We start from the raw sequence: 72,089 nt of genomic DNA, 5'->3' as shown, positions 1-72,089 counted from the left end.
CACTCAAATCCTTTTAAACATCCTTTCACTTCTTTCCTCTTCCAGAAAGCCTCCACTTAACAGCTAACAAGTTAGTCTGACACTGTTTCATAGAGTCTGGTAGAAGAAACAAGAATCCTTGGTCAGAGAAAAATAAATTTATTATATTCACAGCAATAGCAATAGTCAGAATAGCAGCCTTTTCTTGTGCTGGCTCGCCAAGCCTCAATCCCCACAAGGTGACATAAAGAGGGCCAGGTGACACCTGCGCACACAGTCATTTCTGTTACAAGAGAGGAACTCTGAGCTTAGGAAATCTGAATACTTTAAAATGGTAACTAAGCATTCCTGCCCTTTGTTCCAGAGACAGACACTATCTCCACCTTCCAAGGCCATTTGCTATACAAATATCCTTGAAGAGATAGTCCAGAACAAAGGCAGCCAGTGCCTCTGCTCACCAGAGGTGTGGAAATGTGAGATCCATGGAGATTGCCTCCCCAAAAAGTAACAGCCAAGTTATGACGCTGTGAGTGAGTGATTGTGGTGAAAGACACAAAAATATTTTTTGCTATTAGGAGCACAAGGAACTGGCAGATACAGACATTGGATGGGTGATTTACGTGGATGTTCATTCATCATTGATAATGTGAGTTTATGCGGAGTAAGACACTGATTTGGATTTTGACATCTGCGGTGAATGAAGAAGAGTGACTGGGAGGATTGTGGGGATTTGTTTCTAGTGGACTTGTTCTAAATCCTTCACTTGATGGTACAGAAAATTCCAAGGCATCTGTTCCCTTAGTCAGTCCATGGTACTATAATTCATAAGAAAAATTTACATTTTAATAGCTTCAACAAGTTAATTTCTGATTAAGGACACATTAAGGTAAATTATAAATGCATTTTATGATTTGAGAAAATATGTTAAATGAGAAAGAAGAGTAGTATACAATTTTGTATATATACATGTGTATGTATGCATATATACATATATATGTATGCATGTGAATACACATACATATACATATACAGACACACATATAGAGTCTTTGTAAGTGCACGTGTGTATGGACATATGTGTATATATATATCATACATACACATGCATAAATATGCCTCATATATTTATACATATATAATGAAGGCAATAATATTTGGAATGACATATAATGATATATTTTGTATAATATATTATAGTATAACATTTTTATGCAAATAGGAATCTTTTGGAGAAATGTATTAATTGTGTTTATAATGTGGAGTGATTTTTTTTTTTTTTTTGTGAGGAAGATCAGCCCTGAGCTAACATCCATGCCAATCCTCCTCTTTTTGCTGAGGAAGACTGGCCCTGAGCTAACATCTATTGTCAATCCTCCTCCTTTTTTTCGCTTTTTCTCCCCAAAGCCCCGGTAGATATTTGTATATCATAGTTGCACATCCTTCTAGTTGCTGCGTGTAGGACGTCAACTCAGCATAGCTGGACAAGCGGTGCGTCGGTGCGCACCCGGGACCCGAACCTGGGCCGCCAGCAGCGGAGCACGAGCACTTAACCGCTAAACCACGGGGCCGGCCCCTGGAGTGATTTTTAATATCTTCCTTATATGTCCATCTTGTTCCTTTTCACAATAAATATGAATTACATTTGTTTAGCACCTCAGAAATGTTTCAAAATACGTTGCTTAGACAAATAGGTAAGTAGATTTTCTTACCTTTCTTGGTGAGTCTCCTCAGTCTTGGAGTCCCAAATAAGTTCTAATTTGAAAGTGTAATAAAACATTTAGAAGTTAATGCTAAGCTATCAAGAGTATAGGAAGGCAAGCTGTCACTGGTAGAGCCTTACTCGACCAAATTCTGTCATATCTTTCAGACTGAGGGGAAAAAAAAGAAATCCATAAATAAATAAATAAATAAATAAATAAATAAATAAATAAATAAATGTGGCCTATTTTTGGAATCTAGGGTGAGTATTCATCAATTTCTATCTTCCATGGAGCAGAATTTAAATCACAATTTTCAGCCAATATAGGTTTAAGATTGTCCACTTGAAGAAATGCAAATGTTCCATCCTGAAGGATTATGATTTTGAGTGATTACTACATCCCAGTGAGATATCTAAATAATTTACTAAGACTTAACTTCTTTAAACTCTTACGACAAGCCAAAAAGTAGCCATTTCACATCATTCCCATGTAAGAGCTGAGGAACCCGAGGCGCAGAGATGTGAAGCAGCTTGCCCCAGCACAGAGATCTAGCAGGTGGCAGAGCTGTGACTACAACCCTGGCGGCCCACGCACTTAACCTGAGTCCACAGTGCCTCACAGGATGTTATGAAAACGTTCCCACAGTGGCCCAACCTTCCCAAATGCAGCTGTCCCCAAAGTGTGGCCTGGGGATCAGGAGGGGTCCTTGCAACCCTTTGAGGAAGTTTGTAAGATCAGAACTATTTTCGTAAAAAATAGCAATATATAGGGGCCGGCCCGGTGGCGCAGTGGTTAAGCACACTTGCTCCATTTTGGCAGCCTGGGGTTCGCCAGCCCGGACCCTGGGCGTGCACTGACACACCACTTGTCAAGCCATGCTGTGTCACCGTCCCATATAAAGTAGAAGATGGGCACGGATGTTAGCCCAGGGCAAATCTTCCTCAGCAAAAAAGAGGAGGATTGGCATCAGATATTAGCTCGGGGCTGATCTTCCTCACAAAATAAAAAAAATAACAATATATATTTTCTATCTTTTCATTCTCATTCTCTCACAAGTGAAAGGTAAGAATTTTCAGAAGCTACATGGCATAATTTTGCAGTAGATTGAATGCAGAACTAGATATGAAAATCCAGATATCGTCTATTGAGCCAGACATTACATGTAAAATAGAGCTATTCTTCTCACTATTTGGTTGTTTGTTTTGGAAAATCTAATTATTTTTATATGATGTTTTATGTTAAAATGTTTCTTACTAATATTTTTGAGTAAAATATAAATACACAATAAATAAATATTTGATATGCATAGATAGATAGACGATAGGTTGATAGATAGATAGATCTCGTAAATTTACCAGTTTTAAGTTCTAAAACAGTAAATACAGATAGTAAAACCCAAATAGGCAACAGTTATTTTGGGTCCTCAGTTGTTTTTAAGAGTGCAAAGGAGCCTGAGACCAAAATGTTTGAGAATCACTGCCTTAATATATGAGAGTAGATTCCTAAAAACAGACAGCGCATATTCTCTTCACAATCCTCTTGTTAATGTCTCTTGGCGGATAGCCATGTCACTTCTATGATCCCCACATTGCAGCCTAGCTTGGGGCAGAAGAGAAGGACAATGGTGACTTGACCTCAGGGCTGTGGTTTCCTAAATTAGCAAAAGGAAAAGGCTATGGGAAGTGTTTTCTCAAGTTCTGGCCAGGATAGAACTACAGACAGTTTCTGATTATCAGCTAATAAACACCACTACAGTTAATTAAGTGGCCAGGTCCTAGGAGCAGGAGAGCCTCTCAGATTGCGTTTTCAGATAGATCTTTTTTTTTTTTTTTTTAAAGATTTTATTTATTCATTTTTTTCCCCCCCAAAGCCACAGTAGATAGTTGTATGTCACAGGTTCACATCCTTCTAGTTGCTGTACGTGGGACTCGGCCTCGCGTTGGACGGAGAAGTGGTGCCTCGGGGCGCGCCCGGGATCCGAACCCGGGCCACCAGCATCAGAGCACGCGCACTTAACCGCTAAGCCACGGAGCCGGCCCAGATAGATCTTTAATAAACACGGGGAATTCAAGTAGAGGCAACGGACAACTATGAGTGTGAAAGTTCAGTCACTGAGAAGGAATTCTCACAAAAGCAAGTGGCCATTCCCTTATTAACAAGCTCTACATCCTTCATAGAAAATTAGGAGAATGGAGAGAAAAACATAACCTATGGTTTATAAAAATTTTCTGCTGCATTTATCCTGTCACCCTGCAAAATAAAGAGAAAGCATTCCTTTGAAAATGTTTTCCTCTAGGTAACAGAATAAAAAGAACATCATTTTTATTTACTTAATGAAATTCTAGAAAGTATAGACTAATGAATCCTGAAAGGTGAGATTACATGACAAGAAAAGATAATTTTGTTTGTTTGTTTGTTTGTTCGTTCTTGCTGAGGAAGATTCGTCCTGAGCTAACATCCGCTGTCAGTCTTGCTCTTTTTGTATGTGAGCCGCCACTACAGCCTGGCCACAAATAGATGAGTGGTGTAGGTCTACACCCGGGAACCAAAACCAGGCCACCCAAGTGGAGTGTGCCAAACTTAACCACTAGGCCACTGGGACTGGCCCAAGAAAAGATAATTTTTAAAATCTGGCTGAGAGACAGAACAAACTAAAGCAGAAAATGGATGAGAAGAGGAGAGAGTATTAAAAAAATAATATGCACTACAAAATTAAAATTTTGATTAATATTAAATATTGTAATGTGCAGAATCATCAAGAAAAAGAAGTAAAAGTTATATGGAAGGAAAGTTAAGAAGCTTCTCACCAGGAGAATGAAAAAGCAGGCACAGGAATGAAAGGTGATAAAATAAAATCAACATAATAGAACAAATGAAACTGTAGTGGTGAAAATGCAGTGGCACAGTCAATGTGCTCAACAAATTGGCAATTTTTAAAAAAATAAACTAACCTTTGTATTTCCTGGGGGGAAATATCTGAATGTTAAACATATAAAGAAAGAATCCTCTATATAACATATCAGAAAGAAAAAACATAGCAAGATTCTTACAAAGGACTATAATTTATGCTGATTGTACATTTCTTCTCTACTACACATGTTGTCAGAAAATAGTAGAGTGTTTTCTTTAAAATACTAAGTAAAAGAGTTTACAAAAATACTGTGAATACTCTACAATTTAGAAAAATAGAACCAATTTACCTTTCATGAAACAAATCTATTTCAGCTGGTTAAATATAAATCAAAGAATTAAAGCACAGTTGTAGTTGAGAGGAAAAGATTTGAGAACACACTAAATAACATGAAAAGTTTGCAATTTAATTGTTTTCATTTAATATACTAGTATTGGAAACAAATAAATATACACACACAGAAACACAATTACTTCAGAAAGCACTTAAATAAAATATATTATTCCATTCCCTATAATAACTTGTAAAACTGGATGAATTGATTTAGGATGAATTGACACCATAAATTCTATTTTCTAAGGCTAATTTGAGTCCTAACAGTTGAGCATTAACAGAAAGGAAGGTGAAATAACAGAAGACTTCAGAGTGTAAATAAGTTTTTCTGTTTAATATTTCCTAACAAATTCTCTCATTCAAGGCCAAAAGAGGGCTTTACTTTCTATTTCTATATGCTTGTGTGTTTAGATATAAATATTGAATGAGTGTTCTTACTTGCAATTTCGACTTCATAATTTTTCACACAGATAGAATATCAAGACTATATTTGATGCCAAAAAACTGGTGAGAATTACAGGAACTACTAGACCTCCTTCAGAATTTAGAAGTTTGCAATTTGAATAATCGTGTTGTCAACTGATATAGATATTAATTATAATTGTTTACATTTTTAACAAATAAATCTCAGGAAAATATTTAACTACATACTATAGGGAAAGGGTAATGAACAAACTGATAGTGCGGAGGTCCATACTGATTCCAGCCTTTGCTGCCATTTAGCTGCACCATCTTGAATAAGTGGATCAGCCTAGTTGGCCTCGGTTCCCTGTTTTGTAAAATGAGACTGTTTATTTTATTCATTTCTAATGCCACTTGTGGCATTAAAACTGGGTGATGCAATAACACTTTGCTTTAGCCTCAAATACTTTGGTTATTCTTATGATTTTAGTATTTAGTAATACTTAATATTATTTAACATTACCATAGCTTGGGATCAAGTTTGCCTTGTTAGATGGAGAGATATCGTTATTGGGAAAACAAAAATTTTCAATTCCAGATGTTATAATATGGACAGAGTACCAAATGTGCCAAGTATTTTTCTCTTTTACCAATGGATAAATGAATGAAAAGGAAATTGCATAAATTATTTCTAATTACATATTAGGATAGTATAGCCTTAGAACTAGAACTCAAGGCTAGAAAACATCTTGGACCATGTGGTCTATTTTTAGGAAAATAAAAAAGATAAGAAGATAAGTATTGAAATGTGCAAAAGTGATCTCCATAAAAAACAAATACTAAAAAAACCCATAGTTGGGGGCCAGCCCCATGGCTGAGTGCTTAAAATTCCACACACTCCAGTCTGGTGGCCTGGGCTTGTGGATTTGGATCTTTGGTGTGGACCTACACACTGCTCATCAAGCCGTGCTGTGGAGGCATCCCACATACAAAAGAGAGGAAGATTGGCATAGATGTCAGCTCAGGGCTAATCTTCCTCAAGCGAAAAAAGAGGAAGATCGCCAACAGATGTTGGCCCAGAGCGAATCTTCCTTACCAAAAAAAAAAAAAAGCCACAGTTGATCTTGCTATATGACTTACAAATTCTCTGATGAAATGTGATTTGTGTCCCGTAGGCATAGTATTTTTAAATATAATTAATGTTTTATAAATCTGGAGGAATATTGAATATTAATGAGAATTTTAAAGCAAGGGATTTTCAAACATTCAAAATGTTATATTTCTTTTTTATTTATAAGTGTCTAGGATTCTTCAATTTCCTTTTCTCAGTAAAAAAACCTTGGAGACCTCAATCTACTGTTTTCTTTTGGTAACTTCCTTTTTTGACTGAAGTATAATTTACATAAAGTAAAACTAATTATTTTGTTGGATGGTTTTATGAGTTTTGACAAACTCATGTATCCTTGTAACAATAATCAAGACAAAGATCAGTTTTATTATCACAAAAAATTCCTTTGTGTCCTTTGTAGCCATTTCTTTTCCCCAGACTCTGGAAACTACTTACCTGTTTCCTATCACAATAGCTTTGCTTTTTCAGAATGTCATATAAATGGATTAATTCACTTTACAGACTTCTGAGTCTGGCATCTTTCATTTAGCAAAATGCACTTGAGACTCAAACATATTGTTACATAGTTTGTTCCTTTTTATTGCTGAGTATTGTTCTGATATATGGGTATACCAAAGTTAAAAAGCATTGAGTTTTATTTGTTTTGTACTCTTTTTGGCGATTATAAATGAATATTTCCATATACATTTTTATATGAACATAAGTTTTTATTTCTCTTGAGTAAATACTTAAGAGTGGAATTACTGGGTAAGTATAAATAACTTTATAAGAAAGTGCTACACCATTTTCCAGAGTGGCTGCCCCCAGCAACGTTTAAGAATTCAAGTAGTTCCACATCCTCACTGCACCTAGCATTTTTGACATTCTAGTATTTGTGTACTGTATCTTATTGTGGTTTTAATTTTATTCCCTTACTGACTAGTCATACTGAGCATCCTTCATGAACTAAATTACCATCTGTCTCTCTTCTTTGATACAGTATTTATTCAGATCTTTTGATGTCTTTTTAACTGGATTGTTTATTTTCTTATTATTGAGTTTATGCATTTTTTTTATATTCCAGACTCAAATCCTTTATCAGATATATGATTTGCAAATAACTCCTCCCAGGCTGTGGCTTGTCTTTTCATTCTCTTAACAGTATCTTTCAAAGAGCAGTTTTAAATTTTGATGAAGTCCAATTCACCATTTTTTTTATGGACCATGCTCTTGGTGTTAGACCTTAAAATATTTCCCTATTTCAAGATCACAAAAATTTTCTCCTACATTTTTTTCTAGTATTTTATAATTTTAGCTCTTTTATTTAGATCTCTGGTTCATTTTTAATTAATTTTGTATAAATGTGTCAATATAGGTCAAGATTCATTTTTTTAAAAAATTTTACATATAGGTGTCCAATTGTACTTTCCCAATTGGCTTTGTACCTATGTCAAAAATCAATTGACTATATTTATGTGGATCTATTTCTGGCTTCTCCATTCTAGTCCATTTATCTATTTGTTTATGACTTCACCAATACCAAACCAGCTCTTTCTCAACTCATCCTTAGTGTAGCCGCATCATTCATTGTCAGTTTTCGGAATACAATGGGTTACTATTAATAATTATACCTGACAACAGTGAATAACAAGATTGCCTAGAGAAAACCCAGACAATCCTAACCATGGGTCAAGGGACCACACGGAGGGTCCAGGATTCTGCCATTTGACTTTGTGGTTGGTGGTTTAGGAAACCATATTCCATAGGCAGAAGTGTGACATTCCATCCTAATCTGGAAGTGGAAAGGTGGATTGGCACAGATGGAGCCTGGCCTGTGGGGTGTGAGGGCCACGCAGAGCTAAGACTTCGACTCTACTTGCCGGCAGGGTGAGGAGGTTGACTTGGACACCAGCAAAGGTCGTGGGGCAACACTGTCCAGGTGGTGGGCGGTGCCTGTGAAAAGAAGGGATTCATCAAGGGAATCTGAAAAAGTGCACAAGGTTTGTGCCTAATGTATCTCTGTTACTCAAGGGATTGTTGTAAGGCATAATAATCTGTGTAATTATAACTCAAATAGCTAACACTGAATTATGGATTGCTATGAGCCAGATACTATTATAAATATTGTACATGTATTTACTTAATTCCCAAAAAAATTATGAAGTGGAAAGTATTTTAATTGATATTTTATAGACAAACAAAACAAAACAAAACATAGCCAGGATTTCAACCCACATGGTTGAGTTCAAGAGCCTGTAGTTTTCATCACGATGTTAGGATTTCTCACTCTGCTCTACCACAAGTAAAAGACCTTTATTAATTATCAAACATTAAGGAGGTATTAATACTTATGGTTACTAACATAATAATTATTGTCAAACCTGAGCTTCTTAGATTTTTTTTTAAATTTTTCTACACTCACTTTTCTACTAAGAAATCCTCAACATTTTTCTTTTTGATTGTCATCTATATTTCTCAACAACCTACCTCATTTGTGTATCCCTCTATTACTATGAGGTTCAGTTCTTGGAAAACTTCATAACTTCTGGGAATCTCAGTTTTTAATGTATAAATTAGTTTTAAATGAGATATTTTAGTAATAATACCTATTAGTGTAACAGGCATATTTTCAGCCTCAGTTGTTATTGCTATTTATTTTTATTATCCTCTTTTGCGACTATTAACAAAAACAAGCCAACTTTCATTGGCTAAGAATAATATGAAAAAAAACTTTTCAGAGAATTGGCTTAATAGTGTTTATCATTAAGGGAATAGACCATAACACCACAATAGAAATGTATTTTAAAATAAAAACAACTCTTAGATAAAGTGCATTCATCGTTTTATCTGATTTTTTTCCTTTCCCATTTTATTAGCTATCACATAGGTAAAATCTTGATGTTAAGCTTTTCATTAAATTGAAAAACAAAGTGCTATACACTATTATGTTTTGATGTGGATTTTAACTGAAACATATGAGATTTGTAAGAATGCCTCTACTAGGCTGAAAGAGAAAACTTCAGTAAATGAAAATATTAACATTATTATTAATTATAAACCATATCTGTAGGACAATAAGCTTTAATTTCCTCATTAGGATAAACATGGGTTAACATAATAACCCAAAAAAGCAAGGAAAGTAGAAAGAAACAAATAAGGAACAAGAAGAAGAGAGAGAGAGAGAGAGAGAGACAGGGGGAGAGATGAATGGGATGGAAAACTGACAAGTGAAGTGCTTCTTATAAGAGTATAAAAAGTACACCAACAACTCTAGTGTTAGAAGATAAATGGACAGACAGGAGAAAATACTTCTCAGAGAACTTTGGATCTGGTCCATTTGGGAGTGGCTAGCTTGAAACTTTCATCAACTCAATTGGCTATGTCTGTGGCATGGGGTATTGATAGCAGATGTTTTAGATATTATTTCCAGACTTCTTACACTCTACCAAGTGTGGGTTCTGTCCTTTTCCATCTGTCTCATGGGGTCACTCCACTAACTTTTATCTTGCATTAGTTCTGAGACATCCAACTTGACAGATATTTCTTATTTAATAGACCTAAAGAAAAAACTTGTCAAAGCCTTGCCAAGCATTATATATACCCTTACAGCAACCCAGGAGGCAAACAAGCACAATTTTCGTCTCCATGTTAAACATGGAGGGAGTCAAAACATAGAACTATAAAGTGACAAGCCTAAGGTGACATAGCCAATAACAAGAAGATAAAGGTAGAATTCACCCTGGTAATCTTCCCTCAACATATTCTTTAATTTTAGAATAACAGCAGAATAATTCCATTCTACTTTTGTTAGGCAAATTGGAATGTATATTTTTATTCCTATCACACTTTTTGCCTAATACAAATAAATTCTTACTTTATAAATTTTCTTATATAAAAATCCATAATCACATCACTTTCCTATCAACTTTAAACTAAAGTTTTGATCATTGCATTATATCGTGAAAAGAATTTTTCAAACCCACAATTGTTGAAAATAAAAGTAAAGCTATTTAGAAAATTTCCATACTATTTAAATTTTATTCTAAAATATGTTTATACTTTTCTATTTGTGGTATATGTGAGTATATGGATAAAAATTATTGCTAAACTCAATGCTTTATAGGGTTGTTTTTAGCTTTAATCAATAATTCAATATTAACTGTCAACACAAGTCATAAAATTCAGGACTGCTTGGCAAATACTAATTTAACAGTAGGGCTACAGAGTGCCAACATATTGAATGAATTTGGAAAATCCAAACAGCCAACTAGAATTTTCAAAGCAGAACACTGGATATTTATATCAATCCATTTTGCCAATGACCTTCAGATTTTGAAAGTTCAATTAGAGAATTTACTAAAATCACTACCGTGTCAACACTTAAACTTATAAAACCAGCAATCTTTTATCACTTCTTTATTTCCATCTGCCTCCTGCCTTCTTATATTCTGCAATTTTAAGTCAAACAATAAGTAGCTCATGCCACATTCACTCATGTAATAAGGCCTTTTGTAAGTCTCACCTTGGGCCATGTAAATGTTCACAGTCATAAAGTGGAATATTTTCAGAGTATGAATTTTCATAGAACGTGCTAGGCAGCATTTCCTTAATAGCACCTTTGAGTAACGAGGGATGAGGCTGGTATTTGCAGGTCAGTGCCAGAGCCAGGTGGGTGGATTGGTTCAAGGGCAAAAGGGATACCATCCAGTCCACTTATCCATCTGCTGGGGGAAAGGAGAGAGGCTGGTTGTGTGTTGGGTCACAGTTCAAATAGAACCTGCTAATCTGCCCTTGCTATAAAGGAATAAAGAGGAAAATGGTGAGGTGCTTTGTCAGTATCTGATTTAGAGTTGGGTGTTGCTGGAAAAGTTGGGAATAGTAAAATACAGGGTAGCAGAGACATCAAGCTGGAGGGAAGAGGGATTTTTCATACTAGAGCGGTCAGGGAGGAACAAATCATGTTCCTATAGATTCTGGGCTGAAGTTGGCTAGATATAGTGCAATGTGTCTACAAACAGAAAACCCTTGTTTAAAAAGGAAAAACAATATTTTTGACGAGTGCAGACTTTGCGGGAAAAACCAATCATGTGATGGATTAGAGTGTTGTTTTGTTTTGTTTTTTCCCAAAGTGATAAGTATTGGTTACTGGTACAAAGGAAGCCATAAAAATTTAAGTCTTTAGAAATTCATAGAAAACTTGGAGTGCTTTGGAATATTCCAGGCCACAAAATTAGGAATTTGAGACCATCTTTTCTAGGTCTTACGAAATATGGGGGTCATAAAAGCCTTTAGGGGTATATATAGATGGTCTCTATTATATACTAAATCTTATTGGCATCAAAATGAATGTTGTAGTTCCTCTCCCAAATTACCTTTTAAATCAAAGAACAGAAATATAATTTAATTAATCTTCTTTGATCCTTATTATCTAATCTTCTTTCAAATTATAAATGAGGTATACTTATAAAAAATGGCCAGCTTGGAGTTTACTATTGCTGATCCCTTATGTCACTGTACTATTTTTATAACACTGTAAAGTCAAGGGTTTGATCATCACAATTTATTTATTTTTTCTCTTCAGGCTTCTGTCTGTTTAAATAATAGATTACGAGTCAACTAAGAAGAAATTTAGATAAACTATTCTCCAATAAAAATATTCAGACTTTATTCCATATCTCACAGGGAAACTTACTACTATAGAAAAAAATATTTTTCAATTCCTTTTGATTAGTTCACAGTTTAGTTGTTAGGATGTGCATATTATTGGGCAAGGAAGAGGGTAAGAATGGAGATAACTTGTAGACTAAAGCCTGACATTTCTAAAAGACATCAAGTGCTTTTTCACAAGCAGTTTCCAGAAGCGACACTTGTTCTATATAAAAGAAGCTAATGCTTGACCTAGAATAGGAAAGGAAACCCCGCAGGACTTGCAAGCCTCCTTTCCAAAACTTGAAAAGAGAAAGTCTACTTTGAGCTCTACTGCTTAAAAAATTAATGAGTGATTCGTCCCAGTCAAGAATGAGTTAGAGTTACTGCAACCCACTTTTCAGGCCCCAGTGGGTGTATTATATACAAATAAAAGGTAAGAAGAGCATTACGTTAATTATAACATTTAGCCTCTTAGCCTGAATTAAAATAAATAAATAATATGTCATTCTAGGTCACTAAGTGAATCCATGTTTTACCTAAGGGAGTGAATAGAGTCTTGATAAACACAGTTCGCCTGAAGGAATACATTTTCTGTTACATGTACAGACACCCTGTAAAGAGAAGATTGTTGACTTGATGGAAAATCAAATCGCTCAGTTATCGTATACACGTCACCCTTTCAATTCTACCTTTATTTAACCAGTGAGCCAAGGCAGAGATGAAAGCCATTAGTTATGTAGCAAGATGATTAAAATTGTTCATTAGAGTTTTAATCAACCATCTGGGCATTTAAGTCATGCTTCCCAACTTACATTTTATATGTTGAGATGCCCAGAGCACACGCATTTGGAGAGTAAAATCAACTTAATTTTAAGGAATAATTTGAAATCATTATGAACATTTGAATAATACAATTGAATTCTAAAAGTTGCGTTAGATATTGTAACAGCATGATCATGGTAGTGCAGGTTAAGTGCTTTTCTTCCTTGGTTATTTATAACAATGCACTTCCATTTCTCATGGTTTCTGCTCCTTGTATGTTATTCATCATTTTGGAAGAAACCACACCACTCCCGTGAATGTCAGCTAACAGATGAATTAACATGAACATCACAATTATTGTTTTAAAATTCATTACTGACAAATTACAAATGTAAAAATGGGCTTAATTATTTTAGGGATTGCACTTGTTCTCTGAGGACCCAGATAATAAGTAAAAGTTCCCAGGATCTCCTTGTTACTGGATTCAGGTTTGACTATGAGATATCTGGAGTGCCGTATTTTTTAAATGACACAACCCTTCTCTAATTCCCTTTCTTCTGTGGCAAAGTTCTCATTCCTTGAAAACAGATTGCAGAGAAAAGGATTCCTAGATATATAATAGAAAAAAAATCTGTAGGATTCAGACTTTTCCAGTTTCTTCTTCCAGACCAGTTGTTTTTAACCTATTTTTAAAACATATATCCTATCATCGACCCTCAAATATGGTACACATTACCTACACAGCAGGAAACTCACCTCCCCCATCCCTCGGCTGTGAATTATTGAGCTACAGTAGTGGCCTTCAGAGTTACAGAAGGGGGCAGACAACCAGCTCCAAAGGATGTGGAAAGAAAATATTAGAACTTCCTTATATATTTATTTTCAGAACATTCTTTGAAGATGTTCACTTTTTATAATTTTTACTGTGCATATTATATTACACTAGTAAATGGTGTGTATATATATATTTCTTCAAAATTGGAGCGTTCATGTTAAAATATCTCCAACAAATGTTCACATTAAAACTACTAGACACCATGGGGATATATTTGATATATAATATATTAGTGTAGGTAGATTTTTGTAAGTACCTTTGACTGAAAAATGTATACATTACATTTCAAAATTTCTTACAAGTGCTCTGCCAATGTCACAGATGCATCAGTAGAAATATATGTGAAAGTTGTTCAAATTCATGTATATTTTATTGCTCACTGTCATTATATGTCAATCTTGATAAGCAATTTATAAAAATTAAGATATGTTTGCATTCAAATTACACAGCTGGTTTGGAAAAATATACATTTATAGATATTTACATAAGCAGAACACACTCACCCATAAACAAAAGCAATTCTTATTGACACCTGAAAGCCACATGCACTATGTAACATTTATAAAACCCATAGAGAAAAGTGAATTAGGACAGGTATATTAACATGATAGGAAGTGATATAAAAATATAAGGAAAAAACAATGAAAATATATTTTAAACATTATCTTGAAATTTTATAATAATCTGATATATTAACCATTTAGTTCATTGTACTGTTTAAAATTATGTTTTATTAATTTAAAATTTAATGATTTTCATGCCTATGAGTTTTGTCATATATTTCTTCAATCTTCATATTTATAAAACTGAAAGCATTATAATGATAATTATTAATGTTAATATTATTTTTATTCAACTTTTGTCCTACTTTAACAAATGCTTTATTATTAAAATGTAGGTTAACTTAGATATCATGGCTTCACCAACACTCCAGGGATTTTAATATGAATTATTCCCATCATAAATACAAGAAAGTGCTTACTTTGCATTGTAACAAATGATATTTTCTATGATTTCATCTTCCTTCTCTCTCTTGAACGGCACTATAATGTTAATTTACCAACATTTGACTGCACTCTTACTACTCAGAAATAGTCTCTCTGTCTGTGTCTCTCTTCCTTTGCTGTAAGAAAGAACAAAAGAACCAAAAAGAAGTTTCTTTTAGTACAGTGTTTGAAATATGGAAGGTCCATCACGAACGTGAGTCTTGCAGGGATTTAACAACGTGGAAATGCAATTAACAGGAGTTACTGTAGACAGCGGAGGTTATGTTATTCCCACACTGCTCTAATTCTTATTTATATAATTGTGTGTTAAACATTTTCTTAGTCTACTTATGATTTTTCTTAAATTTACCTTTCCTTGCTACATGTTACAAACTAACAAAAGAATTTAGAAAAGGAAAAGGAAGGTTTTACATTCATTTTATATTTCCACAAAGAGTAGGGTCACTGAATTTGGGGTCCATACTAGGCTGCTTTTATTTAATTTAACATTTTTTTAATTGAATAGATGAGGAGAGAAGAGAAAGGTAATTTGGAGGAAAAAGTACTTTTGAATAACAAACTTCCCATACAAACTTTTCTTTCAAATGCAATATTCAGATTATTTGTCACTCCCTTTCTGTCTCTGAACACACGCAACAGAACTCCTACAAGCCATTCAAATTGTAACTTTCAGATGGGCTAGTTGTCTGTCTCTAAGAAGCAATGTGATAAAAGGAGAGAGTTAGAAATATTCTCTTGTCAACTATCACAGTACAAAATGTTTCTATGCTAGTGTCACCAGCCTGGTTAACAGTGATGTAATTGAATATTTTCTTTTTCTCTTTAACATATATTATTTCTGCAAGTGAAAAGTAAATTTATCTTTAACTTCAAAATTCATCTCTTCTTTGGACTATGTGTGATTCCAAATAGTTTCAGATGGCAGAATGGGCCATAAATGCTATTTTCATGCCTCAAATGTGTTTGACAGAAGAAGATTTGTTTGTTTATAATTTTCATATCAATCTCTAATTGATCTAGTTTCTCTTCTTTAAAGTAATTTTGCTTATGGAAATTTTAGAATTTACAGTTTTGCTTATAGAACTAGAATTTGTTTTTGATAGCTCATTTAGACTTGAATGCCTTTTTCCTCTCTGTTATGGATTCAATATTCAGATTCCTGTAATAAAACGGTAATTGCCAATATTTCATACAACTTCATTCGGATCATACTTTTTCCCTCCAATATTGCTTAGTTTTTAAAATGATTCTAGGGCCGGCCCCATGGCTTAGCAGTTAAGTGCGCGTGCTCCGCTACTGGCGGCCCAGGTTCAGATCCCGGGCACGCACCGATGCACTGCTTCTCCAGCCATGCTGAGAGCGTGTCCCACATACAGCAACTAGAAGGATGTGCAGCTATGACATACAACTATCTACTGGGGCTTTAGTGAAAAAAAAGGAGGAGGATTGGCAATAGATGTTACCTCAGAGCCGGTCTTCCTCAGCAAAAAGAGGAGGATTAGCATGGATGTTAGCTCAGGGCTGATCTTCCTCACAAAAAAAATAAAAAATAAATAAAATAAAATAAAATGCTTCTAGGGCTCATATATTTGTTAATATGAATCCTCATGAAGAGAAACATGTTATGTCATCCTAAATGCAAATCCCCTTGCACACTAAACCTTATAAAATGTAGATAATGCTGATACGTGTTTGAGGGTGAGAGTACAATTTTCACTTGACATAAATTTCTCTACAAGTGTGAAAAAAACAATATAGAGAAAATAATTTCCTAAATAATTATCATTTGTCTTAGATTTACCTGGAACAAATAGTCTTATACATAAGAATCATCTTAGAATTCATTTAGCCCAACTATATCTGGGCAATGAGAGGCCCAAAGAATCCAAGGGACTCACCTGTCTAGGATTTCATAAGGTTAAAGCTAGAAAAACTATTTCTCAGTGTGCGTTACGGTCCATTGTCTTTCTAGTCAAGGTCCGATATCTTTAAACCATTGTAAACTGAGAACTTCCGATTGCAGGCGGAACAGGTGTGAAAAGATTCAACTTATTGATGTATGATCGTGTGTTAAGAAAACTTGGATGTAAAGAAAATGGATGACTGCACGTCCCTTCAATGTCGTACACTGTCTGACACCGGTTGGCAAACTACAGCCTGCTCTCCAAATGTGGCCTACCACCTGTTTTTATATGACCCACAGGCTAAGATTGTTTTTTATGTTCTTAACTGATTGAAAAGAAATCAAAAAAAGAATATTTTGCGACACATAAAAATTAGATGAAATTCAAATTTCTGCACCCATGAGTAAATTGTGTTTAAACACAGCTATGCTCCACTGTTCTCTTGAAGTTGCAGGTTAAGATGTAGATTCTCCTCAGGAGAGATGTAAATGATTTCCGTTGAGTAGGGAAGGCAACCCCAACGGTTATGGTTTTATCGCCCTATGGGACATTAATCAATTTGTTTTCTAACTTAAAATTTTCTCAAATGACTATAAAAGTTTTTCTCAAATGATATTTTAAAGAGCTTCATATCTTGCAACTTCTCTCTTTAATGAGTTAAATAAAATTTTGATTAACATCTGGACTATATTTGTATGAGAGGCATATTTAACCTTTTTGAAAATGATGCTTTGACACGAAATTATTTTGTCTTTCTAGTAAATCTAACAGATATACTCTGTTAAAACAACTTTCTTTCTGGGTAATGAGGTCCTTGAATAACAAGTTATTATTTCTGTAAACATTTATTATTAGGGCTTCAACCTATCTATTTCAACATTTCAATTTTGATTCAAAGTGCCACCCTCATTCACTGCGAAATGGCATCGTCTCAGAGTCTTAGTGAGGACAAATATTGGAATATGCTTTCCCACACTCCCCCTGTCTTCCCTTGGTGTGTTATGCTTCTGACATCAGGGAAGGAAAAGGGAAAAGAAAGGCGTTAAATGTAGTTCCATGTGCCCCACATGAGCAGACAGTGCTAGTTCATATAGGCCGGAATGTGAAGAGCATTTGGTAAGTAGTGGGTAGGCTGCTGTCCTCATCCTCTTGGTCATCTACAACAGAAGGTGTGGCTCATGTGGACTTAATTTCACACATGTTCTCAACAGTTATCAGCTGACCTCACCCTCATCTTCGTCTAATTTGCTTGTCTCCTTTCTCCCCCTATGACTTATGTTGTCCCTTCCAAGTCTGTAGCACAGAATTTCTTCTCCATTTGAGGCCCCTCAGCAGGGATATATCTCATACACTCATCTCACATATCTCTTTAGAACCAAGAACATGAGCAAATAGAGTTATCTCACTAATATCTGCACCATTTCTCCTTGGAACACTGTCTATACCAGCCAGATAGCAAGTCTGATGGCTAAGCAGTCAATAACCTAAGGCACAGAATAAGAGTCTTGTCTTCTTGAAAATACCTCCACCAAAATCCTTTTGTCTTTCCCCCTTCAGCTTCAGGGATAAGAACCAGTCTAATGCCTCCATCCCTCCTCCAACACAGGAAATGGGGAAAGAATAACATCTTATGGCAAATATTGAAATGCTACTGCCAAGAGAAAACCTTCTTTTATGTTGGACATCCCCCTCCCTACCCCACTCCCCACCCCTGTCAATCTCTAAAAGCATATGTTTACAAAATTCGGTCCTCCAATGGTGATCACAAATGTCACATATAGCTAACAATTAAATTAAAAAATAATAAATTAACATGTTTTTCAACCTCTAATCTTTTCAGGTAAAGTTTAAATAAAAAGAATTACATGAGTAGAATTTAAATATTCTAAATCTATTCAACAAATACTTTAGCACCTAAGTGTGTTAAAAACAGTTACATATTTTAACATTTTGTTTGAAGCATCCAGTACATGAAGCACAATCTTAAGTATTCTTTTCAAACAGAATAGTAATGCTTATTTTGGAAATTTCAGTCATTATAACATTTTTAGAAAGAATGTTATTAAACTATTATTTTTTGAAAAATAATGTATATATGTCTTTGATGGGATAATACGCCCTTAATAATTTGCTATACTACATGATAAAATACATTTTTTCTATTAAAAAAATTATTTCAATTTTTTTGGTTCATATTGCCTTCTAAAACATCCCTCAAATATAATGATCAGATTAGACTATGAAGCAAATGAGTTAAAATGTTTCATTAAAATGTATAATTGATGGGGTCGGCCTGGTGGTGCAGCAGTTAAGTGCACATGCTCCGCTTCGGCGGCCTGGGGTTCGTGGACCCCGGGCGCGCACCGACGCACCGCTTTGCAAACCATGCTGTGGTGGCGTCCCATATAAAGTAGAGGAAGATGGGCAAGGACGTTAGCTCAGGGCCAATCTTCCTCAGCAAAAAAGAGGAGGATTGGCATTGGATGTTAGCTCAGGGCTGATCTTCCTCACAAAAAAATAAATAAAAATAAATTAAAAAAATAATAAGTTTATAAAATGTATAATTGAATTAAATCATATAAAAACTTAAGCACGTTCCACTTTCCAGCACTGAAGTAGTATCTACTTATTTATGGTTTTCTTTCTCAAATCTGTTGTGCAAAATTAAATTATAGACATACACAAGCCTCCAATGCACAACGCACTTTTCCAGTAGCTTTACCAATTGCGTTGACCACAGTAGAGCATCTATTACCTTTAATTGATCTTATATGCACGAATTTCTGTTTAGAAAGCTTCTGCCCTCAGTATATGAAGAATTTTTAAATTCCTTTGATGAAATGCAACTAAATGACATAATTCAAATGGGCAAATTCCTTATGTATACCCAGGAAGGTGGTCAAAAGAAGATTTTACTCTGAACCAGTTTATTGATTTCTAGGAATTAATTGCACTAAGAGTTAAAAATAATTCTGACCTGAAGATAGAAAGAGAGCAGTTCCTCAGTTTAATTTTCTGTGTTTCACAAAGCTATTACAGAAAAAGCTTAGAGCTTCACTGTTTGGGGTGTTTAAATGTATTTTTCTGTAATTAATATATTGCTGAAAACACCATCTTCTTATAATGATACAGTCAAAAACATATATTTTTATGAGCATTAGTCTCTAGTGTTTTAATATTTTCACCTGAAACGTAACTCAAAATCTCTCTCAGAGGCCTCAGTTAAAATAATTCCAACTCTCCTGGCATAGTAAATCTATTCAAGTCTTTTTGCTGACTCCCTGACGTCAGTCACATTAATTTTCAAAGTCTATTTTGACTTGAAGTAATTTTTTTTCTCCTTACTCTTTCTTTTTTAACCCTTTCTCCTACTAAAATCTTTGTATTTTCACCTGGCCTTAGTGCACAGAGCAGTCGAGAAGTGTTGGTGTGAAACCAAAATAAATATTTAAAATGGACTTTTTATTCAGATCGGATCACGTATACCGCAGTCTGTTGCCAATTTGTGTAAAGGAGCCTTTTTCCCTGATGACTTGAGGTCACGGTGGGCTTGTGGTGGTTTCAGGAAGGGTGGATACAGCATATGGTGTGTTGCAGCTCTCTCACCTTGGCCGAGAATCAGATCTCGGCAAACTATCTAGAAACAGATAGCAGCAAGGTTGTAAATATACATACTAGAGATGAGCCAGTGGCTGGGCATCAAAATGAGAAGGCTCTGCAGTTCACATAAAGAAGCCGACAGACACGTTTGAAAGCTATATATTTGTTAATGACAAAGGATACGGTAACTTGCCTAGATGTTCCCAAAGCAGGAGAAAGCACAGCGCGCCACTCATCTGAGCGATGCGGATTCTCAGAACTCCCCAGATGCTCACGGGACGCACAGCAGCCGGCAAGGTAGCACAAGTGGAATATCATTATGTGGCACACGCTCCCAGAATCTCGCGTCTCATTCTCTGGATCCTCTTGTTTATGCCCTCCAGACTCCTCCTGCCTTCTTTAATCTGGCCCGCTTTCCATATGTAATTCTGTATAGGTAGACTCCGAGAGTTTAATGAGAGGCAGAGAGAATTTTTGAACAATTTCCAAGACATTCATACATTTTTACTATTCCTTAGCAGAACCTAGCCTTAATCCTGCTGGAAGCTATATAAAACTTCAAAAAGCACCGAACATATTTTGACTTACTGGATAGGGTCTTTTGATGTGGACCATAAAAAATATTGTTTGGATGAAAACAATATTTTTTAAACCAAATTTGGAAAAAGCAAGAATGGTCTGGTTATACTTTTAATTGAAATTTACCTCATACGTAAGCTGTCTCCTATAAAATGTACTCACATGGCATTCATTCTCTGCCACCACAAACTCTTAGCATAGCATAATTTGTGCATAAACACAATCTTGAGAATGAAATTAAAGGGAGGAGTATTATTACCAAGCTGTCACTACGTGCTTTGTACTGAAATTTTATAGTACTTTGTCGTTTGTTTCTCTGCCTAATTACGATAAGGAATGAGCCAAGCATCCAAGCACGCCTACGGATTTGAGGTGGGAGTAGAGATTTTGTGTCTATGTTCAAAACCTGATTGCACAAGTGACGTAAGGAGCAACATTATGAACACCATCTCTTCAAAGCCTGAGCCACACTCCTAGAAGCGTTAGCTTTGTTTCTTTGCCTAATGTTACGTGAGTTAGAGCTGTTATTTTTTTGCAAACAAGCAGGCATGGGAAACGCAAACGATGGTGAGGAAGAATAAACACAGATTTTAAAACTGTCCTCAGGTGTCATTTGAAAGGAGGAAGACAGGTGACCCAGAAGGTGAGAGAGCATCTTAGGGCCTGGAGCATATTAGACAGAGGTAAGCCCATCAAACCCGGGTCCTGGGGAGATGTCAGTCAAAGCTTTAGTCTAAGTTTTTGCTTGTTTGTTTAGTTTCTAACATTCATGCTAAACTGCAACAATGGAACTCTGCAGAGTTAGGAAGGCAAGATATGTGTGTCAAAACTTTGCCTCCTAATATTAAGAATTATCTGGATGGAGAACCAGACACAAAAAAATCCGTTCCTCCAGCAAAACAAAACTTATCAGCATGTATCTTATAAAAATGTGTTGGAAGTAGAGGCTGACAATTTTCTGTAGATTAAGGCAAGGTGCCCAGAAATGATCTGTAGAGTAATTATTATTATTTTTTGTCGAGTAAATTTTGATTAAATTTTGCGCGGCATTTGTGTTATGTTATTGATCGTCAGAGACCTTCTAAGATCTGCCACAGTTTCACTCCCACCTTGGTTTTGCAAAGCCTATGTTACAAGTAAGCTCTCTAGTCTGTCCACTGTGATTTCTCCTGACCTGTTAGGTACCACTGAATCTCAGACGTAGCACTGAGAACACACCTCCCCCAGTGAAAGCACTGGAGCTTGGATCATTCCAGAAGACAAAGAGGGAGAGTGTCAGGATCTACTAGTTGGCTCTCTCTTTGTGGGAAAGAAATGGACAACTAGGTTCAAAGGAGTACCAGGAGAAAAATGAAATCCATCTAGGAAAGGGAGTCCAGGTAGAAAGAAAAAGAGGATGGTAGGGATGAGAGGATACAAAGAAAGATCTGGACATTTTTTTCAAATTCTGCTAATAACACTGCTAATAAACACTCACCTTAGAGAGTGTTTATAACCCACAAAAGAAGAAAATCTTGTCATTATTTTATTGTAACAAAAGTTCCACTTTTATAATTTCTTCTGGAATTATCTTTGTGGAAAGCTTGCAGGAAATGTGATTAGTGCACAGGCAAACAGATTTCTACATAGCTCAGCTTCTGCAGCACTGCCGTTACATGTCAGCAGAAATCCACGGCCCAGGCAAGGTTAATTTTTAGAAACCTGCTAATGCAGAAATATGAGTAAAAGAACATGGAATGTGATGCAACTTTATTTCCCAATGTGGAAAAAGCCCTGGAATGGAGAAACACAAGCCTCTTAAAATGAAAATATGCCATGAGAAACACAAGTAGATTAACAGAGAAAGGAGATAAAGGAGAAGTAAGAAAAATACTCAAAATATCTTTGGAACAGTTTTACTTTCAAGTACAAGAGGCAAAATTACATAAAACTTAAATCTGACACCAGTTTGCACTGCCACTAGCCGTGTATGAGAGTTCCCTTCTCTCCACATCCTCTCCAACACATGTTGTTTCCTGTCTTGTTAATTATAGCCATTCTGACGGGCTTGAGGTGATATCTCACTGTAGTTTTGATTTGTGCTTCCCTGATAGTTAATGATGTTGAACGTCTTTTCATGTGCCTGTTGGCCATGTGTATATCTTCTATGGAGAAATGTCTGTTCAGATCTTTTGCCCATTTTTTAATTGGGTTGTTAGTTTTTTGTTGAGATGCATGAGTTCTTTATACATTTTGGAGATTAACCCCTTATTAGATGTATGGTTTGCAAATATCTTCTCCCAATTGTTAGGTTGTCTTTTCGTTTTGTTGATGGTTTCCTTTGCTGTGCAGAAGCTTTTTAGTTTGATGTAGTCCCATTTGTTTATTTTTTCTATTGTTTCTCTTGCCCGGTCAGACATGGTGCTTGAAAATATGTTGCTAAGACCGATGTCGAAGAGCATATTGCCTATGTTTTCTTCTAGAAGTTTCATAGTTTCAGGACTTACATTCAAGTCTTTATCCATTTTGAGTTAATTTTTGTGTATGGTATAAGGTAAGGGTCTACTTTCATTTTTTTGCATGTGGCTGTCCAGTTTTCCCAACATCATTTGTTGAAGAGACTTTCCTTTCTCCATTGTATGCTCTTGGCTCCTTTGTCGAAGATTAGCTGTCCATAGATGTGTGGGTTTATTTCTGGGCTTTTGATTCTATTCCATTGATCTGTGTGTCTGTTTTTGTGCCAGTACCATGCTGTTTTGGTTATTATAGCTTTGTAGTATATTTTGAAATCAGGGAGTGTGATACCTCCAGCTTTGTTCTTTTTTCTCAGGATTCCTTTAGCAATTCGGGGTCTTTTGTTGTTCCACATAAATTTTAGGATTCTTTGCTCTATTTCTCTGAAAAATGTTGTAGGAACTTTGATAGGGATTGCATTGAATCTGTAGATTGCTTTAGGAAGTATGGACATCTTAACTATGTTAATTCTTCCAATCCAAGAGCATGGAATATCTTTCCATTCCTTTTGTCTTCTTCAATTACTTCAGCAATGTTTTATAGTTTTCAGTGTACAGATCTTTCACCTTTTTGGTTAAGTTTATTCCTAGGTATTTTATCCTTTTTGTTGCAATTGTAAATGGGATTGTATTCTTAATTTCTCTTTCTGCTACTTCATTGTTGGCGTATAGAAATACAACTGATTTTTGTATGTTGAATTTGTATTCTGCAACTTTACTGTCTTTGTTTATTACAAAGACAGTAAAGTCTGTAAAAGACTTTTGGTCTTTTACAGAGCAAGTAACAAGTCTAAAAGTTTTTTGGTGGATTCTTCAGGGTTTTGTATATATAAAATCATGTCATCAGCAAATAGTGACAGTTTCACTTCTTCCTTTCCAATTTGGATCCCTTTTATTTCTTTTGCTTGCCTGATTGCTCTGGATAGGACTTCCAATACTATGTTAAATAGGAGTGGTGAGAGTGGGCATCCTTGTCATGGAAAACAGTATGGAGATTCCTCAAAAAATTAAAGATAGAACTACCATACAATCCAGCTATTCCACTGCTGGGTATTTATCCAAAGAACATGAAAACACCAATGCGTAAAGATACACGCACCCCTGTGTTCATTGCAGCATTATTCACAGTAGCCAAGACTTGGAAGCAACCTAAGCGCTCATCAAGGGACGAATGGATAAAGAAGATGTGGTATATATACACGATGGAATACTACTCAGCCATAAGAAATTATGAAATCCAGCCATTTGTGACAACACGGATGGACATTGAGGGTATTACGCAAAGTGAAATAAGTCAGAGGGAGAAGGTCAAATACAGTATGATCTCATTCATTAAGTAGTAGATAATAATAACAACAAACAAACACATAGAGACTGAGATTGGATTGGTGGTTACCGGAGGGGAAGGTGGGAGGGAGGAGGGTGAAAGGGATAATTCGGCACATGTGTGTGGTGATGGATTGTAATTAGTATTTGGGTGGTGAACGTGAGAACATGATGTAATCCATGCAGAAATAGAAGTATAATGATGTACACCTGAAATTTATATAATGTGATAAACCAAAGTTACCCCAATAAACAAAAAATAAAATAAAATAAAAAAACAAATTTGACAAAGCATATATGGCAATACCTATTAGTTTTCACACGTTGTCCTAAAAACTCTCACACTTTCACAACAATTGTTGCAATAGGCAAAATAGTTTGGTGGCTTGAAATATTTAGTCTGAAAATAATATTATTTTCCTGAAGGCATATTAAAATGATTTTTTTTTTGCTAGAAAATTTTGACTATGATATCTAAACTCTACTATACTAATTTAGCTTATGTTTACTTGCAATTTTGGATAAAATAAGGAGATGTTCTTATCCTTATCCTCACAATAAGTGTAGTATTTCTTGAATCTTCCCATCTTCCATAGTATTGTTATATAAAAAGTCCAAGACTACTCAAAGTAACACACTGAATTGTTAGTACAATTTTCATTTTTTCTGTTTTGCTATTTCCAAATTACTGTCATATCATATAATAATCAATACTTCTCTATAAAATATGAATTATGTTCTGTAATTAATGGATTGGCTCCATTATATCCATTTCCATAATGAAAACATGTGCTGTTTCACACATAGAAATGATCCTACGAAAAACACTCTCTTCCACAAGAACTGCAATAGTTCAAGTTCCTGATTTCCTTGTCTCTCTCTGACCACTGTGACTAGAAGAGACGAATGCAGGGGCTGTACCATCAGATGATTAGAAGAGAGGTTATGTTGTGAGGGGCTAGGAATAACAATTATAAGTAGGATAGATACAGAGAGACAGACAGAGCTAACAAAGGGATAGATGAAGGAACGAAAAGAAGGAGGGGAGGGAAAAGGTAGGAAGGGAGGAAGAAAGAGAAATAAAGAAAGAAAGATGATTTCCTAAAAAACAGGAAGTAGATGATATACCCCCAAAATACGAATTCTTTGTGAAGATGAGTTTAATATACCAAAATATTATTACATCACTTAAATCTTATGTTACAAAGTTATGATACTTTGTTTTTAAAATGTATAATAGCACTGATTATTTTAACTAAAATATTTTATATACAATTGACAATGGGAAACTCATTGAGCATGAAAATCAGAAAAAAGGCAGAATGTAAATTTATATATGATCAATGTTCAGAGAATTTAGTGATATTAAAAATAAAATAGATTTAAGGTTTGCTTAGGATATCTTGGCTCTTAGAAATTTTTGAAATTTTAGAAAATAAAATTCTAATAAGCAATGTTAATGTTCTTTAAGACATTGAAATACACAAGAATATAAAGTATTTATATATCCCTTATCTTTTTGTTTCTCCAAAACATCTTCTCAGATTACTGTGAGGAAACTATAGTTATTGTATTACTCACACAGTGTGGCTACTTTTTATGATATTTATAGAATGGTTGGAAGGTATAATGAGAAAGAGAAAAGAAAGAGATGGGAAATTGAATTTACCTCGCATGCCGCTGGATTTGGAATAGGTTCCTGGAGCCCTCTGCCATGCAGGATTTGATGACTGCATCTGAATTTCATAACAGAAGGCATCGTGACAAATTTAGCAATGTCTGTCCTGAGTAAGGGAGGTAAGATAAACATTTTGTGTGGGTAGGCATTTCACATCGCAATACAAATAAAAGGTAGACAGGTAGAATGGAGAAGTACATAACTGACTCCCAAGTTAATAGCAATTTTCAAGACACTGCTATTCTCACCTCACTTCTGAACACATGGCCTCTTTGGTAGGGATTTTCTATTGTTTCCTCCACACAGCAGGACTCTTCTTACCTGGTCGTATATTATCGGCCTAGACATGAGCCAATGCAATTCCTTTCCTTAGGAAATTGGAATAGAATGAGAGAGAAAATGAGAGAAGAACATATCTCCAGAGAGAGGGACATGGAACATGCAAAAATAGGAACTATTGATGTCCATATTCTCCCAAATATAAAAAGGAGAAAGGAAAAAAGTCATGCTTCAAGTTCAAGTTTGCATATAAAGAGAAGATTAAAGCAGAGAAAAACAGAGGTCAGAGGGAGAGAAAGCCTTAAAGCTGCCACTGTTTATTTTTGTTTTTGACACAACCGGTATTTTCGTTAGAACTGGTACCTTTCTCTTAAGCTAGCTCCAGCAGGTCTGCATTTTTTTTGCAACGAAAATTTCCATACGATAAAATAAGTGAAGAGTATGAAAAGGAAGGTGGAAAAGTTTTCCTTCCAATCTTAGAGGAAAGAAGAAAAGGGTTTGTTGAGGAATCTGTCAATATAAATGCAGGATGCGTACCAGAGTCAGTCTTTGGTTGTCAGGAATCGGGAAGGTTAGAAGTGACTGATCATTTTATATGTCTTAAAAGGATGTCTCTTCAGATCAACCAAAGGAAACTCAGAACTTCACTGTTTCCCCTTTGTCTCTTGTTTATTTATCTTCTCACCTTTACAAATTTGAGCATTTTGTTTCTACCATCTGCATCTTGGAAAACATGATGATGAACAGCTCTCAAGTTTGCGTGTTACATGTCCATTTATGTGGAGAAAGGATGCTCTTTCTCTCAGTTCCTAGTCCAGTGTCCCAGGGAAGGAAGTCACAGTGACCATATCTCAACCAACCAACTTCCTTGGACTATAGCCAGCTCTTTGCCTTCATATGGAGAGCTCCATGTAGCCAGTGAAAGTCACACGAGGGGTGTGGGAGGGGGTGAGAATTACAGAATTGTTCACGTCAGTGTAGTGGATCCCTCTCATTCCCTGTGGATCTAATTGAACATCTTGGGAAATAAGTTTCTTCATTTACAAAATTTCACAAAATGTCAAAACACTGTCTAAGCTCAACATACTATAAGAGAAAAATCCATATTTTGGTTTCTTCTTTCAGGCTTCTGGAGAAAATATATTGAAAATTTTAACACTTTAAATACATATGCTAAACTGCATGCTAAAAAACAGCCACTAACAATCCATTTAATGCTGGGTAGTCCTGTGCGGTTCTGTGGTTCTGTGTTCTCTAACCACAATCAAATGCATTCTTTCTCTTTTTTTCTTCAAGCTTTGGGTTATTATGTTTTAGTATAAATCAAAACAAAACTTTTTTAGAATCTTGAAAAGAGAAGTACTAATATTTGTGGCATATGAGGATCATTAATTTATTTTTTTTAAGTCTCCTCTGAATTTTGTACAGGACATTTCAAAATTATTAAATGAAATAATTGCTTTTACCAGTAAATATAAATGGGAGGCAATATTATTGAAGTCTACTTTGTGAAAATGAATGATTTCCATATGAAACTCCCCCCGAAATTGCCGTTAATTCATCCCTAACAAAATATCCCTAATAAAAAATGAATAATATTTAATGAATCGTTTATCTAGAGTCCTATTCAAAATGCAAACATTAACTGCTTGTTTTAATCATCACAAACTAAAACTTACTTGCACTTATTAATGCGTTTCTCCTCGAAGCTTGGGAAAGCCTTATTTTGTTTGCTAAAACAAAGGAGAAATCATTTAAGAAATATAATGCAAAGGAAATAAATCCATGAACAGAAAAGAGAATGTCTAAAAGAGAATGGTTAAGATGGACAGACTATAGGTAAAATTTGCAGCTGAGAACAGAGAAGTAATCAATGATTTCTCTTGAGATCATCAGTGGCAGCTCCCAAGCACTTATAATCCTAAATGTTGATCTCCAGATCAGATGTTTGTCTTGAATTCTAGACTGATTTATCCTGCAACCAAATTAACATCTCCACAGGAATGGGTATTATAGAGCAAAACTTTAAAAAACAAATCTAGTTTTCCCACCCCTCCAAACTTGAACTTTACCTTTTTATTCTGTGCCTCTGAAAACTACTCCACCATGAATCCAGTTACCAAAGCTAAAAGCCAAAAGCCATCCTCAATTCCTTCTTCTCTTCTACATATTGTATACCCAAACATTCATGAAGCGCTCTTATTCAACCTTTTAACCATTCCCCGGACCAACTTTCTCCTCTCTGTTTCACCATCGAGTTGGTCTCAGGTTCATGTTTCATCTCAACCATTGAAATAAAGAGCTTCTTTACCAATACTATGTCGCTGATTTTTAATCTAAGTCATTTCTCCACAATGCTAACAGTATAATCTTTTCAAATAAAAATATAACCGTAGCATGACCTAGTCATATTATTTGCAGCTCAGTAAAAAACAAAATCATTTTCTAACCATACCTGACTTTAACAATATTATCCCCACCTACCTGTCCAGATACATTTACTGTCATGGATCTTCACATTCTGTGTTACATCAGTGTTGAACTTCTCGTGTTTTCTGAATATTACCTTCTCTTACATTCTTGCAGAAGTCATCTCTAACTGATCTTTCAATGATCTGATTCAAATATCTTCTCTTCTTTCCCATAAATAGTTAATGGCTTTTCCTTTGCTCCAGTATGTATTGTGCACATATTCCATTATAGAAATTATCTTGGTAATATAAATATATATATATATATATCTGTGTGTACATACATATATACACATACACAGATATACATAAATGCATACACTTACATATATGTATGTATAAATCTACCTGAATACACAATAAGTTCCTAAAGATATTATGGACCTTAGACTAGTGCCCAGCACATCAGAGTCATTCAGAAAATTTCATGAATGAATAGATCACTAATAATATTTGAGCTTTCCACTTGTTCTGATTGTTACCCAAGCTGTCATAAGGTGTTATATAACATGACGAAGATACAGAAACAGCATGCCTGAACCAATAATTCTAGTAATTCACCTAAGAATATTTGTAGGAAGAAATGCGAGTGTCGTTTGAAATAGGAATGGTAATATGAAAAAGAAAGATTTATTTTTTTAGGCAATGTGATAGGGGTGTGAATACCAATAACATTTAAAAGAAAATATAGGAAGTGTTAAATACCAGATGTTAAAAATGATTTATATAGATTCACATAAATACAGTCAACTGATCTTTGACAAAAGAGCGAAGGCAATTACAATTGGGAAAAAGACAGTCTTTTCAACAAATAGCACTGGAACAACTGGACATTCACATGCAAAATAACCAATCTAGATACAGTCCTTACACCCTTCACAAATATTAACTGAAAATGGATCAGATATAAATGGAAAACACAACACTATAAAACTCCTCGAAGATAACATAGGAAAAATCTAGATGACCTTGGGCATGGCAATGACTTTTTAGATAAAACACCAAAGGCATGCCATGAAAATTATTCATGAAAGAAATAATTGATAAACCAGACTTCATTAAAATTAAAAACTTTCTGCTCTGTGAAAGATACTGTCAAAAGAATAAGGCAAGCCACTGATGGGAGAAAATATTTGCAAAAGATATATGCAATAAAAAACTGCTATACAAAACATACAAACAACTTTTAAAACTCAAAAATAAGAAAATGAACAACCTGATTAAAACTCATTTAAAAACAGGCAAAAAACTTGACTAACACCTCACCAAAGAAGATATATAGATGGTAAATAACATATGAAAAGATGCTCCATATCATATGGCATTAGGAAAATGCAAATTAAAGCAGAATTGAGAGACCATTACATGCCTTTTAGAATGGCCAAAATCCGAAACACTGACAACAGCAAATGCTGGTGAGGACATGGAGCAATACGAACTCTCATTTAATGCTGATGGGAATGCAAAATGGTACAGCCATTTTGGAAGACAGTCTGGCAGTTTCTTACAAAACTAAACACACTCTTGTCATATGATCCAACAGTCACACTCATTAGAATTTACTTACTCAAACAAGTTGAAAACTTATGTCAATACAAAAACTTGCACGTGCAGGTTTATAGCAGCTTCATTCATAATTGCCAAAACTTGGAAGCAACCAAGATGTCCTCCAGTAGGTGAAATGATAAATAAACTGTGGTACATCCAGACAACAGAATGTGATTCAGCACTAAAAAGAAATGAACTATCAAGCCATGGAAAGACATGGAGGAAACTTAAACGCATGGTACTACCTGAAAGAAGCCAATCAGAAAAGGCTACGTACTGTGTGATTCCAACTATATGACATTCTGAAAAAGGCAAAATTATGGAGACCATAAAAAGATAGGTGGTTGCTATGGGGTTAAGCGAGAGAGAGGGATGAATAGGCAGAGCACAGAGGATTTATACGGCAGTGAATCTACTTTGTATTATACTGTAATGGTGGATGCACGTCATTATACATTTGTCCAAATCGTATAGGATGTACCACACCAAGAGTGAATCCTAGTGTAAAGTATGGACTTTGGGTGATAATGATGTGCCCATGTCATCAGTTGTAACAGGTGTACCCCTCTGGTGCAGATGTTGATAGCGGGGGAGGCTGTGCGTGTGTGGAGGCAAGGAAATGTGACACTTGCTCCTCAACCTTGCTGTGAACTTAAAGCTGCTCTAAAAAAATAGTCTATTTAAAAGGAAAAAAAATAATTTACAAAATTCATCCAAGTCAAATACTAAATATTATTTATAGATTTACAACAAGAGCCTTTTGAGTGTTAGCACACAATTACCAATATAAATATTTTTCAGTTAACATTTTCTTGACTTAATAAAGCATTCAGGTACATGAAACATGTTAGATTAATTAATATATATTTCTCTTATGACTGCATTCATTCTTAAATTTAACAACAACTGTGACCCGAAGAAACACAATTTATATTCCGCACTTGTTCTTCCTTGAATATGAAATTATGTAAGATGTTACTCACACTCATTAGATGCCAGCATTTGAGGATTAAATTTCATAAGATTTCAGATAATAAGATCAAATTTCAAAAATTTATTCCAACATCATTAATTAAATTATTTTAAGAATAAAGTCTTTCTTTTTAAAGCTCAGGCTTTAAAAGCTCAGGCAGTTCTATTCCAAAATTTATGAAAATGAATATCCCAGGCAACAACAACATTTAGAAAATGTCAACGTAAAGCCAAACAATTATGCCTGTATTGAAAATTATATATTTCTAATTGTTAAAAATAAAGTGGTATCTGCATTTACCATTTCCATGTTTTATTATGTAAATTTAATTTGTGGAGGAAAATCTATTCAATATTGATTTTCATATTAGAATAATAATATATATAGAAATATCTGTAAATAAATCATATAACGTAATAACCTATCACCTATCACCAACATGGAAGGAAAACCATAAATAAATATGAATATGTTTAATGATTTTCAGTTGAAATAATAATAAATATTTTCTTCTGCAAGTTTCTAAATTAAACCTTAAAATGTTCTATTTTTAAATTATGAATATAAGATTCCAAACATCAGATAGTCAGATATGCACATGGTATCACTAGCATGTCAGCTAAATGGGATATTTTTGTCTTTGTTGCTCATCTATTTTGTACAGTATTGCATATCCCACAATTAGAATCAGCCTTGGGACATAATAGACACCTGATATATATTTGCTGAGTTAATGTGTAAATGAATGCTTGAATAAATGAATGAATGTTTATATTTACAGTCAAAACAATTGACTTTAACATCTCGTCCAACTTCTAGAATACAAACACCAGAGAAATTAAAATCACATTTAAACCTGGAATTTCTAGCAAGACAACTTAATTCAAATGTTAGCAATATGGCATAGTATACATTAAAGGAAAACTTTTGCTGCCAAATACCTAGAAATGCTGGACATAATAAAATCTCCTTTTAAATCCATAGGAAGTTCATAATAAAATAAAAGTTATCTCAGGGGCTAAGATGTATCAGAGAGGATAGCTGAAGAAGTTAAAGCTGTTCTCAGGGCATTAGCCCATCCCATAACACACTGTGTAAAGGTAACTGATGCTTTAAATTATGTGCATGTATAGCTTTGATAAAATAAATGAAATTCAATGTATTGAGTCAATAATTATTATAAAAAACAGAAAAAGAAAGAAAGAAGGAAGGAAAGAAGGAACAGAGGGATGGAGGCAGGAAGAAAGACAAGGAGAGAGGGAAAAAGAAAGAAAGAAGCAAACAAACAAAGAGGTATAAAACATTAAAGGAAAAACTAGCAAAAAAGAGATGCATAGCAAGGATTATGAGAGATTCTCAAGGTTTACAGAAAAGCCCATGACCACATTTTGGTCTGGGATGAGCTGCCTGTAAAGATTACAAATCAGGAATGCCCTCGCCCAGGCCAAAATAAAGCTTGTTATAGGCTAATCAGACCTACAGAGCCACTGGGTTTGAAATCACAGAGGAGAGCTTGTAAATGGAGAAGAAATTTGGGGACAGACTCCTGAGACAGAAGGAGCAGCAGTAAATTGTACTAGTCTGAGAGGCCGAATACCCACCAGTGTGCCGTGGTGGTCTAGAAACCCCAGGTCTCGCAAATAGGATGAGCAGCTAAGGATCAACAAAGGCTTCAGAGAATAAGTGAGAAAGGACTCAACTGAGGTCTTCGAATTACACCATCATTAGCTACTTGACTAGGAGGTTTGGAGAGCAGTGTCAGTAGACATCAGAGGTAATATTGCAAGGAAATATTTAGTGAGTGATGATATCGTTAACATTTTGTGCATGGGTGCACGCAAGGTGATAGGCACTATTATAAGCTTGTTCTACATACTAACTCATTTATGATCCCACTGACACCGTGAAATAATTTATATCAGTTTCACCACTTTCTCAGTTGAGGAGATTAAGGTTTTGAGAGATGCTATGAAATTCAGAAGCTACGTAGTGAACAAAAAGAGATAATAACACAAGGGTTGGTATTATTACCTATATCACTCATTCATTCTTTCAGCAATACTACATGTCTCAAATTGATCCTAAATGCATTCAGCAATGCATATGACACATAATGTCCCTGCCTCAGATGTAGAGTGGGGTAACAGAGTTGAACATTTTATAAATAAACATCTTTTAAAATAGGTTCCAATGGCAAAGCTCTCTCTGGAACTGATAAATTAAGGGTCTTTTCCAATTTGTCAGTGTCCAGTGATACCAATGATTAAAAAACACCTGAGGGCCAGCCCGGTGGGGCAGCGGTTAAGTGCGCGCGCTCCACTTCAGAGGCCGGGGTCCGCGGGGTCAGATCCTGGGTGCACACTGACATATCCCTTGTCAAGCCATGCTGTGGCGGCATCCCATATAGAGTAGAGGAAGATGGGCATGGATGTTAGCCCAGGGCCACTCTTCCTCATCAAAAAGAGGAGGATTGGCATCGGATGTTAGCTCAGGGCTAATCTTCCTCACAAAAAAAACAAAACAAAACAAAACACCTGAGCTTGCCTTACAGATTCTAAGGCTTCTACTTTAGAAGAGAGTGCTATCCTGGTTACTTTCATCCTGTATTATATGTGTTAGAAATAAGTGTATCTTCATCATGTCTATGTCCAGACTTTGCCTTATGAGTTTTGGGACCATCTAAGATCATCTCTAACAATTATAATAGAACAAAGTCTTGGAGAAGGCTGGAATTGATGAGCTTAGAGGCAATGGAATAGTGTTAGCAAGTAGAAAGCAAAATATATCCTCAGAGTTTGGAGAAAAACAAGAATGAGGGTGAAAGTGCAGAGTGAGATTCACACAGCTCTGACGTTCTACTGGGGCTCATCTCCAGGTAGGTGAGATGCTGCTCGGTTGACCTAGGGAAAACATGTGTATCTTCAATAAAGTAATAAAAGTGGAGGTGAGAGGACCACACTACACTCTCTGCTGAGGGTCACTAGTCAGGGAAAGGGTACTTAGCATCAGGCAATAAATAAAATTCGCAAAATCATGGTGAGAGATTAGATGACATTATATTGCATCTCTCCAATTTCAGAAAAAAATACTGTGATTTTGCATGATAAAACAGATAGTGGACTCACCAAAGTCCAGCAATTGGAAGATATGAACTACAGGAAAAGGAGATGAAAAATATCTAGGGTTATGTGTACCTTGCTGTGAAAGACTATGGAGATTAGGTTGGGTGAAGTATGAGTGGAAGCCACAATGAGACCGAGGACGACTAGTATCTGTGACAGGCAAGTTAATAAGGGTCACCACGAATAAAATTAATGGCGATGAGAGTGGCAGAAAGACATGAATATGTTGTGAGAAAAATTATTTCAGAATTGGAAATATAAGAAATAGAACATTTCTGAGAAAGACACATTTTAATGTTAGTTATTTGTTGGTTGCCTAAAGTACAGTGAAGTTTATTATAATTGAAAAATTTAAGAGTGAGACCAGAATTTTAGAAGAGTCCTCATCGTGCCTTTTTAAGATTTCAAAAATGATGGTAGAGGATGAATTGAATAAGAAACTTGTGACCCTTGAACTGAAATCACTGAAGGAAGTAGATGAGTGTCCTAGAGTTTAGTAGATGGCCCCAAAGAGAAAGATGGTAAAAGTGGTGTCAGGATGCAAATCACATGCAAGTGGTTATCGGGACACAGAGGTTCTGGTGGAAGAGAGAGTTGAAGCTGTTCAGTTCCTTTGCCAAAGTCATGAGTATTAAAAAGAGATCGGAAGGAAGAACAGCTTCCTCTGGAGAGCATCTCAAAAGATATAAGACTAGAAAAAATTACAATTAATAAGAGATTGTCTATGAACAAAAAAGTCAAAATGATAAGGGAATTTGTTCATTATAAAGGTGTTATCAGATTCCAAACTTAAGTGTAAGAGAATCACATTCTAATGCACTTTATATTTATCCTTTGACTTAGTACATCAAAATAAAGGAAGAACCATTAAAATTTAGCAACTTGCTATGCATCACAACATATACTTATTTTTTATTCAAAGATAATAATGACTTAGTAGTTTACCATGCTTTTTATACTGTCTATCGATTATTTGAACTTTGCCACTGGCACAGTAAAAATTTAAACACACTCAAATAAATTCAAGGGTCCACAAAAACATAATACTTGATTGTTAGTGAGGTTTGTGGATTAAACCTGTCTGGAATCACAATGATCTAAATCTTGTTGTTATGAGATATTTACATTCAAATCCATATAAGTCATTAGCAGAAGTAACCATATTCAGTACACTCTTACATAAACTTCAAATGCCATTCACCTGGAACTTGTGGTTCACTGACTGTCAAAATGACAAAAATAAAGTATTGCTGTGACTGTTAATGAATGAATCCTAATAGAATACTTAGTATGCTAGAAAATATGTTTAATTACAAATATCGTTTACTTATCTTGTTCTGGAAGTAGTAGGTTATATGTTACAAGGTTAATAAGGAAAAAATATTAGAATCTTAAGTAGTCTTATTACATATTTACTTATAAGAACTAAAAAGAACTATCATAAATGGTGTAAACATATTTTCTTGAAAACATAGATACATTCAGTATCTTTCAGTAATAAAATATTACATGTTTATAAAAACTGAAGGCAAATTCATCAGTTCATGTCAATCCTGTATTTCACACAATAATTCTACACATATTTAAGCGCTAACTCTGTTGCCAGTCCTATGCTAGTTGCCAGAGATATAAGAATACAGAATAATAAAGATGGCTTATTGTAAATTATAAAAATTTCTAACCCTTTTTATATTGAATACGTTTGCCAATATCAATGCATTTAGAAAAGTTTAAATAAATGTCTATTAAGTTGTATTAGCGGGATTATTTGATTCTTGCAAAGGTAGTGAATATTGGCTGTCAAATATGCTATCCCAGGTATAGATTTGGGTTACTTCTGGTCATTATGATGCTACATAATGAACAGCCACAAAATCTCAGTGGTGTGTAACAATAAGTTTCATGTACACTTATGGCTCTGTGCATTGACTAGGGTGGCTCTGCTTTATACGTGTCATTCTAGGGCCCGGACTGAGAGGCAGAAACTACAAGGGTTATATTCTTCTTATGGAGGAGGCAGAAGTACACATACGACAGGTAGAACACGACATCTCCAAAGACACAGGCTGGGAATTGGCCGGCCATCACTTCCGACCACATTCAGTACAGTTCGGTGATCTGAATAGTAGAGATGTCTGTGTTTAAATGATACAGACACAAACAGTCAAACAGTTCTTATACCACGGAGAATAAAGAAAATCAAATCACCTACTTAGGATTGTAAACACTGAGTCTTTTTTCAGCTTCCAGGGATTTATTCACCAACTTTGTCAAAGATGATCTGAGCAATTGAGGCAGGTATTACTTTGGCTGTACTCAAATGCTCCTTTGGGAAACCTCAGATTTTACATGAATTACAAAATGAAACGGCTTTTCCTGTGCAATGAAAATGGTATTTTCTTAACCCACATCCAATCTTTGTTTTCACTGAAATGACTTATTCTTTATCCTAATATTCCAAATCAATCGTTTATTATAGTAATTAATATTGTTTTTAAAATTAATATTGTAAGAACTACTATTTACAAAACTCTCTTAACCCACAGGTGGTTTCTCTGGTCCTCAGAATAATTCTATAATTTGCAGAGGAGGAAACTGAGGCTCAGGGAGGTTAATAGACTGTCTAGGATCCGTGCTCAAACTCATGTCTGTCTGCCACTAAAACCATGTTCTTTCCACTCTGCCATGTCATTTCAGGGACGCAAAGACAGAACTTTATCTGCCTGTACCTGGCTGAGGCGATAAGAGCTCGTGTTCAAGCACTCAGTGAAGTCACTAACTGTCTGACCCTGAGAAAGTAACTTATCCTGACTTTTTTTTTCAATTTCCTCATCTTAATAAACAGAAATTGCAGTAATACCTACCTCACAGTATTGTGGTGAGTATCAATGAGATTACATATTTAAAAGCAATCGGAATTCTAGAGACTGGCCCATGATAACTATCCACAGTTATTCAGTATTTACTAGAATCTCATAGACTTTAGGGGAGGAGTAAAGTGAGTGAACGTAGGTAAATAGAGCCAAACTGCCTGAACATAAGGAAGGTGAATAAATCTAGTTCTACACTTAGTCCCAGGAAAGAGTAATTGGATTTTTTCACTGTTCCCTGCAAACTAAACATATCATAAATTAAGCAATGATTACTAAGGAATCTAGTTATAAATACAAATATGACTTCACATACCTAAGGTGATTTTTACCATTATTTAAGTTTCATTGGACTTTCCAGGAAAAGACATATGTGCAGTAAAACATAAAAATTGTCCACAAACGTTTATGTGGAGACTATCAATTGATTTAAAATACGCATATTGTCCCAAAAGTTAGGTTATATGAACATCTAGACAAGAAATACCAGATCAGTAGAAGAGAATACATAAATGTATATAATATTGATAACCAAGTATGTAATTAACATCAAGTACAGAAAGGAGTAAAGAGCCAGAATAACTAAAATTTAAACCCAAAATTAAGATATGCTAGTAGGATATGTTATAGGAAAATTTGTATACCTTCAATGAATAGGTTTAAATGAATAGATTCAATGAAACTCACCAGTTTTACCCTTTCTTTAGTTTTCAGAATTTAATATGTTTTGTCAAGAAATAATTTAAGGACCTAAGCACTAATAATGGCTTCAAATTCTGCCTGTGTCATATCAAAGGAAAACAAATAAATTAATCAATTTGGTACATAAATAAATAAGATGGCACATACAGTGGTGTGACTGTTCAACAAATTATTACATTTCCTTATTTATGATACAATGTATAATCCTGAATTGACTAGATTAAGAAGTCATTTGAGGGGCCAGCCCGGCAGCGCAAGTGGTTAAGTGCCCGGGCTCTGTTGCGGCGGCCCGGGGTTCGCTGGTTCGGATCCCAGGCACACACTGACGCACTGCTTGTAGGCCCATGCTGTGGTCGCGTCCCATATAAAGTAGAGGAAGATGGGCACGATTGTTAGCTCAGGGCCAATCTTCCTCAACAAAAATAAGAGGAGGATTAGCCGACGTTAGCTCAGTGCTGATCTTCCTCACACACACAAAAAAAAGTCATTTGAGATTAGAAGAAAAAAGATACTGGATTTCTGAACTATGAGTTTGTATTGGACTGGAAAATGTAAAGAAAATAAAAATTTAAAAAGAGGATTGATTGGGGCTGGCCTAGTGGCATAGCAGTTAAGTGTGCACACTCAGCTTTGGTGGCCAGGAGTTCGTAGGTTCGGATCCCAGCCAGGCACTGATGTACCGCTTGTCAAGCTGTGCTGTGGCGTCATCCCATATAAAGTAGAGGAAGATGGGCATGAATGTTAGCCCACGGCCAAACTTCCTCAGCAAAAAGAGGAGGATTGGCATCAGATGTTATCTCAAGGCTGATCGTCCTCACAGAAAAAAAAAAAAAATGAGGATTGATGAGTGTCAGCCCTTCATTCCTGTGTTTGTACATTCACTGAACAATTATATCTACTAAGGGTTGTACATGAAGAGACATCCAGGGAACAGAGCAGTGAGTGAAACAGACATGGTGATTGTATCAGTGAATTTTTGCTCCTTTACCAATAATCACAAAACCAAGATGCTTAATAGTTAAGCTACATTTTCCCCTAAATCTTTACATGTTCATTTTCATGACTGAATCAAATTTAAGTAAGAACTTATTGATTTACAACTATGTGAGAAACACTGCTTTTCATCTTTAGATTTCATTCTGATGGTTACATTTATCTTAGGAAATATTGTGTCACTGATGTAAATTTCCACAGGTATCAATTATTAACTGATAGTTTTCATAGTTGCTAAGAAACTGAAAAATTGATTGGGAATTTTTGTCTGTACCAAACACTATCTAAGAAATAGAATGTGCAAATTTGGCAACAATGTGAAAAAATTCATGGTTAAAAATAGATATAAAATTATTTCAGAAATACCCTATACTCAGAACTCAACAAATCCCTAATAATATGAATGGGTTTTAATTGAGAAATAGTTTCTCATGGGAAATTAGCATACATAGTCCCTAAAACAGTTGCCATTTTATTTCCATTTCTTTCTTTTTTAAAACATGTAAAATCAGACAAGAGGGGAGATATGACACTTTCCTAGGAAAATCAAATACTGAGGTTTATTTTGTGCAAATATTCCAACTGGCAGCTGTGAAATAATCTAGCTGAAGGATAACAGACTACCAGACAGAGCATACAATTGGGAGACAAGTGACTTGAGTTTTATTACTGGCAGTCCCACCATACTATGCAGTAATGTGTGGCAGACCGCTTATTTACTTATAATTATTTTATTTTATTTTTTACTTTAGGCTAAAAAATAATATATTTAGTTTTCATTAATTTGTTCTGAGGGACTATAACAAAAGTAATTACCAAACACAATTTTGCTAACGCAAAATGCTTTATACTGAAAAACTCACATTCAATAGGGATAACACGTTAATTAATGCTTTTGAATTGTGACTTGAAATCAGATACTTCAAAAGCTATTATTGTGAGTATACATTTTAAAAGTTTGTTTTCTTTGTGACTTTTTAAAATTAAATTTAATTTTTTTTTATTTTAAGGGATGTTTTATAGAAGGTGAAAATTTAGTTTAATTGTCTCAAAACAAATGATTTTATTACTGTTTGATGCAAAAAGTATTATTATGCCAATAGCTTCTCATTTGACTTTCTCAATCCTCAAAGATAAAAAAGAACAAATGTAAACAATTTAAAGTCACAGATAAGATTACATCTGGATCTTCACATTTGCAAAAGCTTTAATTCCCGTGCATAATTGTTTCCCCTCTCGTGTTATATCTACTTACATAGTGAGGGTGACTGTTCGATGATATAGGTACAGCTGATGTCCACACCACCACTAGCATCACCCATCACCACACCTGCACTCGGAGAGCCAGTCTGAGTGGCTATTCTCCCAAACACATGTTTAAAAACATCTTCTATGGCAAGGTCAACCAGGGCAATTTGATGGTGGGAATGATTACTGAGATCCTACTGGTAGGTAAGGCTTAATGAGCATGTAAAGTCTGGTAATTTGTGTCCATGTGACATTATTACTACCTGCAGACTGGGGTTACATAATTGAGTAATAGAAATTTACTTATTTTTTTACCTAAAGATCTCTCTACTTTAATGACCACTATTTTAAACAGAAGATATTATATTTTTATCAACATCATAGGAAGTTTTGAAGATTTGAATTAATCTATATAAAGTGCTTAGAACAGAGTTTCGAAAAGAGTGCACTGTTATTACTATGATTGTTAAACAATCATTATTACTTTTATTTTTGGCTCATGTTGAACACTGTTATTACCTAGGGAAGACTGTTATTATTTCTAGTTACTTTGATCCTTGGGAATTACCCATGTATTGATATAATAGAAATGTGTTTTATGTGAATAATAGAGAATATAAATTTACGGTCTTATTTTTTTTCTGAAAAGATCAATACGTCTTTATTTTTATTTGAAGTCTATGTTTTTGGATAAAAAGGGCAGTAGAGCAGGGAGGAACTTGTATTTACAGAAAATGTCAAAGAACAGCTTCTCTTCTTGCAGGTCACTGCTTATGATCCCAGAAAAATAAATAGCTATCAAGAGAGAAAAAAAAATATCTCTAGGGAAATGTGTCACATGTTTGGCAAGAGACTCATTGACTGATTCACAAGGGCTAATAAAACTGTGAAAGAAAATATTTTGGAGAACAGCTGCTTTGACAAAGAAAGTATAATAGCGATTGCATTGATTTAAAAAAAAAATCAAGACAAAACACAGGGAAGTAAAAGGCAATTTTGAACTCATATAGCTGTAGGCCAAAAACTGGATTTAAGTAAGAAACCAAATGGACTGGATGTTTTAACACAAAGAGGTAAATATAACCTTACAGTAATACTAAGTATGATAGGATGGGATTTATAATTGAAGCATCCCATAGTAAGTCCAAACATTATAACAACAAACGGACAAGTGAAGAGGAACTTGTTATGAAGGTATTACTTTTATGGAAAAACATAAATCTGAGACTGCAGAGAGTAAAACATGCTGAAGCAAAGCCTGCCATGCAGTCTCATCTCCAGCATTTCCCTGACACCCCATGGGCCGGTGACACAGGATCACTCCCCGTCCTCTGATCATGCCATAGGGTTTCACAATGCCAAACATTGCTATTGTATTTTTCTTCTAGAACGCACTACAGTCAATAACTAGATGTCCACTCCTCTTTTACATTCTGGGGCTAATGCCCTAAAGATTTTCTAATGCCCCTCTCCTCTTCCAAACAAAACAAAACAAACGACAACAAGAACAACCTTCCATGGAATGTTATATAGACTCTATTCCAATCTTTGACACATCCATAAGTCTGCCCCTCCTGCTCAATGGAGCTTCTAAGGGGCAATACTGTAGTCACTCACTTCCTAACTATTTGCATTGATAGGTGTCAGACACTCTGCTAGGCACTGAGGACACAGGAATGGGAAAGATCTTGTCACCTGAAGGAAGCAGTGAGCCATTAAGGTTGGGGATAAGAGAAAACATAAGTTGGTGCTAGAAAATCCTGGTAGGCTATGTTGAGGATTGGAAATTTTATCCTAAGTGAATGGAAATGCGTTGAAGTATTTTAAGATTTGAAATGCCATGACAAGATTTGCATTTGATGATGAAAAATGAATTTATGAAAGGGAAGGGGAAAGCTTGATTACGGACAGATTAATTAAATGGTGATTTTTAAAAGGTTATTAATTAAGATGCTATTAATTTAAAGACCTGGGGCAGGACTGTGGCTGTATCAATGGAGAGATGTAGATGGATTCAAGAGTAATACAGTTATTCTTACACACCATCATGTATTTTCATATGATGCTCTCCCTCTGGTTGCATTTCTCATGTCAGTTTGGTGAACAGGTAGTTATTTTCCAAGACCAACTTCAACCAGCATGCACAAGATTCGATTTATGGATCATTTCAGATCCGTACACTTTCATTCTTCTCTGGTCAGATCTGCCCTAGCACAGACTTGTGGGATTCCCATGGTCATGTGAGTTGCTGCTGCTGCTGCTGCTTCCAGCTGAGGGATCTCTAAGGCCACTACTCCTGATCCCTCTCCTTGCTTCTATGCACACCATACAGAGCCACACCTTGCACAAATGCTCCTGCTGCCTCTTGCCTCTAGATCTGGGGCATCCTTCTTACTGCTCTGGCATGAGAAGTACAGACTCAGCAGGTGTTCAGCATGCTCACCTGGAAATGATGGAGAGTTATTACTCATGGTGGCAAATTTTGACCAATGGGAGATGAGTGCCAGTAGAAAAATATGTCTGCCTTTCTTCTCCTTCTGTTCCATGGACCTGTCATAGGGCCCTTGTGAAGATGTCCTGGGAAATAGAGAAAATAGCTTGTCAGGGAGGTGTGGTCAGCTTTTACTCATTCTTCTTCTTGCTTGCTTCAATCTCCTTTTGCTCCTTCCCAGGGATTTACTCCCTAGTAAAGTTTTATCAATACACTTTTGCCTTTCTGTCTTTGTTTTCTAGGGATCTTTGTCTAAATACTCAACTCCTCTTCAATGAAGTTCATCATAGCCTAACTGCAGGTAGCATGGGACATTTCTCCTTTTTTCTTCCTTCTGCAGAGCCCCACGTAGATATCCATGCAATACCTATGAAATCGTGTTGTGCCACTTTTTGATGAATTTACCCAGCTACTTCTACTAAACTTTAAGCTCTTTAAAGATGTTGACAGCTCTGACACGTATCACAGGAAGCCCAACACAGTAAAAATATTTAATCAAGATTTGCAAAATGAAAGAATAAATGCAAGAGCTATTACAGTCATAAAAAACATAATTCTAGGAGTTTAAGGTCTAAAGTATTTGCCTGACATAAATAATTATTATGCTTCTTTTTTTTTTTGTTAGGAGATCAGCCCTGTGCTAACATCTGCCAATCCTCCTCTTTTTGCTGAGGAAGACTGGCCGTGGGCTAACATCCGTGCCCATCTTCCTCCACTTTATATGGGATGCCGCCACAGCATGGCCTGACAAGTGGTGCATCGGTGCGCGCCCAGGATCCGAACTAGCGAACCTCGGGCCACCGAAGCAGAACACTTGCACTTAACTGCTTGCGCCACCTGGCCTGCCCCCTTATTATGCTTCTTAATATTAGAAACTCTAAACTATAAATTAATCATTCTCTCCTTTTTGTTTTTCCTTATTTTATCACACACCCCCCACACACGATGCTTTCTTACTTTAAATTTCTGAACTTTCTTCAAATTTACAGCACCCTTGTTCTTATTTTTCCTTATTTTCATTTCTATTATCTCCAATGCTTTTCTCAGGTAGGGAAAGTATAAATTATTAACATTGACAGTAACATTGGCAAACTCAAGGGTCTCCAGGGACCCTTAAATTTTGAAAAGGTCTATAAAATAGGTCACATAAGAGACTGTTAAAAGCAAAGAATATTTTTCCAACAATAGCTAAGATATGACACACTGTTGAAGAGAAATAAAGACATTAGTGTACTGTTCAAATAACAGAAAATATATAAATATTTTTAAGTATAGGAAAAAATACCAAAGAAGATGTTAAAAATACTGCTGAGTTATGTAAAGCCAATCTACCCCATGTGAAATTGCATTTCATTCCATTTATACCACGGATGTTATTTTTTCCTTTATGATAATTTTGGCAATAGAGAACTTTTCACTACAACCACACCCCAAAATAAAAGAACCTGAAGCTCTTCAATTAGTGTAATTATAATCATCTAATTTGTTTTCTTTTATAAGCAGCTTTAGAAAGAACTTTAGATTGATTTATACATTTAATTTCTATTCCATGCTTTCTGGATTTTTCTTATCCTATATGACAGTCTGAAAGCTTGAGACTACAGACATCGTGAGTGGAGGTAGTTCATTCTCTGGGGTCTCTATCAGAGAATTTACGACCTTGTAATTAAAGCTGATGGATATGGCTTATGCATGGTAACAGGTCTTCAAAGAAAGGTTAAGAATTAAAATAATGGTACATTTTAAAATAGGAGAACAGACCATACAATTATTTCCAATATTTCAATAAAAACGAGCAAATACATCTTTGCCAATGCATTGCTCTAATCATGAGAGGTCACCTTGTAATTCAAATAGTGGTTAGAATTTAGCATTATCCAAGCTGATAATTCTAAATTGGGTCTGAGTCACTAGACTCTTTCTTCCCAGTTCCTTTGTTTCAAAAATAAATATAGTTATTATAATTTGACACCTCAGGATTAACATGTAAAAATAAAAATTATTTTAATTGTGCTATGGTTGTTCCTACGGTTCCACTGAAACTTAGTCACTGGCAAAGATTTATTAAATTGGTACAAACGGTCCTTCATTTTCTGGCATTTTCCCCATCTCCTCTACAAATAAATTTTCCAATCACTGAATTATTTCAAAATGAGGGAAAAATAAACAAATCATCGAATCAAAATAACCATTGATGCCTTACATTTTAACTGGTTCGATCTTAACTGGCTTTATTTTCACTAAATTTGACTACTTCAAGGCAACTGAATTTTTCTTGTGCCTCTGGGCTCGAGTTCTCATGTGTTACCTTCTTAGCTGGCACATGATAATGAGAATACACGTGTCTACATTGAAGTGTCCACAGGATGGTAGGCGCTAGTAGATCTGACCATAAACCAGGACATTATACTTGCTAGTTCACCTTTTTCTCCCAGTGATGCTCCGTTAAGATCATGTTCCTCTATCTTCCAACTAGTGCAGGTTAAAATGGATTTTTTTAAGTTGAAATTACATTTGCTTGTTGCTACTTGGCACTTCAGTTATTAGTGTTCATTTTATCAATTTAAATAAAGTCAGAATATACTTGATAGCAGATAGCATGATTAGACTTCTGAAAATGATAATTAAGTCTTGTTGAAGGATCATGACTATGTAAATGTGCAAAACAGTAATTATTGTCACTTAGGTGATTTTCATTCAATATAACTTCTATCTCTTTTAATAATTTTTCTCTTTTTCCAATCTCCTTTATTCTTGATTTTTTTAATGGCATATAAAGACAGAGTGTGATGATTTCAGTTTCACTCAACAAGTACTTAAAGATCTTTTCCAAAAAAAGATACTCTCCTCCCATTCTTCTGCCACTTCCACTGTGTTTGATCAGTTGTTAATGTAAACGATTTTAAAAATCTGCTATTTGTAAGAGAGATTGTTGTTTTATGACTACATGAAATTGATTTTGGTGAGGGTCTTTTGATACAAAGTAGACACTCAACCATGCCAAAAATGTGTCCGTGGAGAGGACTTCTGGTCAGACCAATCTCTTCTCCAGAACTCCTCTCTGGGACAGCACTGTCACCTACACAGAAGAGCTGTGATTGCAGTTCTAAATATGCTCTTTCAGAGCCATGCCACTGTCGAACCTACAAAATGTGCGACTTGCCAAAGTTACTCACTAATTACCACCCAGAGCAATAGAAATCCTTCATAAAAAAACAAAAACAATAACAAATATCTATTTTTAGGAAATGTAATTGTATCAGCTGTACTAAATAGTTACCACACAGTTTCAAATCTGCATAAACTCTTGATTCTTGGCCGTGAATCCCACTAGTCTGCCTAGAAGCTGTAAGAAATATTTCAACTTTGTCCTGGGCATTCTCATTCAGAGATTTTTATAGACCAGCACTTCCTAAAATATCACTAACTATCTTATTTATAATCTCAATATCAGAAATTCCACGTCTCATTGAAAGTGGCTTGAAAGCATCTCAGAATGCAGGAAATTCTGTATAAACCACAGAAGTGTTGTTTGGTCTGTGACCCCCTCTTTAGAACTCAGATGTCATTTGATTTTGTACTTCCTTGTGGCACATTAGGTGATTTTGGAATGACAATTCCTTTTGACTGAATCATATTGACAAGACATGTCCTTTTCATAACCGTCATCACAACAATGAGGGTCTACATCGTATCCTCTTGCTACTTTGGTCCATTTGTTGATTTGATTTAATATACTCAGCTCTGGGCATACAAGCAAGATAGCAGAAGCACAACTACCTTCTTTGGAGTTTTGCAACCCAGAGGAAACCCTCTCATCCTTTTCAGTTCAAACAGGGAAGGCAGAGGCTGCCTCCACTCCTCTCTATCAGTTTTGCTATTTCTGTCTTATTTCTATATCTTGGCATTATTATACTCATCTACCAGTTGAATTGCTCGACAAATTTCTGATGAGAGATGATCACTTTTCTACTTTGTGAAGGGAAATACTTGGCCATTCATAATGAAAGGAATGGACCTACCATCATCACTATCATTGCAAGCAAGGGAGGAAGAAAGGCAGAAGATAAATATTTCTTGTTGTTTGTTTAAATCAAATTCCATGACACCTCATAAGGAAGAACGTGTTAAGGATATATTCAGCAAAATTGGAGTCTGTTCTGGACTCTATCTTAAGCAGCAGTCGTCTAGAGGCAAATCTGCTCTGGTTAATATTCTTATTATTATTTTACCAAAGTAAATAATGTCATACACTCAGCCACGGAGTACAGACATTCACAATCGTATGTTAAATGAATTATTTTGACCTTTTCTATAGTTGGTATTTAAGAATGATAAGATTTGGGGATTTTATCTGAAGTTTGACAGCGGTGAAGGATGCAAACATCAAGTTGTCATTCTAAATACCACAGAGTCTGAACATTCCTCGCGATAAGATATCTAGATACTTACCAGGACAAACATCTTTGAAACAGGGGCCAAGTTTATAGTGATAAACTGACTCTTTCCTGATAATAGTCTGATTGTCATGGTATTTGGAGGGACTTAAACTGGAAAGAGATGAAATGCTACAATGAGAGAAAGGAGTCACATTGAATTATATAATCCTATTCAAAATAAACAAGTTATGGCTAAGTAGGAAATCTTCATACTTATGCTTTCAAAGATCTAACACACATCACAAAGATGACACAAACAAATCGAATTTCAGAGGTATTCTGTTTTTCCCCTCTTTTTGCAGATGTGGTAGTATAGTGTACACTGTGTTCTGCAATTTTTAAAAATAACAGTATATATTGGAGATAATGTCATACCAATACATAAAACACTTTCCCATATTGCATAACATTATATTGTACTTTTGGTCTCTAAATTCTTTAACTAAACCCCTATTGGGAAATATTTATGTTGTTTTCAATCTTTACGTATTATAAACAATGTTATAATGAGTAAAGAATACAATCATGTGTCACTTAATGATGGGGATATGTTCTGAGAAATACATTGTTAGGTGATTTTGTTGTTATGCGAACATTGTAGAGTACACTTACACAAACCTAGACGATATAGCTTACTACACACTAGGCTCGATGCAACTAATCTTATGGGACCACCATCGTATGTGTGGTCTATACTTGACTGAAATGTCATTATGTGGCACACGACTGTATAAAAATTCCAAGTAGAAGTTCTGATTAAAGGAATGCACAGTTAGGAGCCAGCTCTGATGGCCTAGTGGTTAAAGATCGGCGTTTTCACGGCCCAGGCTCAGTTTCTGGTCACGGAACCACATCACCTGCCTGTCGCTAGCCATGCTGTGGCGGCAGCTCACATAGAAGAACTGGAAGGACTTACAACCAGAATATACAGCTATATACTGGGACTTTGCAAAGGGAAAAAAAGAGGAAGATTAGCAACAGATGTTAGCTCAGGGCGAATCTTTCTCAGCAAAATAAAGGAATGCACAGTCATAATTTGGGTTGATTTTCCAAAATGCTCTACAAAGGAATTATATTTATTTACACTCCAGCCAATAATATTTGAGAATGACTTTTCTCCCACAAACTCAACAAAGAGGAGGGTTATCAAACTTCTTGATCTCTGCCCATCTGATATGTTAAAAAATGATATCAATAAAATTTTGATACGCATTTTCTTAAATTAAAGTGATATTGAATACCTTTATCATAGTTAGAATTTTTTCTGTGAATAGTTTATTAATATTCTTCAACTTGTTCATAATTGGTGGTTAGATTTTTTAATCTTTATTTACTCGAAGAAATGTTTTATGGATTGAGAAAATTTGCCTTTTTACTGTGATATAAGTTGCAAAGTCTATTCTATTGTCATTCATATTTACTTGCAATAGCTTTTGCTTTGCAGAATGTGTTTATGTAGTTTAAGATATTAATTTTTTATGTCTTCTGGGATTGATTTAAGTTATAAAGACTTTACACACTATAATATTTAAAAGAATTAAAAAATAATTTTCCTACAGATTTGCTTAGTGCTTTTATGGTTTTAGTTTTCACATTCATAAATATTTGATTGATATGACGTGTATTCCAATATAAGATGAGAGCTATGGGTCCAACTCAATTTATTCTTCCAAAAAGCTACCCAGTTGTTACAAAACTACCTATAGGAAAAAACAGCAATGTGGCTGTTTATAAAATTAACTAGTTAAAACAATAACTTTTGCATATATAAAAAACAAAGACTATATTTGGAAAAAAAGACCCCATTACAACAGGAACCCCCAAAATAAAATATCTTAATGTTTACAAGAAATAAGTGAATTCTATTTGAAAATAGCTATATGTTCCTAAATCTACAAGATGACATGAGTAAGTGGAAAGGTGTACCATGTTCTGGACAGATAATTAAACATTAAAAAGATGCCCATTTCCACCAAAGTAATACTGAAAAATAAACACAATCTTAAGATAATTAACTATAGGATATTCTTACAACTAGATAAATTTCTATGGAAAAATAAACAAGCAAGTATAGCTAGAATAAAAATCTGAAAAAGAAGAATGATAAGAATAATTAAGGTAACGAAGCATGCTGGAGCTATGCCGTGGAGCTGAAATAAAACAGTGTGGTGTGATCATATACCTAGATAGTCCAATGGAACAAATGCAGAAAATAGAATTGTCCCATAGTCCTCTATGGGATTTTAAGTATGAGAAAGGTGACAACTTGATTTGTGAGGAAAAACATGGATTATTCAATGTCAGGCTCCATTTCGGGGCATATCATTTCAGAAAATTTATATTAGTATATTTTTATGAATTTTAAAACTGATTTTTCTCTTTTGGTATCAATTCCATAACTAATTTTGAGCTCCAACTAAATTCACAGTGTTGTGTAGAAATTATTGGGGACACAAAAAATTAGATAAACTATCTATCCAATTAAAACATTTTAGGTTGCTAAGAATTGCACAAACTCAAGAACTCAAATATAAATTTATATGTATAAATCTAACGCCACAGAAATATTATTGAGCATGCTGTTGTCAGAATCCCAGATTTCTTCATTTTTGCCGAATCCAATGGCCACTTATGTGTCTTCATAATATCCATTGTCTTAGCTGCATTTGATGCAATTGATCACCCAGTCTCCCTTTGTTTTTCTTTTTTTTCAAATTGTGATTAAATATTCATAAAACTTACCATTTAAACTATTTTTAAGTGTACAGTTCTAGGGAATTAAGTACATTCACGTTCTCATGCAACTATCACCACCATCCATCTACAGAACATTTCCATCTTTCCAAATGGAAACTCTGCATTTACTAAACATTAACTTTCCATTCCCCACTACTCCCAGTTCCCAGCAATCACCATTCTACTTTCTGTTTCTATGAATTAGACTACTCCAGGTATCTCAATCAGTAGAATTATACAATATTTTTCCTTTTGTGTCTGGCTTATTTCACTCAGCACAATGTCTTCAAGTTTCCTCCATGTAACAAGCCCCAGAATTTCCTTCCTTTTTAAGCCTGAAAAATATTCCATTGTAAGCATATTCCACATTTTGTTTGTTCATGTATCAGTCAATGGGCACTTGGGTTGCTTCCACATTTTGACTCTTGTGAATAATGCTGCTATGAAAATGGGTGTACAAATAAGGCTTTGAGTCCCTGTTTTCAATTCTTTTATATAAATAAATATTTAAAAAATAAATTCTATAAATAGAAATGGAATTTCTGGATCATATGATAACTGCATGTTTAATTTTTTGAGGAACCAATGTATTGTTTTCTACAGTAACTGCACCATTTTACATTCCCACTAACAATGCACAAGGATTCCAATTTCTCCACATCCTTGTCAGCACTTATCTTCTGTTTTTTGATAATAGTCATCATAATGGGTATGAAGTAGTATCTCATTGTGGTTTTAATGATTAGTGATGTTGAGCATCTTTTCATGTGCTTTTTGGATATTTGTATACCTTCTGTGGAGAAATGTCTGTTCACATCCTTTGCTCATCCTTTAATTGAGTTATTTGGTTTTTTTGTTTTTGAGTTTTAGGAGTTCTTTACTTTCCTGGATATGAATTCCTTATTAGATGTATCGTTTGCAAGCATTTTCTCCCACTCCGTGAGCTGCCTTTTTATTCCATTGACAGTATCCTTTGATGTGCAAAAGTTTTCAATTTTGATATAGTCCAATTTATCTACTTTTCTCCTTTTGTTACCCATGCTTTTGGTGTCATATCTAAAAAATCATTGCCAAATCCAATGTCATGAAGCTTTCCTCCTACGTTTTCTTCTAAGAGTTTTATGGTTTTAGCTCTTAAGTTTAGGTCTTTAAATATTATAATATTTTGAATTGTTAATTTCTCATACTTAATAATGTTTGAACTATCTCTCAGTGCTTCGTAACATTAAAATTAATTGTCTATTGTCAATAATGATACAATAGCTCTCTTTAAGTTGTATTTGCCTGATAAATATTTTCCACTTTATTAATTTTAACTCTTCTATGTTATGATTTTTACATGTTTTATTACAAGAAAAACTAAAGTTATCTGGGTTTTATTCCATATTTTTGGTTTGCATTTTTTTACATTCAACCTATTAAATTCCTCTCATTTTCAGCAGGAGTTTTTTTTCCTCTATTGATTTGATATTATACATTGTATCTCTACTTTCAAAACTTACCTTTCAACTTCCATGCATCAATCATTCTATAATATTATCCAGAAATATTTATTGAGCTCCTAGCATTTCGTGGCACCATTAAAGGTGTTGAGTATACACAGTAGTAAATAAAGCAGAAACAAATATCAGTAGAAAACAGACCATTTCTTAAAAAAAAACATGCAAAGATCGTTCAGTACGAGAGGGATAGATGCTAAGGTTAGAAAAACAAGGCAGAAAATAGTGAGAGGAAGTGTCAGTGGTGTGTGTGTATCTGAAATTGATCTAGGACCATAGAAGTGCAGATTCTGAGAAATGATTGGATTGTGGATATATTTTGATGGTAAAGCAGAGAGGAGGCCAGTAGTTTGAGAACAGGTTGTGAGAAAAAGAGAAAAGTCAGTGATGATTTTAAGGATTATGGTCTGAGAAACTGTAAAAATAAAATTGTCATTAACTGACATAGGAAAGAATGCTAAGTTTGAGATGTCAATTAAGACTGAAATGGGCATGTCAAGTACATATACTGCTATATGTTTCTGAGATTGAGGAGAAAGTTCAGGTCAGAAATGTACTTTTTAGAAACATTGCTATATTGACTATTATTAAGAGCCATCATACTTGGTAATATTACCAAAGGGATTAGTGTAGATAGGAAAGAGTAGAGATCCAATAACTGAACTCTGGGGCCCTGTACTACTTAGATGTTGGAGAGATGAGGGGGGATACACAAAGAAAACTAAGGATGTATGGCAGGTAGAAAGAAAAGTAAATGAGTATGGTGTCTTCGTAGATGGGTAAGGAGATATTTAGAAGAGGGGTGAGTGATCGACTCTGTCTAATGTTACCCATTCATAAAGATGTGGACTGAGAATTGCATATTTGATTAAGCTAAGTGGAGGTCACCGTTGACTTGGATGAGAGAAGTTTCAGAGAACGATGAAATGAAATGTATGATTTTAACGAGTATATGAAAGAATGACGAGGGGGAAATTGGAAACAATGGGTGTAGATAATTATTCTGACTAATTGAACTGATAAAGTTTAAAGGTTATCAATGTATCTATTCTTTTCCAAATATAAGAACCTTAGAGTCTGTTAAACATTTACCCAGTCATTCCTTCTACCTTCTATGCTCCACTTTCTTAATTGTTTAATTAGTCCATATATGATTTTATACCTACTAGCTAATTATATTTAACATTACATTTACTTTGTTTTCCTTTATGTTGCTTCTTGCTTTGCATTTCATCTTCTGAAGTTCAACTGCCTATTTACTTACATACATTTTAAAAATAATTTTCAGGACAATTAAACATAAAATCTGTCATTCTTTCTTATTTGGAAAATGACTTTATTTTATCTTCAACCCTGATAGATAATTTAACTTGGTGTAGAATTCTAAGTTGACAATTATTTTTCTTGGTTATTTGAAAATGTTATTTCATTAAGTTCTTGCATTTACTATTACTGTTTTGAAGTCAGCTGTCATTCTAGTTGCCTATATTAATTTCTATTTACCTTAGGACTTCTGCAGATTTATTGCGATGTCCAGGTGTAGACTTCTTGGAATGAGGTGGGTTTTGCAATGTGAAGATTCTTACATTCTTCAATCCTGGAAAATTCACTCATTATCCTTTAAAATATTGTCTCTTTTCTCTTATTCATACTCTCCCCTTCCGGAATTGCTATTCAGACAATGTTGACCCCAGCATTCTCTTTCATATATACATACGGATACAAGGTAATTTTGTGATGTTTCTACTTTTATTTCTATCCAAGTTTTTAATTTTTTTTCTATTTTATTTGGATCTCTTCAAATTTTTTATCTTTTTTTTGTGGTGTCTTCTTCTTTCATTCTTGCTTCTCTTCCTTCTTTTATCTCATTTATTTTCACTATATTTATGCTGTGGTATCTCTATTGGTTAAGAAATATTTTAAGCTGCTTTTGAAAAGAGATTCTAAATTACAGTTTTTCAGATAACATGGAACTGTATTTCCTTCTCACATAATAAGTCAGGCAGGGAGTGTAGGCGGCTCTATGCACAGGTTGTCACAGACACAGGTTTCTTCCTCTTGTTATTCTGCCCTTGACTAGGATGTTATTCTTGTTAGCATATCTGGAGGGTCAATTCTGGCTCATCCCCACCGTGTCTCTGTTCCGGCCTGTGGGAAGAGACAAGAAAGTGCTGGAGAATAAGTAAATTATTTTCAAGGATGTGATATGGAAGATGCACAAACACACCCATTTGAAACCTTAGTCATGACCAGTAGCTATTTTCCCAACTAAAACTCATTGTATATATGTGTGTGTGTGAGTGTGTGTGTGTGTGTGTGTGTGACTTTCATTAGAAAGAAGAGGGGAGGAAGGATGGGGAGGGAGGTGATTGGCAGAGCCATAGTCCTTGCAGAATGTTCCATTATCTGAAGTTCCTAGGTTGTTTTTTTTTTTTATTTTTTCTGGGTTAGCTTAATCTCCCTCAGTGTATCATTCCCTTATGTGACAAATATTTTTATTGTGTGCTCATCTTTAACAAAAATTTTCCCCTTCTGTGGAGGTTTCTGGCACCTCCTGTTCTAGAAGAGTCTCTGACAGCGGTAAGGTTTTGCTACTATTAAGGGTCCCAGAGAAGTGTAAATATCACTCCAAACTTGCAAACCAGGGTGCTAGTGCCTTGGGTAGAATCTGTTTCCTTCCCTGAGCTCCAGGAAGAGGCAAGATTACTTGCTGCTCTGTTGGACTAGAGAGCATAGCTTTTCTATCCCCTTATTAAGTGGATGAAGATACAATTAATTTTAAAAATAGGGAAAATTGTGCTTGGATAATAGGTGAAAATTGGCACCTGTCCTGGGAAAACCACCATATATGGTCACCCTAAGGCCCTCTTAAAGCCCCAGATCTATAAATGTTCTCAGTTCCATCTCCCTGCCTCACACATACCAGAACCTTTCAAAATAGTATTTGATGGGCAGGTGTGGCCTTGAAGTCAGCAGTGCTCAAGGCCGAGGGCAGGGAGTGACCAGAGGTCCTGTCCCCTGTCATCAAGCTCATATGCAATGTCTGTGACTAGTCAGATTGGCTGGTTTTAAGAAAGCCAGGTGTCTGGATCGGACTCTGGGGAGCGCTCCAAGTGACACTTTCTTCACACTAACTCTGTACTTCTTGGAACCCACACTTAACATTTTTCTAGGATCATATTAATTGCATCAAATTATAAAACATTTTCCCATAATATTTTCTCACTGAGACTCCTAGAATTTTTAATATGTCTAGAATATATTTTTCCATTTTCCACAAGACTCAAAAGTAATATAAGCTCTAAAAATAGTCACTGAAAAGAGATTGCAAAAAGTAGAAGATGAAGAGGACTCTGACGAAGAGTGATCAAACGGAGATGAGCGAGCAGGAAGAGGAGGTCGAGTATGACCCTGGGGTGGTCAGAGACACAAAAACTTGGAAAAAATAGTGCCGTCTTTCCTGCAGGACATTACCCTGAAGACGGGCCTAGGTGCTGGAAGAAAATGAGAAAAGCAATTCCCAAAGAAGTCAAGTGACTGCCTGCAAATCCGGTGTGTCAGTTCCTTGATTCTAAGACACAGTTAATATATGATGAACTATTGAGTCAATAACAGCTTCTCGAGGAGAAAAGGAATCACTATATCAGATGTGTATAGCAAGTATAAAACACATCTGATTTCACAAATGCTACAATGTGAGAAGCAAAGTGGAAGATGCATTCTACAAAGATGACCTCGGGATGAATGGGGAAAAACTAGGGAAGAAAACCAAGTGGTGAAAATGGGAGATACATTGGATCCTCTCACTGAGGGGGATAAAGAGGCAGAAACAGAAAGTGATAAGGATTATCCTGAAAAAAGAGGGTTTTAAAAATGTATTTGTACCTAGAAATGACTATACGATATTCAAAAGTCAGAAAATAATTTATTTTAAATAAAGAAATTTTTAAAATAGGGAGAACCCTATGATTCAGAGATATTGAATATAACTGCAGTGTCTACATACAAAATATTTTAAAGCAATGCAGCTTTATTAATTCTAGATATATAAGCACAATAACTTTATTAAAAAAATAAAATAAGGCATATAATGACTTTAGCGCATGGGCCAACAAAAACCCTACTTAGAAAACAATGACTTTATCATTTATATCAGTGCAAAGTGAGATAAAGAATTCCAATTACTTTAAGAAAATATACAAGAAGAGATTTAATGCATGTTCAGTCCTGAAGATACAAAATCTGCTTACTTATACTTCTGAGCTGTTTTTGAACAATACCAGATGCTTTTGGTAATCTGTGTTTGATGTGTAGTATACATCTTGGTATAATACATTACTCAGAATTTTTGAAAATTAGAAAAAAATTAAACGAGTTTCTGCTCAGATCTTTCAAGTGTGAACCAGAAAGATAAATTTTTGTTTCAATTTATGTTAATTTGAATTTACACAACCTTTTTTTTTTTCCCTTTGGACTCATGCAGCTTCACTTTTATTGTTCTAGCCTGGCGAATGGGTAACGCTGATTCACGCCTCACTTTTTCTTACAGTTAATTCTGTGGCCCATGTAGAACATGATGAAATACGTGTTTTCTTCCAAACAGTTTATTTATAAGGGAACATGATAAAAGGCACCATATTCTCCAATGAAAAATAATCAATGACAATGTTATTTTCAAATTTATCTTGAAGTGTGGAAATGTGTTAATTTCTTGTAAATTATAAATTGCACTTTGAACTTTTGCTTGCAAAAAATTTTTTATAATCTCTCTTGAATAAGAGTAATTCCAGATAAAATTTGATGGTAGATTCTTGTCTTTTTAAAAGAATAGCAATATAAAAGATACACATAGGCAGTTTCCATTTCATTTCCTCGAGCCCTAGATTCCATTGTCACACAGACATTATATTCACTCATCTTCTCCCCAAGGATATTTGACTCACAAAAGACTAGGATTCCCAGCATTGTTCCTTTCCTCCCATGTACTGTGCACCACCAGCCAGGCCATCTCCTGTGTCCTCTATGCTCCCAAGACCACTAAGAGTTGAAATCACTGAGAGAGGTTGAGCCTAGAGAGAACAGTGGAGATGAACAGCACTGGGAGGGGGTGTATATGTGGGCATGCGTGTGTGTACTAGGTACCTCTGGTATATGGGGTGTGTGTGTGTGTGTGTGTGTGTGTGCACTTATGTAAGAGACGGGGGGTCAATGCTGAGATTTATCGAGTGTTCTCTTAGTGCTGTAGGAAGCTGAGTGTTTCTAGGTCACTACTTGGTAACATAGCTGAGGAGTTGGGATGTGGTGCATTGGCACTACTGATTTTTTGAGTGTGAGCATATTTGGCCTTGCAGATTTAGACATTGGCCTGGGAATATGTATGAGAGGCAGATAATAAGTGAGGATAGGTATGTAGTGACAGAGAAGGAATATGGAGAAGACAGGAATTGTAAGAGACGGGCTATTTGAAAAGATAACATATCTATGAGACAACGTGAGTGACAAGGAATGGTATGTCAGAGAGAATTAGGGTATGACAGACAAGTGCATAGGAAAGTCAGGCTGCAGAAGTCAGAAAGCACGTGTGCATGGTAGCACAAGTGGGAAGCAGACCATAGAAGAAATAAGGTGAGAGCAGAAAATAGGAATGTTTTAGGGTAGAAGGAGAACACAGGACCTAGAAGGAAATATAACTTTAGGAAATTCATTTTTATTATCGTGGCTTTTCAGATTTAAAAAATACAAACAAAAAAGCGATTTGTTTTTGATGATAAGAGTAATTGTTTTAAATTGCATGGGGAATTTTCAGGAAACAATTTTAGAAGTGGTAAATAGGAAGACAAAAGTAATGGACAGTATTTTACAATCTCTATTCATTTCCAATCACCCTGACTGATCAGAAGGGTGGTGGAAGCCAGAAAATCTGAATTCCTGTCCAGTATTTACACATACAGTTGTAACATTTGATTTTGGAAAAACAGCATTCTGCCTTAACTTCACATTGTGAAACAGAATTGATGCCTTGTTTCACTGGCCTATGAAATCAACGTGCGTAAAAGCTGGTGCCCTTTCTCAGTGCTCCTCAAAATTGTTTCTTTACGTTCACTCCAGCTCAACACATGCTCAACGCACCCCTACGTGCACTTTCTCTTCTCTGTTCCTCACTTTACCTTCCACTACTTGAGATCAAGGACTGTGACTTATTCACCCTTAGATCCTTGGAGCCCAGGAATTAATGAATGGGAGAGGGGGGAAGCCCCGTGTTAGGTCCTGGAAGGGAAGGTTTCACCTTGGACTGTGAGATGGACCTGACCAGAGAGTGCGGGCCACACGTCAAATTTCCTGGACACAAAATCATCGTTCCCGGATGCCTATTCACATCTGCCCTGCAAACTGGTGGCTCTGAGGGTCGCTCACCCCTTTGTACCAGTCCTCTGTTCACAAGCATGCACATATGTGGAGGGCTTGTTTTCCCCTTCGTAATTTTGAAGATTGCAATATAACAACATTCAATCTGTAATATTCCAGGATTTATAAACGATCTTATTTACAATTAAAAATAAGTAAAGCTGAGAGTGAAAATAATTGAATTACTGATCCCTATTTTTTCCTATGATTTTTACTTATAGATAAAGGGAAATATATGCCAGTGATTTCTTAACTTGGAGCCACTACGAAATATTACATATTTGTACACCCAAAAAGTTATTTTTTGATAGCATATTATGTGCCAGGTAATCGTCTAGGAGGTTTTGGTATATAGCAATGAAAAGGATAAGTTGCTTCTCTGTAGAGAAAGTAAAATGATAGACATGTGGCAGACTATTATATTTTTCCTTAAATTCAGAGATATTGTTTGTCATGTCCTGTAATTACCAACTTTAAAATTTATTTTCTTTTTTTTTTTTTTTATTTATTTATTCATTTTTTTCCCCCCAAAGCCCCAGCAGATAGTTGTATGTCATAGGTTCACATCCTTCTAGTTGCTGTATGTGGGACTCGGCCTCGCGCTGGACGGAGAAGTGGTGCCTTGGGGCGCGCCCGGGATCCGAACCCGGGCCGCCAGCATCAGAGCGCACGCACTTAACCGCTAAGCCACGGAGCCGGCCCTAAAATTTATTTTCAACATATAAACAATAAAAGAAAAAATTTTAAGTGCTTTCAACAGTTTTTACTTTTTGCAAGTAGTATAATGCTAAAACTAACAGGATTTTCAGAGAACAAGGTCATGATTTTTAAATGACATTGGAAAAAATCTGTAATTCAAGAGGTTTTTGGAGGTACCCAGGAGATAGGAAGCTAGGTCATTATGCTCCCTTGATACCAGGGAAGCAATGAAAACATCAAGACCTTTTTCATTATATAGTATAATATTTCAGTTAGAACCACTGCAGAAACAATTACAGTTCACTAAGAAAGGAAAAAGCCAAGACAAGAAAACTAATTTGGTCATAGCTATCAATTTTGGAGAGTAATTATCATATTTAAGATATGGTATCCTAAGGCAAGACTACTAAAGCAAACACTACTAAAAGCATCTTTGGTATCGCAAAATCGAATCTCAGCTCAGTTTTAAATTTATATGTAGTGCAGAGGCTGCACAATGGATTTCCTTGTGCTGTGTGGTATAGCAACTGCCCAGGCTGTGCATTAAATAATGCACTAATCGAGTGCATCTGGATGCCACTACTTTTCTTCATTTTGTCAGTTTCCTGCTTGGTATTACTTCTCTAAGCCTATTCTGGAATGTGGTCATGTCAGTAATATTTGATGGTACAAGGAATTTATTTCATTATTTTAAAAAAAATATGTGCCCCTTTCAAAGACCAGCATATTCTCACGAAAATGTAATTTGACTTTAAAGACTTTCTCTTTTCCTTTCACCTTTTTTCTTTCTTCTCTCTTTCTCCTCTCTCTCTCTCCTTCTTGACTTCTTCCCTCTTTTCCCTCTTCCTTTCTTTTTATCATTAGCATTTTCTATGTCATTCTCATTGATCACTGTCACTCTATCTTGACTTGATCATCTCACTTACGGCTTAGGTTTGTTATGTGCCTCAAGATTTTCCACTATTACTTTGTCTACTGCTACAATACTATACACCTTCTCTATGTGTATACCTAACAATTTTTCACCTTAATCTTTTACTCTGTTTACTACAGGATACAAAGCATCTTTTATGCCCCCACCATTCTCTGCAACAAATAAAATATTAGCTCCCAGAGAAAAGAACTAGTATGTGCAGGCATAGATTTAATTTCAGAAGCATGCATGTCATTAATATGATATATAAATAAAGGCAATAGAAATAAATCATCTATTATAGGATATCTTCCCTCTCTTCTATATATAGCAGAAGACAGTTAAGGATAAGAAATTTTGAAAAGCATCAGAAGAGAGGAGAAAAATGGAGAGTAAGAAAAGGAGAGGAAATTCAAGGGAAGAAATATTGGAAGTTTTCCTTTCACACATTTTCCTTCCTAGAACAATAATTAAGCCTTGTTGTTCTAAAGCCAAGCTCTTCTAACCACCCTGGGTTAGTGGACCATGGAGGACATCTCCCAAAACCACATTTGGCTTTTGAGTTTTAAGATTAATTAAAGAATTAAGCTCATGTTAGCAAGATGAGGGGAAGGAGAAGAGAGGCTGGTGATTTGAGTAGAACAGGAGGAGTGGTCAGTCCCTTGGGGAAGATTCCTTAGACTGGACACTAAAGGACCAGACAATTCCAAGACTAGGATGAGCATCCCATGATTCTGCTGTTGGCAGGAACTGAGACACTACCACAAAGTGCTGCAAAGGTGGGGCCTCTCACTTGGGCAGAGGATGTGTGCATGCACGGGTCATAAAGCCCAATGACCATGGCTGCGTTTGTGAAGGAGCATGTGGAAAGCACAGTGTCTAACAGAAGGAAAATATTCTCAAATGGCAGAAGCAATACTGGTAATAACAGCAAACACTATACCTAACCGCTAAACTCCTCTAGTCTGAGTCAGATCCTAGATTCCATATATCCTGTGGTAGGCATAAAAATGTCCCCCTTCTCAAAAATGCCCATATCCAGATTCCTAGTACCTGTGAATACGTCACCTTATATGGCATAGGGGAATTAGGGTTGCAGATAGAATTAAAGGTTGTTAACCAGTTGAATTTAAAATACGGAGATTACGCAGGCGGGTCCAATGTAATCACACGGCTTCTTCTTTTCTTCTTTTTTTTGTAGGGAAAGATTCGCCCTATGCTAACATCTGTTGCCAATCTTCCTCTTTTTTCTTTTTTGCTCCCCAAAGTCCCGGTACATGATTGTATACGCTAGTTGTAAGTCGTTCTGGTTCTTCTACATGAGTTGCTGCCACAGCATGGCAACTGACATACGGGTGGCATGGCTCTGCAATCGGGAAGCAAACCCAGGCTGCTGAAGTGCTGAGTGCCAAATTTTAACCACTAGGCCATCAAAGCCAGTTCAATGAGGCTTCCTAAAAGTAGAAGAGGAAGACAAAAGACATCAGGGTGATGGGATGTGAAAAGAACTCAACCTGCCATTGGTTTTGAAAATGGAAGCAAAGGTCTATGAGCCAAGGACAGCCAGCAGCCTCCAGAAGCTGGAAAGACAAGGAAAAGGATCCTCCCCAACAGACTCCAGAAAGGAACACGGCCCTGTCAACATCTTGATTTTAGACCCGTAAATCTGTATTGAACATCTGACCTACAGAACTGTAAGATAATATTTTTTTCTTGTTGTTTTAAATGACTAAGTTTGTGGTAATTTGTTACAGCAGAAATAGAAAACTAATACCTCAGAAGGAAAACTAGGAGAATGCTGACAATTTACTGTTAGCCTTCACCATCCGATTTAATTTGACTCATAAAAACAAGAAAAGTAATATTACATGTGTGTAAGTATTATGGAGCAAACACACGTCTATTTTATAAATTCTTGTCAAAAAGAGTCACACATATGTAAAAGACTCAATGTAGAGTCATGCAAATATACCTCCTTAGGACCATCAACTTAAAAACTTAGGTTAAGTGTGTGTGTGTATCTAACAAGGAGAAAAATTGTCTACAGCAAATGAAAGGCTTGGTGCATATGATGTATCCTGAAAAGAGTTGCTTTGGAAGGTTAAGCCTCCCGAAGCTGAGGCCGTGTATAATGGAGCCCCGGAGAGCGCGCAGCCTGACTCAGCTCACCGGGCTCAGCGTCAGGACTGACCCCAGTCAGGTCTGCGAGCAACCCTCCGGAGCCATTTCACCTCTCAACCACCAACTGCAGAGGGCTGAGCAGTATCCTGTAAAAGCCAGATAATGAGGAGATTTTGTTCTAGAAGGTGCCTATTATATGGACAAGAACTACAGAAATCCTGTGTTTATATTGGAGGTCAAATTCTCAGCAAGTAAAGCTTTTAGTTACCACCCTCCTAAGCATAAAAATAAAGTGAAATACTCTGCACTTCCCTACAATACGTTTTTCCTTCCTGTCAGGTTTCTGCCTGAAATACAGCCAAGGGGCTGACGGTAAACTACATCCAGGTGCTAATCCTGGCAGAGGGCTAAAGGTAATAAAGAAAGTTCTACCTGGAGCAGAGCCCTTGGGCAGCAGACAGAGAGTGATTCCCTGCAGATCCTGGCTCATGCTCCTTTGTATCCAACACAGCACATCCCATAGCGATGAGCCGGAAGTGTGAGAAACACTTGCTTAGGTCTGAGGGTATTTGCCCATAAACTGATGCTTAAGAAGAAAAAAGAAATTCTGTGATAGGAAAAAAAGAGTCTGTGATACAATTCTAACACATACATGATGGAATATTTATAATGCATTATACACAATTTTCCTCTTATGTCATTTTTATAGGAAAAACATTTTAACATTTATCTTACCAAAATCCATTTTATGTTTCACTTTAATCAAACTTGGTGCCTGGTAGAATCACATCCTCAAGAGCTGCCAAGGGCCACTCCACGTCAAGAGGCTCTCTCTGCTGATCCCCTCTAGCAAGACACAGTTGAACTATTTTTTCAAAAATATAGAAAGAGAGTCCATAGGAATGTTTTTCTTTGCAAGGAGGAAATAGAAGTACTCCTCTCCTGGGGAAAACTAATATTGCTAATCCCCCTCACATAAGAACACATATACTTTATTCTTTGACGAGAATACTAGACAACGGCTTAAGTTTAGGTATACCTTCTACACCATTTATGAGTCCACATAGGGCCCTGAAGACCAATTCCAATTTCATGGGAGGAAGGTCTAACCTTGCAGACTCTGTTAACTCAGCAGCCTGTCTCAGTGGCCCCAGGGGTTCACCAGTGTATTCACTCTGCATATCAAGGCTTGCGACATCATAACCGTTATTACTCTGTACCAATGGGGGCAATTCCTTCTTATATGAAAATTTTCTTTCAGGTGACTAGGGAATGAAAAATTTGTTGACACATTCTCAAGGAACATATGTAATAGAAATCACTCAGAATAGGATTGTAATTTAGACATACATTATTTAACGAGGAAGAGTTAGCTTTCAAGATACAGTGGAGTTAAACATCTATTAGTAATCATCTTTTAGTAAACTGTTGAAAATAAAATATATAACCAGTTATGCTGCAAAACCCAATGCCAGTGAATTCTTGCAGAAAGTAACTCACAACATGAAAGAAAATATATCATTTCCTAGGAAATTGATCTTGAACTAATGATGCAACCAAAGGCCAGAATATCTCTGTATGCACATGTATGAACAGTCATTCTTTTCAGTACTTTTTTTCATTATTAAATGTTAGTAAAAAAAGCTATTGCATTTCAGTTTATTTTTTTAATCTATCTAAGTAAAGTTTAGCCAAATTTGGAAAGAAAATAAATAAAACTTAATTATTTAAAATTAAAATGAGACATTTATCAATGGATAGAAACACAGACACGTAGATTGCTAAAGAAAATGATCCAGTGGAATTATTTGTTCCTTTTGTCTAGAGAGGTCTTGCATGAAATAAAGATGGGAAAAGGCCTACTAAATATATATTTTTAAAGACTTTATATGTTTTGAGCAGTTTTAGGTTCACAGCAAAATTGAGAGGAAGGCAAATATTTAGGTAATAATGATGAGTACATGAGAAAACAAACAAATAAACAAACACAATAATGCCTTCTCAACTTCGGGTTCCCACATTTCAGAACATCAAATCTACTTGGACTCATTAATATACGATTTTTGGCACTCAAAATAGTTTTAGTTTCTATATATGGAAAAAAGCTGAGTCACTGCATTGACTTACTGAGGCTTTAATACAGCCTGTTGGAAAGCTATGGTGTGTATATGTGTATGGTGGATTTGTTTCCACCTATCACACAAATGTCAGGAAGGAACCAGGTTAAGAGGAGCCCTAGTGCTTACATTTAGGTGAGAAGGACCACAGACACGCTCTGCGTGGAGAGGCCTTGCTTGCCTAGACAGAGGACTGAACCAGGAGACTTCATGACCACATCAGCAAGGGGAAGGGGCAGCACTCATCACATGTTCTTCATCAGCATCTGGAACTCTGGGGCCTCTTTCTAGGATTTCTAGTCACCCATCCTGCCCAGCTTCTACTCTGAAATCCAAGAGATGGAGAATGGACTGTCAACCAATCTGGGTTTTAGTGCTAGAGCCTTACACTAATGAAGTGCAAGAAAATTATGAAGTGTGGCATTACATGCACTCCAAGGGCAAAGGAACAAGCAATTCTTACCTCTTACGTTACTCGTGCTTCTTAATTCCCTTCTGAAGGGCCCCAGCACGAGTGCAGCCAGAGGACTAGCCAGCGTGTCACTCATTGTCTTTTTCTTTCTGTGTGAAAATATTCCTCTTCTTTTCTCGCTTTCAAGACAGCAGAAATCTTAGAGGAATTTTATGGAAGACTCTCAGCTGAAAAGTCATTCATGCTTTATTTTTTATCGTTTTACTAGTTTGGAGATTGCAGATTTTTAAAAATATGAAGAGATCTGTCTGTCTATTCAGCCAGCTCATGAGGACTGGGAGGGATTGCATGGTTTGCAGGCAGGGGGATAAAGAGAAACTGACATTTGGAGAAAACACGATCTGGAGAAGAAATAGAAAAGACATCACATCCTCACATCCTATCTTACTCTCTCTGATGGTTAATTTTATGTGTCAGCTTGACTAGGCTAAGGGATGCCCAGATGGCTGATAAAATATCATTTCTGGGTTTGTCTATGAGATGTCTCTGGAAGAGATTAACATGTGGATCTGTAGACTGAGTAAAGAAGACTGCCTTCACCTGTGTGAGTGGGCATCATCCTAACCACAGAGGGCCTGAATAAACGAAAGAGGTGGAGGAAGGGCAAATTCCCTCTCTCCAATTGGGCTGAGACATCCATCTTCCCCTGCCCTTGGACATGGGCCCTCCCAGTTCTCAGACCTTCCGACTCAGACCAGTATTGACATCATTGGTGCCTCACTCTTGGGCCTTTAGACTTGGACTCACATCTTTGGCTTCCCTGGTTCTTAGGCCTTTGGAATCAAACTGAATTACGCCACTAGCTTTCCTAGTTCTGCAGCTTGCAGACAGCAGCTGGTAAGACTTCCTGGCCTCTGTAATTGCATGAGCCAATTCCTATTCTATACATATATAGATATATATATATATGTATCTCCTATATCCTATATCCTGTTGTTTCTGTTTCTCTGAAGGAATCTGACTAGTACACCCTCAATATGGCTTTGTTTTGCTCTTCTCCACCCCCGCCTTACTCACAGGCAAAGACAGAAAGCTCTGATGAGGGAGCAGGGGAGTTCCGTACTACCTGGGGACACTAGATTGAATCTTGGGATGAAAGGAGAGTAGCTCTGTAGCATTCACAGCCGTCATGATAAAACTGGATCTAGCCCAGGTACAGACATTTATTAGACCATCTTGCCAAATTCATCAAAAATAGTTTTAAAGTTTTTCTAAGAGAATATTGAAATAATATTAGAATAATATTAAATATTAATATGATTGAAAGATACATTAACCATATGGAGACTTAATATTCAACAGATTCAGAATAAACCTTAGTAAGAGGTAAACACATTTATAACCACCAGCACTCTTTTCTTTTCTAACCATAAATTAGTACTTGAAATCAATCAGAATTTTTCTCAAGTTAATAATTCATCCTACAAGCTAAAATTGAGAAAATATACATTCTCTTATATTTATTAAATTTAATGATCTTTGATAAGAAGCTGTTTTTCCTCTGTCATATATATGTATACAAACACATACACACAAACACATACACTCACACTCACAAACACACACATACACACACACACACAATTTAGGCAGTTTGAGTTCCTAATGTCATATTTAAAATATTATATTAGTTGCTAGAAGGCATTATAAATTCATGTCATCATCCAAATTTCTTTATTGGCAGTGCTATACTTCACGGAATATTAAAAATAAGAAGCCACCTGGAAAGACAAAAATTTTGCAAAATGACAGTTGGATTGTTCACTGAGAGGTATAGGTTGTTTGTGATTTGATGGAAGGAGATTGGGAAGGGATGGGAGATGGTCTGATGATAGTCAAGCATTCATTTTAAAAAAGTGTGTTAAAAGTTTATTATTTGAAACAAGCTTGAAATGTGATATATTTTTGATTCATCCAGCACACAAAATGAAGGTTTATAACATTTTTTAAGATTCCTCACCAAGACCAAACGGAGCTTCTCTGAATCCAGCCGGCACTCTAGACAGATGGAGGTTTCTTGTTGGTTAGCATTCATCACTGTTCATTCTTCAACAATATGAGTTACCAAGGGAATAAAACAGTCTACCCATATTCAAAAACTAGATTGTTTAGAATGAAAGACTACAAATGCTGCAGATTTCTCCTTGAGGAATGCAATAACAAAAATAATGCCCATTTCTACAAGTTATTTGGTTGAAGAAGAATGGCACAACGATGAGCCAGGTCAATTTTCATCTTCCTATGTCGTCACTGATGGCAGTCATCAGAAGAAGAAGGTAAGTCTTGGGTTGTAGCCGCGGAAGGGACCCAAGATCTCTTCTTCTCAGTTAAAACACATCTTCCTTTTTTTTTCCCTTCAATACTGTTTTTATTCAAAAGGAATATAGGCCTGCATCTACTGAAGTTTTAGAAACATATATCAAGAGAAATATGTTAAACTCAGCTGAAAGATATAGTTTGAAGTATTTTAGAAAGGAATGTGTTGGTGGGCGTCCAGGAGAGAACTGCAGGGATTGAAGGAGATATGAGTAATGCTTCTACCACACTCTTGACACTCTTTTTATGGAGAGGAAGCTACCTTAGTGTAACAATACTGACTTAGATCATCCATTCACCCACCGCACAGCAGGAAAAGTGCAACGGCTTAAGTTGCTGGTGAGTTTAGAAGGAAAGGGAGGGCATGTATTGACCAGACTCTTTCCCATCACTCTCAGCAGTGAGTTACCCACATGGAACATGAGTCTGCTCTTCTCCTCCAGGTTAGGCTCTGTCCTTAAAAGGAGATGCCTGCATCAGCCTGAACCTGCTGGAGATGCAGCTTGTACACCTAGGACTCAGTGCTGGGGAGACTTCACCAAAATCTGCTTTGTCTTTAATATGCATTTTTGTCATTATTTTTCAACTGGTTTAGCACTTGAGTGCAGGAGTATAGTGCTATTAATTGAGCCCCCTATACCCCAGCAGGGGGTGTATGGCTGAAAATTTTGAGAAAAACTGTACATGGAGAGTAGAATATGGAGGGGAAAAATGAAGATTACAGAAAGATTATTGTTGGGATTAGGGCACATCTGTGGTGCCTAGAGATTTTTAAATGGGCAGGGCATTTTGGATCTGCTGTTTGAAGAGGCCTCTTTCGAGCCATGAGGCTATTTTTCACAAGTGTATAAATGTCTAGTTATTACAATTTGGCTTTTACATGTTGGCCTGGGCAAGAAGTATGAAGCCTTAGGCTTCTTAACGTTTCATCTCGGCAGCTCACTGCAGCTTATTGTTGCTTTATCCCCAGGTGAGTGGCTATTTCTAGGATCATCGAGAGCTTCTTCATATGTAGGCTGAATGTTTCAGACCCTAAATAAATGGCCATGAGCCTCAGCAATCACAGAGACTTACAGGCTTCAACCGAGGGAAAAGCATGAGGGATGTTTGAATGTGGGTAGAGGTTGGCTCAATCAAATTTGAAGTGCAAATGTGACCTCAACAAGTGCCAACCCCAGGAGGCTTGGCAAGTTAATGGCATCTAGGCGGGCCTCAGCTAAGGGGTGGGATTTAGCAGCCTCAAAGAGCTTCAGGATACAGACGACTGGTGCTTGACTATGAATTTATTATACAGTTACAGCTTTTCTTGTTTCAATTATAGGGAACAGAACCTTCTACATATAAGCCTTTCATATATTAGGAGCTATTTGCTGCTTTCAAACTTGAAGGCACCTGAGTTCTGAGTATACTATAGAATACTGAAGAGGTCCTAGCTTTGCATAGTTAATATCATGCCTTTCTAAGCGTTTGTAGATTGGTTGTCCTCAAAATCCATTCTCCATTTAAACCATGGAGGATTTTTGAGCACGTAGCTTACCTACATGCTCAAAAGTCAAAAGAAATTCAGCTCAAAGAATTGAACGGCAAGTTCCAGGGCCACACAGGTATTTTTAAATGAACATGGCAATTGCTTGTTCCCTGAGAAAAAAAGTCAAAGGAATTCCTGAAATTAATACTCTAAAGGAAAAGAACAAAGGGGAGGCACATGAGAGGAGAATGAGGAGGTGTCTTAATATATTGAGTCCTGATCTGGATTCGATGCTAGTTGAGATTTCTCAACTCAAGAAATTGAAAGTAGATAAGATTCATTATAATTAGTGACTATTTTGTGCAGATCCCCTAAGACAAAATTTAGAAGGTTATTTTACTGGTATAGGTCGTTAAGAAAAGAGAAAGTAAAATAGAGAATCACTTTGCAAATGTTACTAGCATTATATGTATCATGGAAGGTAAAGGACAAAATTAAAAAACATATTAAACTGCTATTCAGGGAAGTCTTTCTGAAATGCATGAATGAATAGTAGAAAGAAATAAAATAGAAAGAAAAAGATATACCACACTGCTGCCAAAAAAAAGAAGTAACTAGTAGAAATACAGCATTCCATATTTCATAGAATAAAGAAGCATTTTATATATGCCTATGATATAATGAAAGTGGACAAAAGAAAAGTACACAGGAGCATGAATAGTAGAAGGATATATTAATTGCTCGTATATCTAAGAAGTATCTTTGGGACAGTGCATAAGAAATTGATAACATTGAAGAGGAAAGTGAATGCCTGAAGGAAAAGGAAGGGAATGAGTCTTTTCACTGTGTTTGCTTTTGTACCCTTTGACTTTCATATCAATGTTTAGTGAAAACAAATAAATACTTTATAGAACCCATGCAAAAAACTGTTAGAATTAGTAAACAAACTTAGCAAATTTACAAATCCCAAATCAAAACCCAAAAATCAGTTGCATTTTTACACACTAACAACAAATAATCTGAAAAGGAGATTAAGAAAACAATTCCATTTCCAACAGTATCACAAAGAATGAAATATTTAGAAATAAACCTAACCAAGGAGGTGAAATAACATATACACAGAAAACTACAAAATATTGCTGAAAGAAATTAAAGAGCACAAAAATAAATGAAGACATCCTATCTTCATGCATTGGAAGATTAATATTGTTAAGATGTCAATATGACTTAAAGTGATCTACAGATTCTATTCAATCTCTACCAAAATTCCAATGACATTTTTTAAAGAAATAGAAAAATTTGTCCTAAAATTTATATGGACTCTAAAGAGAAATTGAATAGCCAAAACAATCTTGAAAGAGAATAATGAAATTTAAGGACTCACACTTTCTGATTTCAAAACTTGCTACAAAGAGACATTAATCAAAACAGTGTGGTACTGGCATAAAGACATATAGCTCAATGGAGTGCAATAGAGATCCCAGAAATAAAAGCTTGTATATGTGGTCAAATGATTTTTGACAAGAGTTTTAAGATCATTCAATGGGGAAAGAACAGTCTTTTCAAAAAGTGATGCTGGGAAAATTGAATATCCACATGCAAAAGAATGCAGTGAGACCCTTACCTAACACCATATATGAAAATTAACTCAAAATGGATCAAATATCTAAACATAAGAGCTAAAACTATAAAACTCTTAGAAGAAACAGGGGAAAGGCTTCATGACATTGACTTTGACAATAATTTCTTAGATATGACACCAAAATCCCAGGCAACAAAAGAAAAAACAGATAAATTGGACTTCATCAAAATCAAAAACTTTTGTGCATCAAAGAACACTATCAACAGAGTGAAAAGGCAACCTAAGGAATGGGAGAAAATATTCACAAATCATACATCTGGAAAAGGAGAATTATCCAGAATATATAAAGAATTCCCAAGACTCAACAACAAAAATACAAATAACTCAATTAGTAAATTGGCAAGGAACTTGAAGAGATATTTGTCCAAGGAAGATGGCCAATAAACACATGAGAAGAAGCTCAACGTCACTAATCATTAGTGAAATAAAAGTCAAAATTGCAATAAGATACCACTTGCCACTCATTAGGATGGCTATTATCAAAAAAATGGAAAACATCAAGAGTTGGCAAGGATGTGGAGAAATATGAACCCTTATGTATTACTAATGGAATTGTAAAATGGTGCATTTGCTGTAGAAAACAGTATGATGGTTCCTCAAGAAGTTAAACATACAATAACCGTGAGATCCAGCAGTTCTGCTTCTAGGTATATACACAAAAGAATTGAAAGCAGGAACTCAAACAGATATTTGGACATCCATGTTCATAGCAGCATTATTCACAATAGCCAAAAGATGAAAACAACCCAAGCGTCCATTGATGGATGAATAGATAAATAAAATGTGCTATATACCTATGATGAGATTTTTATTTAGCCTTAAAAATGAAATTCTGACATACAACATGGATGAATCTTAAAACATTATGCTAAATTAAATAATCCAATCACAAAAGTATAGATATTGTATGATTTCACTTATAAGGGACTTAGAAGAGTTAAATTCATAGAGAAAGAAAGTAGAATAACGGTTATCAGGGGATTTAGGGAAGGAAGAATGCGTAGCTATTGTTTAATGGGTGTAGAGTTTCACTTTAGGATGTTAAAAGTTCTGGAGATGGATAGTGATGATGATTGCTCAACAATGTAAATGTGCTTAATGTCACTTAGCTGTAGCCTTAAAAATGGTTAAAATGCTAAAATTTATGTTATGTATATTTTACCACAAAATAAACAAACAAATAATAAAATTTACATTTAAGAAAAGAAAAAGTCTATACAGCCCTTCCACTACTCTGTTTTTAACACCCGGTCCAACTTCATTGCTCTGAGATAACCACTGCTAACACGCTCTGGGATGAGTTTCCAGATATCTTTTCTGAAAATATAATCGTGTGTGTGCATATCTGCGTGTAATTGAGAGAGGAGTGACAAATATCGACAAATTCCAAAGAACAAATCCCCCTCCATGACTAAGGGAAGACATTAAAATCAATCCTTCAAATATCCATTCTCAACACCAAAGTCCGGTCTAGATAAGAAATTCGTTGAGTAAAATCTCATGATCCTGAGAGATCTGTGATGTCTCCTTATTCCTGTGGGGAAAGAGAGGATGCTTCGGCACCCCAAGGCAAGTAGGAGAGCTGTGAAAGAAGGGGTGCTGCAGGACAGTGTTGAGGAAACATAAAAACAAAATTTTCTCCAAATCCAGCCAATCTCTCCAGAGAGGTAGAAGAGAAAGAAAGCAATTCTGTATTGAATATGCATTAAATGCACATGTGAGGGGCGTTACAGGCACCTGCTAAGAGATTGCAAAGACAGTCTTTTATGTTAGCAGGTGGTTTTGTAAACCGGAGCTGGGCGCCCTGAGGAAGTTAGGCTTCTCCCTTCCCACAGAAACTGGAAGATAGGCCACTATATCCCTTGATGTTTACAGTTCAAAGAGATGGTTACCAGCTCCTTGAGAAGGACACTCGAAGGTCACAAAGCTGTCAAGAGGCTTATTTATATTTTTAAGTTTTATGTACATTTCAAAGATACAGACAAAGAACTTACAAGTACACCTTTTCTAAAGTAAATGCTCTAAAAAAGGGGAGGAGGAAATCTTGTCCCTTACTTTCCCTTATTTTCTACAGTTTGCAAGACCTCTTATTTTTAATTTGCATTTGCCCTTACAACAGTCTTCAGAATCTCAGGTCGAATTCTTACTGAATCTCAAAAATGTGTAGGCCAGCCCCACACTACTACTGGAGCAGAGCACCAGAGATTTCTGGACTTTGGTATCTTGAGAGATAGGGTGCCGGACTCTCACCTAGAAAAATCCGAAGGCAGGAGGGTGGAGAGAGCAATCTTCAATGACAG

General features: G+C 35.7%; 1 pseudogene; it reads left to right on the top strand.

Moving 5' to 3' along the window:
* Positions 1-20,433: 20,433 nt before the first annotated feature.
* LOC147917407 (mitochondrial transcription rescue factor 1-like) lies at positions 20,434-55,507 on the top strand (annotated as a pseudogene).
* Positions 55,508-72,089: the final 16,582 nt, after the last annotated feature.

This window comes from Ceratotherium simum, chromosome 3 (assembly GCF_057802395.1).
Source record: "Ceratotherium simum simum isolate JZ-2026a chromosome 3, ASM5780239v1, whole genome shotgun sequence".
Lineage (NCBI taxonomy): Eukaryota > Metazoa > Chordata > Mammalia > Perissodactyla > Rhinocerotidae > Ceratotherium > Ceratotherium simum.
Note: the sequence above shows the minus strand (reverse complement) of the source record. Positions and strands in the feature narration are given on the sequence as shown.